Source organism: Anser anser (genome assembly GCF_964211835.1).
Source record: "Anser anser genome assembly, chromosome: 2".
NCBI classification, from domain to species: Eukaryota; Metazoa; Chordata; class Aves; order Anseriformes; family Anatidae; genus Anser; species Anser anser.
In genome coordinates, this window is record NC_139721.1 from 84578819 (window position 1) to 84650907 (window position 72089).

General features: G+C 36.2%; 1 long non-coding RNA gene across 1 annotated transcript; it reads right to left on the reverse strand.

The window, feature by feature from the left end:
- Positions 1 to 15988: 15988 nt before the first annotated feature.
- LOC310895430 lies at positions 15989 to 56481 on the reverse strand. The gene is made up of 3 exons (XR_014580682.1): positions 56261 to 56481; positions 32937 to 33085; positions 15989 to 16115 (listed from the first exon to the last, which is right to left on the reverse strand). It is a non-coding gene; the product is annotated as an uncharacterized lncRNA (long non-coding RNA).
- Positions 56482 to 72089: the final 15608 nt, after the last annotated feature.

Below are 72089 nucleotides of genomic sequence, written 5' to 3' on the forward strand. Positions count from 1 at the left end.
ACTTAAGTTCCAGGAGGAGTGTAGCTCCTTAGTGTCTGGTTTATTAGCTATTGGAGTTTCTGTATTTGAGGTGGACATATCCACATAATCAATGTTTGTTGTCTGGGTGGAGTCTGTGGTGTTTAATGGTGAAGCTCTGCAACAGAGGCTGATTTAAATCCACACTGTCATTGGGGTTTGAATTCTTGTATCAAATGACCCTACATATTACCTCTCCTCTTGTTCCATCAACAGCCTATAAGGGACTTCATATTGACCATACTAGCCCTTAAAAAGATGCTTTAAAAATAAGTAAGATAATAAGCCAGATAATTTTGTGAATTGTTTCCCTTTCAACCTGAAAAGGTACTAGGCTTGATTGAAAGGACAGCACAGAGAAGTGTGGCTGAAAAATTGAGGGACTATATTGCTGTTGGAGCCCAATTTATATAAATTAAGGCCAAATCCTGGGATGTGCAGGCCTACACTGCAATTTCTTGCATAGTCTGAACACTCATAAAAATCTCTCATGAATATATTCTTAAAATACAGTACAACTTAATAATCTTTATGTTTTAGCTTTTATGAAAACAGAGAATAGGTTCAAGAGCTACTATGGAAGAGGTATATGTAAGAAGATTTGCTAAACCATTGATGTCTAAACTAATTTTAATCTGTATGAATTAATCTAAATAAATACGTGATATTTCAAAAGGTATATATTGATATTTAAATCTTTGTCCATATAAGATTAGAAGTACAGAAGCAGTCAAATTTTCTTAAACATTTTAATATCAAAGTATCCTTAGATATGCGTAAATACAAGTGGCAGAATGTCATTTATGTCCTTTTTCTGAAAACAAATATATTTTGGAAGGAAATTTTATTGGTTAGCCTTTTGAATTAAATACAGTAGAATATATTTCAAAGTAGAAGTTAAATGATAGAAGACTTATACTAACAAATAATTGTCTATTGTTTCCTTTTAACCCACTCGTGCACTCTGCAAAGGAAGTCAAAGACTTGAAAGCAACATTTTGATCTCTTAACAAAATTAAGTCAGAAGATACTAAATGAACTTTTTAATCACTAATTGTCAAAATAATTCTAGTTGGGAAAATAGCAATCTCACCTGCTGAGGGAACAAAACAGAAGATTTATCCCAAGGAAGTATTTTTCTTAACACTTAGAAAAATCTTGTCATCAGAACAAATGACCAAGCTTGGGCAGAGGGAGGGAGGCTTAGTTTTCTTAATGCATATTTAAGTAACAATTTGACATTTTCAGCAAATCCTGGATACACTTGTGTTTGCATAGTAAAAAAGTCTTCAGTACGGTAATCTCATGGGTTTATAAGCGGTAAGTTGTTATTTACTACGAGCATCATATGGTTACACTGAAAGAACTCTTTTGTGGGAAAAAGGAGTACATTTCACATAACTACAATTTCCTTCTATCAACAAAACACGCGATTCAGCTTTGTGCAGCAATAACAAGTATGAAACAGTGAGATCTTTCAGTCTGTCAAATTGTTGTTAATTACAGAATGTTGTTAAAGGAAAACATACTATGCACAGCAGAATAAGCATAACAAAGGGACATTTATAGGCCAATCCAGCTGTCATTGAAATGAGCAGGAATTTTGCTGTTAACTTCAATGAGTAGAATCAGCTTTTTAAATTTAACCATGAGCATAAAACGACAAGTCTTTTGTAAGCCATCTCTCTCTCTGTGTCAACAGAAATAATCGGATTCCACGTTAAGGCTCAGAAAGTTTCTAGAAATATACTTGTGATGAGTGTATGCCTTTTAGTGAATTCAAAAGTATGTTTTACACATTCTTTTCTGCTTATCAAAAGAGATTCCTCTCTAAATTTGTTAGTCCTCAAACTGGTCCTGTCATGAGGATGAAATATCAGTCCTCTCTTACTAGAACTAACAGTTCAAGTTAACAGCTGAGGATCCTATTCAGTTTAAAAATGCTCTGTTCTTAAACAAACAGTGCCCACCACTTGCCCATCCATACAAAGATACAGAGAAGCTTTAAGAAGAATTGTAAGAAAATATATAAATATCTTATTTCAGTATTTGTATAATATTACAACAAAACCAAAGTTGTTAATTTCTACCTGAAAACTTAATTCCCTTTTCAGCTGTCAGCCAGCAATTTCTCTCAAGGTGCTCATCCTCTGGCTGAAGCTGTTCTGTAGCTTGCATTCTTTCCAAAAGAAGCAAACTTCAGAGAACTACACCTTGTTTTGGTCACAATATTATTTAGTGTATATTCAGTATTTGGTCATAATACTCATATTTTATTGGTTGTATTAAAGAAACAAGTTCAATATCAATAGTTGCCTTTCAAGATATCGTATCTGCCCTTGATGTTTGAAAATAGAAATTGAGATATGTTTTTCTGATTTCCTTTCTAACTTATACACGACTTTATATTCTGACCTTCATCTTAGTGGAGGCTGCCAATAGAATATTCTTGAGCTTCTTTAAAAATAGATGGCTCAGAAGATTAAAGAGGGACCCTGAAATGCCATTTTTACCCTTTGTTTATGTCTTCTCTCAAGAAACTAACTGAATTGTAGTCATAAATTTATGCCATAACATTTTACACACTTCACATAATTTAGACGCTTTTCAGAATCCTGCAGTAATTATTTTTTTTTTTAGTTCCTTTTTCTCCAGTAGCATGACTTACAATATAAACCTTTTCATGGTTCTGTAAAAAGTTACAACTTAGAAATTTAAACCCTTGTATCTAACATTATTTCTGATAGTCTGCATTTCAGTGTATTTTGATTTCTGTAGGAACCACACATGACATATTAATGGAAAAAGTAATTCATTAAGTACATGTGGTAACAAATTTTCCCCTTTGAGATATATTTGAGATATTTTGAGATACTTGATATATTTTGGAGGAAATTCTTCACTCAGAGGGTGGTAAGGCATTGGAACAGGTTGCCCAGAGAAGCTGTGAATGCCCTATCCCCAGAGATATTCAAGACCAGGTTGGACAAGGCTCTGGGCAACCTGGTCTAGTGAGTGACATCCTTGCCCATGGCAGGGGGTTGGAACTAGATGATCTTTAAGGTCCCTTCCAAACCAAACCATTCTATATTTCTATACTATGATACTTTTGAAATGGAACTGAGTACTAATGGAGAAAACTGATGATGGTCAATCAGTAATTTCTTTAATTAATATAAATTTTCTATTAATAATTTTGTTAATAAAATTTCCTTTACACTATATCTTAAATAGATATCCTAAACCTGTTATTAGGATCATCATTACATAAATAAGCACTAACTTAAACAACAAAATAACCTGGATTACTTTTGCTTTGGATCATAATGAAATGAAAAAACAAACGTTTTCCTTCATTTTACTGGAGAGCACACTTTAAAAGTTTTCTATCTTACAAAAAAAAAAAAAGTGTTCTGAACAAAACCAGAACAAGTTATCATAATTAGATACCAAATTTCTCAGTTTACTTAACAGAATATTCTACATTAAGATATGAAGTAGGAAGTTCATGTGCATTGAGAAAACTGGTTGTGTCTCCAAAAAGGAGGAGTGCTGGTAGCCCAAATTTAATTACATGACTAGTGGGACTAGAACTGTCTGGGGTTAGCTGTAGAAATACACCTAGAAATTTGTAGCTGTATTAGCATTTTCTAAGTGGCTAAATGACACTGTTTACCTGTTGTATTACTGATAGTCATCCTGAATGTATAGTTCAGTGATTGCAGAATCACAGAAACACAGAATATCCTGAGTTGGAAGGGACCCATTGAGTCCAACTCCTGGCTCCACACAGGACCACACAAAAATAAAACCATATGTATTAGAGTGACTGCCAGTTAATTATGTGCTGTTAAATAAACTACATGAACTGAGCAGTTCTTGTTTTTTTTGTGGTTTTTTTTTTGTTTGTTTTTGTTTTTGCTTTAGTTTGGTTTGTTGTTTTTTTTCCAGGCTGTTACATAGTATCCACAAAATGTGAACATTACAGCAAACCACTAGGTATCCTATTATTCATTCTGACAGATAAAGCAACAAATATTTCATAGATTTATTTTGTACGTGCAATTTTTCATAAGTTTTCCTCAATAAACATTCAATAAACAAACAGAATATTTATGCTGGTAAACCTGAAATCTAAGCCTATAAACCCAAGGGCTACAGACTAATCACTAACAAGTCTCAGTACAATTCTTTGCATTGCAAGAAAGAAACACTATCAGTGAAGTTAAGCATTATCAAGAGACAGAGATATCGATATGAGCACTAAGTATTTTTCATCAAGAATCTTCAAACCCTGAAGGAAAAAAAATAAAGAAATCCAGGAGACTTAAATGTTTCTTGAATTGTGAGCCCCTCAGGTACAACTAAAACACTTCTCCTTTATGCATATTAGCTATTGAAATCTACGTAGTGTAAGATTTTGAAGAAAATTTGGAGCTAGTGCCTAACTTCCTTGTTACCACATCAGTGTACTCAGTTCAGTCTTTCCAGTTTCACTTCACTTAGTTAAAAGTTTATTATTATTTATAATTACAACAATATTATAATTATATATAATGGATAACATATAATATATAATACAATCATAATAATATTATTGTATTTCTTTTGAGTAAATGTCCTAACTACTTCTGGGAATAGTTGATTATAATTAAGAGGTTCCAGGTTTTCAGCAGAAGACTGTAGAATTACATAACATCTGACAATATAAATTTGTTGTATTGCTAATTTTTCTTTCTGTGGAACTCGGTGTGAGAAAATAACTGGGATAAGAACACATGGGAAAGAAAGAAGAGAAAGAGAGAAAGAGGGAAGAAAGAAAGAGAAAGGGAGAAAGAGAAAGAGAGAAAGAAACACAGAATCACAGAATCATCTAGGTTGGAAGAGATCTCCAAGATCACCTAGTCCAACCTCTGACCTAACACTAACGAGTCCTACACTAAACCATATATCACTAAGCTCTACATCTAAATGTCTTTTAAAGACCTCCAGGGATGGTGACAGAACCACTTCCTTGGGCAGCCCATTCCAATGCCTAACAACCCTTTCAGTAAAGAAGTTCTTCCTAATATCCAATCTAAACCTCCCCTGGTGCAACTTTAGCCCATTCCCCCTCGTCCTGTCACCAGGCACATGGGAGAATAGACCAACCCCCACCTCACTACAGCCTCCTTTAAGGTACCTATAGAGAGCGATAAGGTCTCCCCTGAGCCTCCTCTTCTCCAGGCTGAACAATCCCAGCTCCCTCAGCCTCTCCTCATAAGATGTGTTCTCCAGACCCCTCACCAGCTTCGTTGCCCTTCTCTGGACTCTCTCGAGCACCTCCATGTCCTTCTTGTAGCGAGGGGCCCAAAACTGAACACAGTACTCAAGGTGCGGCCTCACCAGAGGGGGACAATCACTTCCCTAGCCCTGCTGGCCACATTGTTTCTTATGCAAGCCAGGATGCTATTGGCCCTCTTGGCCACCTGAGCACACTGCTGGCTCATATTCAGCCAACTATCAACTAATACTCCCAGGTCCTTCTCTGCCAGGCAGCTTTCTAACCACTTATCTCCCAGCCTGTAGCGCTGCTTGGGGTTGTGCCCCAGGTGCAGGACCTGGCACTTGGTCTTGTTGAACTTCATACAGCTGGCCTCATCCCATTGGTCCAGCCTATCCAGATCCTCCTGCAGAGCCTTCCTACCCTCGAGCAGATCAACACACACACCTAACTTGGTGTCGTCTGCAAACTTACTGAGGGTGCACTCGATCCCCTCATCCAGATCATCGATAAAGATATTAAAGAGAACTGGCCCTACTACTGAGCCCTGGGGGACTCCACTAGTGACTGGCCTCCAACTGGATTTAACTCCATTCACCACGACTCTTTGGGCCCGGCTATCCAGCCAGTTTTTAACCCAACGAAACATACGCCAGTCCAAGCCAAGAGCAGCTAGTTTCTTGAGGAGAATGGTGTGGGAAACGGTGTCAAAAGCCTTACTGAAGTCAAGATAGACCACATCCACAGCCTTTCCCTCATCCACTAAGCACGTCACTTGGTCATAGAAGGAGATCAGGTTCGTCAAGCAGGACCTGCCTTTCATAAACCCATGCTGACTGGGCCTGATCACCTGGTGGCCCTGCAAGTGCCGCGTGATGACACTCAAGATAATCTGCCCCATGAGCTTCCCTATATTTATATATTTCCAATATTTATAAAAATATTTTCTGTTGTCTTTAACAGCAATAGCTAAATTGAGCTCCAGATGAGCTTTGGCCTTTATAATTTTGTCCCTGCACAGCCGTACAACATCCTTATAGTCCTGCTGAGTTGCCCACCCTCTTTTCCAAAGATCATAAACCCTATCTTTTTTTTCTAAGCTCTAGCCACAACACTCTGATCTGCAACACTGGTCATCTGCGCCAGCTCGTCTTTGGGCACATGGGAACAGACCGCTCCTGAGACTTTAAGATTTCCTTCTTGAGGAGTGCCCAGCCTTCCTGGACTCCTCTGCCCTTCAGAACTGCCTCCCAAGGGACTCTGCCAACCAGTATCCTGAACAGCTCAAAGTCTGCCCTCCGGAAGTCCAAGAAAGAAAGAGAGAAAGAGAGAAAGACAGAGAAAGAAAGAGAGACAGAAAGAGAGATAGAGAGACAGAAAGAGAGAAGGAGAGAAAGAGGTAGAGAGAAAGAGAGAAAGAGAGAGAGGGAGAGACAAAGAAAGAAAGGGAGAAAGGGAGAGAGATAGAAAGAGAGAGAGAAAGAGAGAAAGAGAGAAAAAGAGAGAGAAAGCAAGAGAGAAAGCGAGAGAGAGAGACAGAAAGAGAGAAAGAGAGAGAGAAAAAGAGAGAGAGAAAGCGAGAGAGAAAGAGAGAAAGAGAAAGAGAGAGAGAAAAGAGAGAAAGGGGGGGGAGAGAGAGAGAGAAAGGAAGAAAGGAAGAAAGGAAGAAAGGAAGAAAGGAAGGAAGGAAGGAAGGAAGGAAGGAAGGAAGGAAGGAAGGAAGGAAGGAAGGAAGGAAGGAAGGAAGGAAGGAAGGAAGAAAGAAAGAAAGAAAGAAAGAAAGAGAAAAAGAAAGAAAGAAAGAAAGAAAGAAAGAAAGAAAGAAAGAAAGAAAGAAAGAAAGAGAAAGAAAGAAAGAAAGAAAGAAAGAAAGAAAGAACAAAAGAACGAAAGAAAGAAAGAAAGAAAGAAAGAAAGAGAAAGAAAGAAAGAAAGAAAGAAAGAAAGAAAGAAAGAAAGAAAGAAAGAAAGAGAAAGAAAGAAAGAGGAGGGAGGGAAGGAGGGAAGGAGGGAAGGAGGGAAGGAAGGAAGGAAGGAAGGAAGGAAGGAAGGAAGGAAGGAAGGAAGGAAGGAAGGAAGAAAGGAAGGACGGAAGGGAGGAAGGACGGAAGGGAGGAAGGACGGAAGGACAGAAGGACGGAAGGACGGAAGGACGGACGGAAGGAAGGAAGGAAGAAAGGAAGGAAGGAAGGAAGGAAGGAAGGAAGGAAGGAAGGAAGGAAGGAAAGTGTTCAGTCAATGTCAAACAGGTACATACCTTTATTCTTTTGTTCTGGATTAGAAAGTTCCTCAGGTGGCAGTTGTGATATTCCTTTTACCCCATGCTAGTTATTAAGGAATTAAAGAATATTGCAATTCGGTGTAGAAAACCCATGTGTTTACAGGATTTTTTTCTCAGATGTGTATTTTGTGATGATTTAAATTCAAACTTATTCTACACTACACTACACTACACTACACTACACTACATTCTACAGCAGATTTTTTTTTTTTTCTAACCCAGCTCAACCAAGTGTTTCAATACAACATTTCTAATATCAGACGGTAGCAATGATAGTATGACTGAGAGCAATCGAGTGATAAGTAGGAAAAGCAATCATGTTTGGTTAAATGGAAGTTGTACCAGTGCAAGATAAAATGGGATAAGCAGACAGAACTGATTTGTTTAGAAAATGAATTATAATTACCATAAATACCAAGCCTCTTTGTAAGTTAATAAAAATAATCAGGGTTTCTGTTTTCTGGAACCAGTTGTTTTCTTGTCGTCCAATTCAAAAAAGTCATAGTATGTGAAATCACCTGTTTGTGTACATTGGTCCATTGATGTGCTTAGGTCTTATAAGAGTTAAGCCACACTGAAACATTCTTGGTGTGCAAGAACAATTTCTATAATACAGTGCATAAAAGATTCTGAAAAAAAATAACATAACCAAAAACAAACAAACAAAAAAAACAAACACCTAACTCATGTATTCCTTTTAATTCAATTTATATAACAAAAACATGGCATGGTTGATGATAACTGAATTCTTTCCGAAAGTAAACCAGAAAGGGCTTTGGGGCCTACACACTCATTCTGCAAAACAATATACAAAGTCCCAGGACTGCATAATTATAACCAGTAGAGTAACACATTTTAGTGCAATTGGGTTTTCAACTCACTGTAGAAATCCCAGAATTAATAGATTGTTTTTAACTATTAAAGCCTATAAAGACAATTCATTGCACTGAGGAGCCGATACTTTAATTACAATGAATTTAGCTGGTTGCATCCTTCAGTGGTCAGTGTACCTTCTGGCTTGATATATTTTTGAATTCCAAAGACACTTCTCTTGTTTGCTGTCCTTGATAAATAAATACACAAGCTACATGAGTTATTGACATACCTGTTTTGACAACTGAAATATGAAAACTTAAAAAAAAAAAAATCATTGTCATCATCTCAGATTGTAATCCCTTTAATTCCTTCAGTTTATAAATCTATGCAGACAGAATGTTTGTCACAAGATGGCAGAAACAAACTCAATCTGTTTTATATCTAATTTTCTTTCTGTAGCACTCTCAGGATTTCAAGATGTGAAAATCAGCTACAGTTCACTACATTTTGTATTTCCAGTTATGGAAATTACCCAAAAGCTTGAATCTCATTCTGATAAAAAATTGTATGCCCATGTCTTATAATTTGACAGAGAGCATCAGTGAACATTCAACTTTCTAACTGTCCATTAGCCAAATGTGATAGTCTTTCCCCCTCAGTCTTCAAATGTCCAGGAAAAAATGCAGCTGCATAAACACGAAGCATAAGCTACATGATAGGGATTTTCAAAGGGCCAGGTATGCTGTTATCATTCTGCTTTGTCATTGTGCTAGAGGTTATCATCCAATTAAATTAACAAGCAACCAACATTTTTATTGATCTTCTTTCAAACTTTCAGTCAAAGAAGTACATAATGATTCTTTTCAACACATGCTGTCAATAATGCAATAAAACTAATATTGTTTGAAGAAACTCTGTTAACCTCTACCTTTAGCAACCCTCACTGTCAGAATCTGCCCCTCTGGTTATACATTCCATCATTCAGAAGAGATTATATGGACTTCTCCTTCAGATAATACCCTACCAATATTTGTTACAATATTTGTCTTATTTTGTGTTGTGTTATCAGTTGATTTTGTCACTGTAGTAGAAGAATCATCACGAGTCAGTCCACTAAGAGAAATAAGTCATTTGTCAGAATGACAGCAGTTCGATGGCTGGAGTGAGGACAGAAATATCTATGAGAATTGCAGGCATTGAAACAATAGAACTCAGAACAACAGTTCTATAGAGAAGCAATTACAGTAAAGACTCTTGAGGTATTACCTGAGCTGAGAAAGTACACAGTGAAGAAGCATTTAAAATATTAAGTACAAATATCAATTTCCTTAGGTATACAAAATAAATAAATAAATAAATAAAAATAAAATATCCAAATTTAATCTGATAGTTCAGATTCTGTATAGCAAGTCATTTACTGCAACATATATAGACGTAAGGCTAGCTTCTGTTCTCAGGTGTAAAAAGCAGAGGCTCAAACTTGTGACCTTTTGAAAGCTGAAACTCTGCTGGCAGAGACTGCAACAGGGAGATACAAGAGAATTGATGGCAAAACAATTTAGGAACTCTTATTTAAACCTGTCCAACCTACGTAGAATTATGTCAGAACAACGGTATTCACAGAATAATTCATTTTTGGATTATGCAGCTGCACTTTACCACTCTCACAGAAGTATGTGGGGCTTTTGCCCCACTTCATGCACACCAAACAAGTCACACTTTGTCAGACTTACCGTATGCACTCCTCCAGAAAGAGCTATTTACAGAAATATTGAGAGTGACCTCTTCTTTGTGTGGAGGTCCTGAATCACATAAACCAGATATTGCTGAAGTCTGAGAGCAGTGTAATTTCATTCTGCTCCCTACACTGTGAAATATAGAACCATTGGTGTCATGAAATCGAAGAAGTATAAAAATGAAAGTCCTTACTGATAGAAGCATGTGCAGTTTATATTAAATTAAGAAGGATGGAAACAGATCTGTGGCTTTTGAAGTACATGAAAAACTACAGCACCACTGAAGACACCAGCAGGTCAGGGGTGTAAATGCAAATAACTACTTTAGGGACAGGTTGTTCAGGACCCATATTGAAAATCTGTATGTCACATATTTTCACAAAATCAATTTATTTCCAGCAACTTGGGAGCTTTAGGGTTTATGAAATATACTCATAGCCCAACTGTCAGCAGAGAACAAGTTTTCTAAAAGTAGAAAATCTATTGAAGTCTGTGCCCAAAAACAAAAACAAAAAAGGAGAAACAAATAAGCAAAACTCCAAACTATTTCCTTCCATAGAAGTTTAATGGATCTTTTGTGATACTTCCTTCTGCTAGTAAACATATATATACATATAATATGTGTGTTCGTGTGTGTGTATAGATAGAATAAAAAGCACACACATTTCTGTGATCATATGGGGTAAAATATTGATATGAATTAATGAAAGACATTTTATTTCTTCTCACTAATACGTGACATTTTTTAGAGAAGAATCTGAGACATTTAATAACATTTAATAACAAGCCTAACTGTAGCTAACAAATTTTGGTATGTAAAATGTATTTAAAAATGAAATTTAATATATCCAAGTATATTTTAAAACAATTAAAAATTAAAAATAAGAGCTATTTTTAAGAAGGATATGTTAAATATCATAGAGTTGAAATTGCCTAAAAGTAATTCAGCAAACTATATCATGAAATATATATCTAAGTACAGGCAAAACCATTAAGAACTGTGGGAGAAAATCTGTTCTTATCCATTCTGTTTGAGAGTTTTACTAATAATCATGTCAAGAACAGTTTTGTGACTTCATTGGAAGGATGCACAGACATATTCAACATTATCACAGAACAGTCCTTTATTATTTCTTAGTATCTTCTGTGATTCAAAAGACTGAGTTGGGTAGGAAATATTGGCTAAGCTTTGCATAGATTTTTTTACAAACAGACTGATCTCCCCAAGTAGCATTTTACTTTGAGACAAAAGTCACAACCTGAAGTGAACAAACCACAAGCAAAGTTGGAGTATGCTCCCTCTTACTATCCAAAAAGCAATTAGAATCATGTCTGATATTTCAACACATACATCTACTCTTTTGCAGTATTTTTTTTTTTTTAACAGGGGAAGATCAAGGAATAGTCTTGCTGCAGAATGGTAGCACAAAGGTCTGTGTAATTAGGACCTTCAGAAGGAAGAAGTTGCCAAACAGCTCTTTGCTTTTGATGGTCTCTTAGGGCTGTCTGCAGAAAATGGAAATAGCTTTTAGCTACAACATTTGGGGCACAGTGCAGCATCTGAATTGAAGGTCTTAAAAATAGATTATAAAGCCCCCTTTATGCCTGCCTCTTGCCTGTCTTGCTTGCTTCCTCTTCACTGTTCAAAGTACTCAGCAGTTAAAGAAGACAGTAAGTGCAGACTTTAAGATTCAGAATCTGTATAAGAGCTCTCATTTACTGGTGGAGGCTGGGGTGCATTTACGTACCTCTGAATGATGCTTCACATCAGGCAGATCAGAAAATCTACTTTTTTTTCATCCTAGACTATCATATATTCTGTATGGGATTTATATTTCTAAGGGAACCTCCTGTAGGAAGCCCTGTTCTCTGCCTTTGATAGTATATCAGATCCTTAGTTTCAAATGTTGTCCAAAGCAGGACAGGAAAGTGAACACAAGGTCAAGAACTGTCTTGAAGCAAAGCTACATTTCTGAAAATGTCAAGAGAAAGAAAACTCATCAGCTCCTGCACTGTATATTCTTACTCTTTTCTGGAACAGCCATCGCGAACACTCAATCTTCTGTCTCACCTCACACAGAAATGATTAGCATTTTATGAATCAATATCCTGGATAAATGATATCAATGGGCAAGTGAGTATCAAATGCCTTACCTGAAACTCAGAAAATATGTATTTCTATAGCTGCTGTGCTTGGGACATACAAACACTTTCTAATGAATATTTATGTATGTAAAACTACGTGTACACACACACATACACACATACATACACTTGTGCTTATAGTTCTTAAGCCTGTTCTACACATGAATACCCTGAAACACTGACCTGAATATTAATTTATAAATGTAATTAATTTCATATTACTTATTAGCAGTCTCAAAATAGTGCAAAGAGTATTCTCACACCCCTCCCCTTAACATCAAGGAAGTCACAGCAGTTGCAGGATAAAATAGATCACTAAGTTGTATCAGGAATATTTACTCTGTGAAAGTATATTTTCAGAGAGGAAAGAGTGTTTTCTACTTCTTGCCTCTTTTTTTGTTGTTAAAATTCTGCTCTTTACACTACTGAAACAAGTTTCCTTTGTCAAGAGTCACTGTTTTTAAGTTTCCATTGAAGAAACAAATATAAACTTCAAATATACATCCATCACATTGATCTGGAGAAATATTCAACAAAAATCATAAAACACCTTTTCTTATATACTAGTGAAAAAATATGCCTCCTTCTCTAATAAGAACTATGCTGAAACTCAGATAAGTGGGCTAAAGGTGTATTCTCATAAACATTATAATTTTATGTATTTTTGTGCATGCTTCGCAATGACATAAATACTTCTCCTCACATTTAAATATTTTCAAAGCATTTTGTCAGTGAAAAATATTTTTTCTTGTTAATTTTTTATTCTCACTAAAATAACTGCAAGAGAATTTTCCTAAAAATGCATTTATTTAAATATTAAATAAAAATAGCCTTTTCCAATCCAACATTCACATCAAATATAAGAAAATAAAATTCTAATAGCTTTTGAAGAGCTGAAGATCAGTAAGATTCAAGACTCACTGCTAATCAGCTATGGGAAATACAGTTTGGTATATACACAGGGTACGACTGTTTTTAGAAGTGTTATGGTTTAGAAAGCAGAAGTAAGCTGGAACGTTTATTTTAAAAGATCAGAGGAAATAATATAAACTTGAAAGTATGGCATACAATAATTGGAGGTATAATTTGTGTGAAAAACATTTAACAATATGGATTTATTCAAATGCTGGTTAAAAGAGTTACAGGCGTAAGATGGCAAAACTTTTAAATAAACCCCCGTATGAAAGAAAATTATTTATTTTAAGGCAAAGAACATATAAAGCCCAACACACAAATCTCCATGTAATATTTGCTTTCTTTTTGATACTACTACACTACTATTGCTTTTCTCTTTTCTTTGTCTTCATATTTTGCATTTGCCACTTGTATTTCTACATATTATTATGGGGAAAAAGAAATTACAGCAGTGTTTTTATTGTTAACAACAATAGCTAATTGTCCTTTTCTAGAAAATGTCACTACTAAAGTTGCTGGCTGAAAAATTTGCATTCATTCCTGGCTAGCAGATTTGCATGTTTCTTTGTGAGAAAGAAACTACATCTCCCATAAGGCAGTGGAAAATAAAAGAGAAAATAGAGTTTAGTGTTGAAATTCAATTTTTTAAAAGAGATGTCTTAGTTCCTTTCAAAGACAAAATACACTTAGATAGGTTGGACTGATCCTCAATATAACTGTTTGTTTTTCTTTATATCCAAATAATCTTATCACCTAATAAAAATAAATATAGTGAACTGTTCTGTTTTAAACCAACATGAAAACTGAAACATATATATATATATGTTTTGTAATACGTAAACTATTAATTGCAGTGTTTTGTAAATATGCTTAAGAAGGCCTTCAGATTTTATACAGCCTAATCAGCCAGGCTCTGGGGCATAACCAGAATCTGAAATATCATGAGGTGTCCCTTAACCCTAGGAATCTGAAGAAGTGAACTAAGGATGAAAGTGATGACAATACAACCCCCCAGTTTTTTTTATCCATCATCATTGAAAAGAGCAACCAAATCACATTTTGTGACTGGTTGATGAAATAGAGATCACAGGTCACAAAGATGACATAGTAACTGTCAAAAAAGTCAGAGGATATTAGATTACCTATTGCCCTATAAAGACAAAATAATTTATCTTTGATAAATTGCCTACTTCTTTTGTAATGAGTTAATGGCCACAAACTCATAGAAACATACTTAGAGGTTACTTTTTTTTTTTTTAATCAAGGTTGATTACATCAATTATGTAATCCTTTCTTTTTACTTTCTAATGTTGACACATTTTCTGTCATGACAGTAGCTCTCATTTCCACAGTTCCACACTCTCTGCATGGGTTATGATGGTGGGAGTAGCAGTTTTCTTTAGTAATACAGTACACAATGTTATGATCTGACAGTACGATACCTGCCTAATGTGAGCATGCTGTCATTTCTTTTGATCCCAAGGTGTCTTACTAGCTTCTAGCATCTTTCTGGGTGTTAGAAATTAATTCTAAGGAATGCAAGAGATTTTCAGTAGCCAACATCACATTAATTCATAACATATTCTGTGCTTTCAGTCAAAAAAGGCAGACAGAATCTACTTTAGATGTGCACTTGAGAACTCCACTGACTCTGCATTGGGGTAATATGCAGAGCTTGTGGCTTTAATTCAGATTGAAAGAAAAAAATTGAATTTTCCACTGACATATGACATATAACACAGTCTGACTATGTATTTAACTGATATGATCACAGAGCTGATCTAAAGCCTAAGTGCAAAATCAGGAACTGTACTGTGGCTGGCTGTTATCAGGTTAACTTTCTTCATAGCAGCTTGTATGATGCTGTGTTTTGGATTTGTGACTAAAGCAGTGGTGATAGCAATCCAGTGTTTTATTGCTGAACAGTGTTTGCACAGCTTCCATTTCCCAGTCTGGCCCCACAGTGAGTTGACTTGGGGTGGGCAAAGGAATGGGAGGGAACACAGCTGGGACAGGGATGTTCCATGCCATATGGCATTATGTTCAGCAATAAAAACTGAGCAGTAATCTTTCCAGAGCACCTATTGCTCGGGGAGTGGTTGGGCATCCGTCTGCTTGTTAGATATGGTGAGTGACTGCTTTTGTACCACTTTCTGTCTTTCTCTTTTTCTTTTTTCTTCTTCTTTTTCTTTTTCTTTTTCTTTTTTCTTCTTCTTTTTCTTTTTCTTTTCTTTTTCTTTTTCTTTTTCTTTTTCTTTTTCTTTTTCTTTTTCTTTTTCTTTTTCTTTTTCTTTTTCTTTTCTTTTTCTTTTTCTTTTTCTTTTTCTTTTTCTTTTTCTTTTTCTTTTTCTTTTTCTTTTTCTTTTTCTTTTTCTTTTTCTTTTTCTTTTTCTTTTTCTTTTTCTTTTTCTTTTTCTTTTTCTTTTTCTTTTTCTTTTTCTTTTTTTTTCTTTTTCTTTTTCTTTTTCTTTTTCTTTTTCTTTTTTTCTTTTTCTTTTTCTTTTTTTTTCTTTTTCTTTTTCTTTTTCTTTTTCTTTTTCTTTTTCTTTTTCTTTTTCTTTTTCTTTTTCTTTTTCTTTTTCTTTTTCTTTTTCTTTTTCTTTTTCTTTTTCTTTTTCTTTCTTTTTCTTTTTCTTTTTTTTCTTTTTCTTTCTTTTTCTTTTTCTTTTTCTTTTTCTTTTTCTTTTTCTTTTTCTTTTTCTTTTTCTTTTTCTTTTTCTTTTTCTTTTTCTTTTTCTTTTTCTTTTTCTTTTTCTTTTTCTTTTTCTTTTTCTTTTTCTTTTTCTTTTTCTTTTTCTTTTTTTTTCTTTTTTCTTTCTCTTCCTTTTTCTCTTTCTCTTCCTCTTTGTCTTTCTCTCTCTTTTTATTCCTTCCTTCATTTATTGAACTCTTTTAATCTCAACTCATGAGCTTTTCTTGCTTCTGCTCTTCTGACTCTGCTCTAGGGTGGGGAGGGGAGAACAAGAAGTTGGGTGGGTATTTAGTTTATGGTCAGGGTCCACCCACCACAGAAGCTATACAGTGATTTCTCATTTTACATAACTTTCCAGAACAGGTTGTTTGCATTTTAGTATTAACACAACAGAATTGTAAATTTACATATTGGCATTATCACATTCCAGACAGTAATTAAAACTTCAAATAGAAAATACCTTAAACTGAAAACCTGGTCTAAGCCATAAACACGAGTTACACCAACATTCAATATAAAGAATTGCATTACAGATCTAAACACCGTAAACCTAAAATTATCTGTCCCTTCCTCTTTCCATTGAAAATGATCCTTTTTTACACTTTCTTTTAAATGATATTCCCTTCACTTTTCCCGTACCTTCTGTTTCAGTGCTGTTTTCAGTGATGTACCTGTGTACACAAATATGGAATTTGCATCACTGAAACATAAGGCAGGAATGAAATGTCAATATTCTCTTTGTAACTGATGTTTTATTCCTACCATGTATTTCAATGGGTAGAGTAAATGTCAAATAAACAACAATTACACAATGAATACATGATATTTTATATATTTGGTGACTAAACAAGACAAAAAATATTCACTGAAGATATATTTTCATTGAAAGTATGACCCCCCCCCCAAAAAAAAAAAAATATTCTATACAAGCAAGAATATATTTAGTCTTAGTTAAAGGACTGTCAAATTTCACTTTGAATAAATTCAAGCCTAAATTCATTCAGTGTGACATTTAAGAAAGAGGGGATTGCTTAACCGAAGAACAAGGAAGTGAGGCAGGAGTTTTAATTTTTCTACATGGATTTTTAGTGCTGAAGGAAGACACTTAATTCACAATACTGGCAGCTAAAATCCTTTGCATTATCTATGGACTTGGTATGCATTGCTAACTCAGCTAATCTCCTATACAGCTCACAGCAATTTTGGTTAAATTTTGACCTCTGGAATCATTCTTGGAGCATCAAGGAAGCTGCCTATGTCTGTCCATTTTATGGCTTTCATGGTGATACAGAAAAAAAGAGATTTGTTATCATGATCTTCTGTGGATGTGCCTACTAACAAGTAGGATGAAACACCTGTGTCTCCTTGCATCCGCCACAAATAGTCACTCACTTTATCTTAGTCACTGGATATGAACATGAGACAAAACTGCTTCTGCAACAACCAAGCTACTGGATCCATCATATTGAAAACTCTAAGTAAACAGATAGTGAGGAAATATACATGAGTTCTAGACGGCTTGAAATGAACTAAAAGTTTTCTTCAGATATACAATGAAAAAGCAATGGACATTTTACTGTGGTACTTATTTTTGTAAATGGTGAAAATAGGAAGGTAAAACAACCAACTATCCCTTAAAATAAGGTTAATATAAGCCTAGATCATTAATCAAATTTGATTCTGCTAGTTTAATACACAAAATTGGCTTTAAAGAGCCATGTTACTCTCTGGAATGAACTACTTAATTTTAACATTTTACGTTTCTGCCTTTAAATTATGGTGTTGGCTTTTTTTGGTTGGTTGGTTGGTTGGTTGGTTGGTTGGCTGGTTATTTTTGGTTAGTTGGTTCATTGATTGGTTTATATTTCTCTTAGGCAAGTCCATGGAGACAATCCTCTAGAGATCAGCATTTTAAGCTTTTATTAATGACAGCTTCTACTAGGACACAAATCTTTTAGACCACATTTGTGAAAGAAGACTCACAAAATCAAGAAACAAACTAGGGATTTTTAGCGGTACTTGCAGAACAAGATGAGAAGATAACTGTTATAATACTGATATCCATTTAAGGTGATGTTGTCTACAATTATATACCTAATATTGGAAATTCTCTGTCCCAATTGTATGTTCATGTTCAAGTAATCAAAAATGTTTTCAGTTTTAGCTAAGCAATGTGATAAATTGCCCTTGCATGCATGTAAACCACAATTGATCATCTTCAGCCCCTGTTCATCAACTCTACTGATAATTCTAAAATATATTAAGTATCTACCACAATTTATAGTTTTGACAAAGAAAACAAACAGAAAAAAAAAAAAAAACAAAGCAAAACAGAAACAAAACGAAACAACAACAACAACAACAAAAAACACCATGGAACAAATGTATCTTTTTGACCTTTCCAAAACTTTAATATTCTCCTTCATATTGGTGATAAAAATTTATATGACTGTGCTAAGCTGTATTCATTTTTGTAGCAACAATGGACTTAGGATACAGTAGTTTTCCTGAACATAGCTGAAAATAGGTGTTTGTACACTTGGAAATGGTATATTCGAGCTCCTCATCACAATGGGGAGACATGTCATTGTTACACTGTCCTAGAGAGCCTGTAATTATTGCGTTTCAAAACCATTATGCTCATTATGTAAGAACATATTTTCTTTTTTGTTGTCATTACCTTGCTGATAATAAATGTTGAATTACTGGTACTAACGTCTTGTCTATTCTTGAAGCCAGTAGAAGCTCTTGTAGTGTAAACCAGTTTCTGGGAGTGTAAGGTAGAGATTTTATATCAGCATTGTTTTTATAAAGATTTTCTTAAATCCAGGTGAAAAATACTCTGATACCTGATACCTGATACCTGATGTTACATGGTTGTATGTAAATAATGTTGGTATTCTTGGGAAGACTTTTGTAATTTACATGAGATTACTCTCTGTGAGTAGTAAAATTAAGTTTAATTCATGACCATAACTCTGAGAAAAGCCTAATTCAAAACCACCTTTTTCAAACATCCATAGTTTTAGAGCTTGGAATCTGACTGTTAGTATCCTTCACTAGTAAAAGTAAGTATTCTTTTCACATTAAAGTGTTTGTTTGTGCATGAGTGAAAACTGTTTTAAGATTCTTTTAAAAATATTAACAGAATTTGATTTTGCCTCTTTGGTCACATCCTTTGATGACAGCATTTTTACCATTTCATTTAATTTGAATTTGCATTTTGACAATTTCATTTAATTTGAATTTCTTGAAGAATGAAGACATCATGTGCACTATAATCTTTATAATTCATTTGACAATTATATTTTTAGACAATATGTGAAATAAATATTTGAAATATGATGAAAACTGTACTTCCACACCCTAATTTTGTTCTGCTGAAAAAATTGGATGGTTACTTCCAACCAATTGGATGACTGGAGTAAGACATTGATCGATGATTTTACGTCTTTCATTTCATCCTAACAACACTTGTACAGTATATACCAAATTTTAGACAGGATATATATGGAGCAGCTTTCTCTACATCTTAACTCTAGTGAGTTTTCAAAGCACTCATGAGCATCTATTTTAGTATTGTAATTATGATTTATCAAAGTGATGGATACAAATGAAACTGCTGGGTAATGCTGAGCCCTGCAATTTTGTGAGTGATATTATAATGATGGATAGTGCTATTATTTAAGTGGAAAGGTTTGTGTGTTGGATGTCTCCACACCATTGGTATATGTAATGATTGTGCCACTGACACAGATATACGTCATTCGTCATGACTGGAACAGGTAAATTCTGTCAAGAGTTTCAGATTAAGAACATGCATTATAGGGCATTTGAATTAAGACATTAAACTACATGATCTGCCCCATTTTATCTCCAATAATTTCTATGGTTTAGGCTCCATATTAGCATTAGGTTAGGTGAAAGAGTTCAGAGAGTATGTGAATATTTGTGTACATCAAATTCTTGTTTTATAACAGTTGCAGTTCACACCTACTCTCTTGCTCCATTCTGTTTCACTGTGCACTCAGTGCACATATTCAAAATAGATGTCAGTAAAAAATAGCATATTTTGTTTGGTTTGCGGCCCAATCAATACCCTTAGATTTCTGCCTGTAGCTGTCACAACATAACTCAAAATGGAATCCGGAATCCATTTCACTGAGTCTAGTTTCTCATCTTTGCTGTAAAACTTTCTCATAGCCTCATTGCTTTCCTGCTTATACCTGAATGAATGCATACAATAACTCTTTCTTCTCAATATGTTCAGAAACATATTTTGCAAAATGTTTAAATTTCCTCCGCCTGACACCTTATGCAAAAGGTGTAAACTGTAGGTGTAACCACAAAAGGTGTAACTGCTACTGTTCTGATAGAGTGTATCATTCATGAAATATGAAGATGCATATCTTCAGTTTAGTCCAGCACAATTCTCTACTGTATTGCAAACCTGGGAAAGAGGGAAGAGGCTATAAATATTAAATAGGTAATGGAGGACGGGGGGAGCTAGCATGGTGGGGAAACACAGTTTTATATAAATAGGAGGATGTTAAAAAGTTTTAGAAGAGTACTTAACAGTCAGGTCTACTAAAACGTTGCTGGAGATCTTCCCAGATTTGTGAACAGTTGCATGTAGAGCTTTCTGAAAGATAGATAGGTATCATTTATAAGGTAGTTGGCACGACAAACCTTTCCTAGCAGCAAAATAATTAACTGTATATTTGTTAAATCTAATGACAAAGTAAATGGTCAAAAGTAATTTTTCTAGGAAAATCTGTTTCTCGACAGCATTTTTGCATGCTTATCACATTTTACTTATGCCAAAAATATTTTATCTTTTATCATAGAATGAATCATAGAATGGCTCGAGTTGGAAGGGACCTTAAAGATCATCTAGTTCCAATCTCCCTGCCATGGGCAGGAATGCCACCCACTAGATCACGTTTCCCAGAGTCCCATCCAACGTAATCTTGAATACCTCCAGGGATGGGGCATCAGAAACTTCTCTGGGAAACCTCTAAATCACCCCTCTCTTAGTTTTAAACCATTGTAGTGGGTTTAAGTGGCACGGTTTTGGTAGCAGGGGGGCCATAGGGGTGGCTTGTGCGAGAAGAGTCCAGAAGCTGCCCCATGTTAGATAAGGGCCCCACCGCTGGCCAGAGCTGGGCCAATAAGTGATGTTGTTTGTGCCTCTGTGAGATCATATTTAAGACAGGGAAAAAAAATGCTGGGGAACAGCAGCTGGGAGAGAGAGAGGAGTGAGAAACAGCCTTGCAGGCACCAAGGTCAGTGAAGAAGGAGGGGGAAAGGTGCTCCAGGCGCTGGAGCAGAAGTTCCCTGTGGCCTGTGGTGAGGGACATGGTGGAGCAGGCTGTCCCCCTGCAGCCCATGGAGTACCACTGTGGAGCAGATCTCCATGCTGCAGCCCGTGGAGGGGAGCCCACACAGGAGTAGGGGGCATGGCGGGAGCTGCCGCCCGTGGGGACCCTTGCTGGAGCAATTTTCTCCTGGGGGATGGACCCCATGGTACGGACACATATCTGTAGCAGTTCTTGAAAAGCTGCTGCCTGTGGAAAGCCCCCCAGGCTCAGTTCGGGAAGGACGGCATCCCATGGGAGGGACCCCACTTTGGAGCAGGGGACGAGAGTGACCAAGAAGGAGCGGTGGAGACAAAGTGCTATAGACTGACTGCATCCACCATTCCCCCATTCCCCTGCACCACTCAGGGGGAGGAGGTGGAAGTGGGTGGATGGGGGGAAGGCATTTTTGGTTTCTTTCCTTTGTTTCTCACTTCTCTAGCTTGTTAGTAATAGGCAATAAATCTTACTGTCTCCCTATTCTGAGTCTGTTTTGCCTGTCACAATAATTGTTGAGCGATCTCCCCGTCTTTATCTCAACCCTTGAGCCCTTTGCATCGTATTTTCTCCCCCTTCCTTTTTGAGGAGGGGGAGTGAGAGAGCAGCCATTGTGGAACTCAGCTGTCCACCCAAGTAAAACCGCCACAACCATTCCCCCTTTTTCTGTCATTATCTGCCTGAGCAAAAAGTTGCTCTCCATCTTTTTTATAAGCCCCCTTTAAGTACTGAAAAGTTGCAATATGGTCACCCTGGAGCCTTCTCTTCTTTAGGCCAAACATACTGAGCTCTCTCAGCCTTTCTTCACAGGAGAGGTGCTCCAGACCTCTGATCATCTTTGTGGCCCTCATCTAGACCCATTTTAAAGGCCCACATCCTTCTTGTGCTGGGGACCCCAAACCTGGATGCAGTACTGCAAGTGGGGCCTCACAAGGGCAGAGCAGAGGGAGAGAATTACCTCCCTCGACCTCACATCTGTTGATGCAGCCCAAGACACAGTTGCCCTTCTGGGCTGTAAGCCCATGAGTTCCTCTCCCAGTCTGTCCTCATGTCTGGATTGCCCCGACCCAGGTGCAGCACCTTGCACTTTGACTTGTTGAACCCCGTTAGGTTCACATGGGACCACTTCTCAAGCTTGTCCAAGTCCCTTTGGACAGCATCCCTTCCTTCTGTTGTATCGACTGCACCACTCATCTTTGTGTCATCTGCAAACTTGCTGAGGGTGCACTCAATCCCACTGTCTACGTCATTGATAAAGATAGTAAACAGCACTGGTCCCAGCACAGACCCTTGAGGAACACCACCCAACACCAGCCTCCACCTGGACATAGAGCCATCGACCACAACTCTCTGGGTGTGACCTTCAAGCCAATTCCTTATCCACTCATTTGTCCACACTTCAAATCCATATCTCATCAATTTGGAGATCAGGATGTCATGTGGGACTGTATCAAAGTCCTTACAGAAGGCCCAGTAGGTAACACTGGTCCATCTTCCCCTGTCAACTGATGCATCCACTCCATTATAGAAGGTCAACAGATCGGTCAGGCATGATTTGCCCTAGATGAAGCCATGCTGGCTGTCTTGGATCACCTCTTTGTCCCGCACGTGCCTTAACATTGCTTCCAGAAGGATCTGTTCTACGGTCTTCCCAGGCACAGAGGTGAGGCTCACCAGTATTTATTTCCCCAGGTCCTCCTTTCTACCCTTTTCAAAAATGGAAGTGAATTTTCCCTTTTTCCAGTCATTGGAAGACTTCAACTGACTGACAGGACTTTCAAGTATTGTGGAGAGAGGCTTTACAGCTACATTAGCCAGTTCCCTCAGGACCGTGGAAGGCATGTCTCCGGGCCCCATACACTTGTATCTGTTCAGTTTCATCAGGTGCTCTAAACCTGCTCTTTGCTTACAGTCGGAGGGACTTTGCTCCCCCAGCCCTCATCTTCAGGTTCAGGACTTGAGAGATGTGGGAAGCCTGAATGGCATTGAAGACTGAGGAAATGAAATTGTTGAGTATGTCAGCCTTCTCCATATCTGATATTAACATTTCTCCCTTGTTCATCAAATCTCTCTTTTGCTTGGCTTTTCTGGCCAACGTACCTATAGAATCCCTTCTTGTTATTCTTCACATCTCTTGCCAAGCTCAGCTCCATCTGTGTCTTGGTTTTCCTGATCCCATCCTTGTACATCCTGACATCATCCCTGTACCATTCCCAGACCACTTGTCCCTGCTTCCACTGCCTGTGCATTTTCTTCTTGCACCTCAGTTTGACCAACAGGTCCTTGCTCAGCCATCCCAGTTGTCTGCCCTCCCTGCCCGCTTTCTTACACAGGGGATGGAGAGTTCTTGTGCTCTATGGAAAACATCCTTAAAGAGGACTTTTTTTTAATTTTATTTATTTATTTGTAATAGGAATGGGACAATCTTCCTTTCATTAATTAATCTTTGCAACGGATCACATAACTGGGATCATACACCGTACTAGACAGATACGTCGGTCTGTTCAAAGCAGGGAAAAGGATGAGATACTGTTGGACTGACTCAACTGATATCTAAAAATAGCTAAAGTCACTCATCAATAAGTAACCTTTTTGTAAGAATTATGTACAGCAACTAACCTATTATATGCTTCAACTAACGTAAATAATTACTAAATAATTATATGCTTGTCTATCATCAAAGCCCACTGTTACTACCTAAACAAAACCTGCCCTTTTATTTTCCATATTTGATCCAGATTACTTCCTGAACTTATCTCATCAACCTGTAGCTGTTTCCTACATTTATTACTCATTTCTTCTCCATTACAAAGAGCAACATTTATGTATTACTTATGCCAAGATTTTTTTCCTTCAGTTTGTTTCTAGAAAATATTACCACATTTCTACTTCAGATGACCTTCCAGCTGTTTTCCAGTTATGGTAAAAATGAAATATATGCCCCTAAGATACCTTTTTGATTTCTCTTATTTTTTCTCCCTTCTTTTTCACACATGCTTCATTAGTATTCATTGCTTACTGTTAAAAATCATGCATAGACATGCAAAAGTGTTTGTCTTGATGACCAAATTTCTTGCACTTTTTTGCTAGTTTATACTGGAATCATGCTAGTTTGTTTTCCACAATATTCAGTACTACTTAACTAATCACAAGGTTTCTTACAGAAAAAAAATATATATATAAATATAAATAATGCATTTATGTATTATTAAGTGTGAGAAAATGAAGTAATGAAGTGTCTTTTGTTAAAAGTGTATAGCAGTGTCATTCTTGTTTGTGATACCCTACAGCCTCCAAAATCCTTGAAAAAGCTCTGTATTTCATCAGGAAAGGATCAACCTTCCCCACATTCCAGGGGGATCACCTGATCTTGTCTTTCCAAAGAAATATAATACAAAAGTAAAATATTTAAATGAAAAAGGCAACTGTCCATTCCAAGTTGTTACTCTCCTTATTTCAAAGATTCTGTTGCTCAGACCTTGTTCCTTATCCGCAGTATATATAAATTGTGTGCAAATGTATATAGAGTCCTGTAAGGTCGTTTAATTTGTGTCATTTTACATTTTTTACACAAATTGAACAGTACTTTCAAACTGTTAATTTCTTAATTAGAAAGTTGATTAGTTGATCAGTGATTAGATAGTTCACATCTACACAGGTTTCCCCACTTTTCCACAGTCTAAAATTGTGAAGAAATAAAACACACAAAACCTCAGTTTTGACATACCTTTTTTTCCTGTATGCTTAGATGGTTGCTTTGGGCATTCATACCACTTCTCCCACTTCTCCTGTAGCCCAGAAATATAAACCATGATTTTCAGAATTTGAATGCCTTCGAGATTTTTGTTCGTTTGTTTCTTTCTTTCTTTCTTTTCATTTCCAGCACAGTCTCTTCATACAGTTGATTAGCCTGTAGGTTTTTCTGGGCACTGTACTATGTCCTGGGCCCAGGACTACTTCCACTAGAACACTACCCCATTCATTTTTGACAGTATCAGCCTGTTAGCTAGACATATAATAGCAAAAAAATACCCTAGGATGCCTATTAGCCCTCAGAGTAAAGACACAAAGTTGACGTGTTAATTTTGCCTGCCAGTTTGCATCAGTTTATAATGAACGGATGTGATACATTGTGGTGACATAAAGACAAGCATCGGATCTTTCTATCAATAGACACTTAATTTGCTTTCTTAACAGTTTAACTGAACAGATCCTCCTTCTTCAGCGTGACAACGTGTGCACACACTCACTAAAGAACATGCTAGCAAAGCACAGAAAAAATGGGATACAAGAACATGTCTCTTATTTCAGTTCACATGAGATTCTGTTAGGGGCTTCCTAGCAAGAACAACATTGCAGGACATGACCTCTTTTATTAACTCTCCTATATTCTGTTTGGTGGTTGAGCTTTGCAAATGTATCATTGGTTCTTAAAGATGCATACTTTTGAAACATACTTTTTAAAATACAGCTACAAGTACATGTCCAGCTATATACATGGCAGCTAACCTTCTTTGGCATTTTTGCAACATCATTATCATTACATTTATAAGAACGTTTTTAGATTTGGCCTACTGTGATGTTTTGGCAAAGAGCAGAGTGCCTGTGTTGTGGGATCTGTTGTCCTTACAACAGGTAGACAAATCCCATCATAGGTACCACAATTCACATAACTTTCTCAGCTAGAGGCAGAACTGCACCTTCCAAAGGAGGCTGCAGCAGGATACACAATTGGCCAGCAATAGTATACGTTCTGTTTTCTGTGCTGTATACTCAGCATCTCCTGACTGATCTTTGCTGATCAGAAACCAACATTAATTGTAAAGGGGGAGGTTTATTCTGTGGATGGAGCCGGGCTAAAACAGTCATTTTTGTTGTTGTTGTTGGTGGTGGTGTTTTTCCTGACCTTTATTTTAATTAATGTGAAAGGATTGGGCTGTCTTTTGTTGTTGTTGTTTGTTCTGTTTTGTTTTTCACTGAATGGCTTTCCTAGCTTGGAATCCACTAAAGCCTAGCATCATTTTCCCTTGAGCACAAAACTTTTATGAAGTCCAGCCAAACTCACTATGTCATTGTCTCAAGTCTCTGACAGTTCACAACATTGTCTCTAGACTTTTTTCTCTTTGATGTAATTATAAGAACCTATCATATTACCACTAAGGCCTTTGACTGTGAATAATTTTATTTGGTTTGTAACCTTTATTTGTCTTGTGCTTGCAAGCTTTTAATAGACTGTATACTCTTGTTTTCTTGTCTGTTCTTATTTTTCATTTCCAGTCTCATTTATCTTCCGACATCTACTTACTTCAGTGCCTCCTTTTTCCTATTTATTATCTTCATTCTTCTGCAGAATATTGCCTCCCTTTTATTCTATGTTAATGCATTAAATACTGTGACACTGTGGATTTGGGAGATTTACTGCAAGTAATCTGGGGCGGGGGGGAGAAGGGGATGTCAAAAAAAGACATGAATTATAATCAGTCACTTTATTTTCATACCTCAGTTTCTTCAGAGTGAAGAATTAGGGATTCAGTCACCAAACATTCCCATCCATTGCCCATTGTTCAGTTAGGGCCAGACTTATAGGCATGGCTGAAGTTGAACAGCACATGAACCTCACTAAGATTAATTCTGTGAGCTGCAATGATGGCATAATGCAGCTAATATTTCTCTGCCATCCAAAACATGTTTCCTTGAATTCTAGTTATCACACAGTGCCTCTTCCTGGGACAGATTTGCCCATCCTTTTAAAAGAGCATAGTTTAAAACAACTGCCACAAAAATACTTATTGTAAGACCAAGTTCCTTGTCCTATACAATTATCCTCTTTAAGCTGTAGCATAACCATTCTGATAATGAAAATAAAAATTTAGAACAATAGTAATAGTGGCAATATATTATCAAGAACTAAAATATTTTAATTATTTTAAAATTTCATATATGTAGTATGTCATAAGATATAAATAAAATATTAATAAAATATTACGTAATATAGACTTCTGTATCTCTATTTAGCAACAGAGACATTTCAGCTAAGTGGCAATTATTGAAATATAGAGTGAAATATAAATTGATTGGTGTGTTTCTTCCAACAGCATGAATGCATTTATATTTTCATATTGCCATCTGTATAGCATTAACCATATTAAATACTGAATAATTCTAAAAATTAGGCTGTTTTTAGTATTTAAATATATGCAAAGGATTGTGCAATGAAAAAAATTCATTGAAAATAGAAACCTCTTTAAAATGGAGTATAAGTACTTAATTTTGACTATTTTAAGAATGTTAGCAATGGTTCTCCAAACGTATAGACATTCTGGGGTGGGTAGAATGTAATGGACAAGAAACTCTCTTGTTCAGAATCCATCTTCCATATTAGACACAAATGCAGGATGTCTCCGTTCTAGTTGAATTATTTGCTACTGGGTTATAAAGGTGAGCTTAGCAGTACCATCAGCCATATCAGTGAAGGAATATGACTGTTTAGCTCTTTTAGATGGCAGACATAACTATGACTAGCTAGATTCTTCCAAGAAGAATAGGTTTTCCAACTTGAGAGCTAGTCCCTGGTGTTCTTTTTCTCAGTACTCACTGGGTCACAGTCTTTAACAGAGGATTATTATTATTATTATTATTTCTTCCCCTGTTGTGGTCAAATTGTTAAACAGTATACCTGACACCAACATAAAAAATAGTGCAATATGGCTGCAAAAAATCATGACTGACTAGAAAAAAACAGGGGCAGGGTACTTATGATTTTTTGGATCATTTCAGCCAAGTAATATTTTTAACCAATTTACTCCAACATTTGTGATATTTTCCAAATCATTTATCCATAAATTGTAGCTTGGATCAAACCAATAAATATCTAGAGATCCCAACTCTACCTTAAATTTTGGGAACAGTATTTTGTTAGCTTTGTGAACATTCCTAAGCTGCTGCCACATTTCCTCTCCCCTTTCTTCTCATGTATGATATTTCATTCCACAGAATACTAATGGCTTTCCTTGTAAAGTAGGCCAGAAAGGATTGCAATTAGTTCCTCCCAGAAGTTACAGATTGTCAGTAAATAAATAGATCCTGGAGTCCTGGAAGAAGTCTCAAAAGATCATCCCGTTTATCCCATTGTCTCAAGGAATACTCATCTGCAAACTAGTGAATTCTGACAGATGTTTGCATAGCCTATTCTTACTGCTTCCAAGATTTTCCAGATGCCTAACCTGTAATAACCTGTAGCCTCCCTCTGTAAATCTGCAATTCACCATGAATACAGAGAAAATATTCTTTCAGATTTAAAAACTATTATCACCCCCTTGATCCTCAAATACTCACTTTTGGTTAGCTTATTCAGTCTTCTGGGTAAAACACATTTTCTGCATTTATTTCGATTCTTTCTAGTCACTGTCCTTTGGACAACACCAAAGCAACTCATACTTTTCTAAAATCTAATCTAATCTACTTCTGAAGAGTATATACTTCTTCTTTATGCTTTCCCATGCTATTGTTGCCTTTTCTACCAATACCATGATACCTCTTTGGCTTGAGGTCCACTGTAGCTCCTGGCCGCTACCTAACCAGCTGATGTCTCATATATTTATGCAGCTACTTAATCCTACTAACATATGGTACTTTGTACTTTTCCCTCTTGAATTTCATCTTAGGTTTTTCACTCCGTTGCTTCCATTTGTCAAGATAGTTTGAATTCTGTTCCTGTCCTTCAATATACTTGCTGTCTTTCCTTCCTTGGTATTGTTTGCAAATTTAATTAGCACACCCTCTATTGTCAATTTCCTCTTCTAGCCCCAGTCCTGTGGATTTCACTCCACATGCCTGAAAGCAGAAAGTAAACACTAAAAATATTTCTAAATTATCTCCTGTGGCCAATTATATTCCTAGCATGATATTAATGCATATTGAGGTCAAAGATGGAGAATATAAATGAACAACTTAGGCACTTAAATTATGTTATAGTATTACACAGAGGGCACTTATAAATACTGGATAATATTAGAAATTTATAATGCAACCTTATACCAGTACAACAAGTAAGACTACATTACATTATCTCTATTTCTGAACTTATTAAGAATCAAGTTATATTCTAAACAAACATTCATAAAAATTCATGTCCTTTCATCATTGTTTGAAATTGTTTAGTGTGAGTTTAAGATATAACTTTCTATCATTTAGTTCCAGGAGAACATTCAGTATTTATCATGTCACACTTTCCATAACAGTGAGTAAGTGAATAAAAAGATGAATTTTCAAAATTGATGGAAATGGCAAAGAAATTTAGAAATAAGTAGACATTTTTATTATTAGAAGGTATCTAATCTTTCAACTGTTTGTTTACATCACAACCATATTGATACTCTAAATACGATGATTTTATTTATTTATTTATTTTTTACTTGCTGTTTATTTCAGTTCTCACATGAATCCCATATGCTTTAAAATTGCAAATATATGTGCATATAATCAGAGATAGCTCTAGTATCAGTATCTTCTGTCTGAGAGTAGCCAGGGCCCTACTCACAGAGAAATATAGGAGAATTAGAGTAGTGGTAACTAATGGAGTCATCTGATCTTAAAGAAAACTTTTTCTTCCCCATCAGTTTGAGGGTGGTATTTCTTCGAAGCATAAGGGATTATAGCTCTTTCTAATTTTATCTAAAAGAACTGTGGATGTCCTCATCCATATAAATGTCTAATCCTTTTCTCAGATCCTAATAAGATCTTGGCTTTCATGATAAGCAGTGATGATCTATTCCAAAGCATTTATGCACTTCTTATTTGTCATTTCTCATGGCAGAGCACCATTGACTGTCATTTTACAGCCAACGAAAAGATTCTTCTCTATTTTATCCTACCTGCTTAAAGCCTGTCTAATGATCCTTGTCAGTTTTTATCCAAGGGGACTTCATTGCTTAAGTGAAACATCATATAATCCAGACACTGAACAACTATCCTGTGCTCCATAAAACCAGGCCCTTCTTTCTTCTGACACCTTTCTAGTACAATTCAGTTCCTAGTCTTTGCCTAGTTTGCCATGCCATAAGAACGATCTTTAACAGCAAATATAATGATGCGGCAATTATGACTGTCCTAGCTAGTCTACCCAAAGGTAAGGAATGTTATCCAGCTTTTATGAATAATTTCTTATTATAGGAAAATAATACTACAGTTTAATAAAATTATCTTTGGATATCCTTCAATACATCTTGCTAGTTCTTCATACCTCTTTTTTTCTTCATAGATAATCTAGAGCTCCATTATAGATAAAAGTATAGTCTATGAGATTTTCATCAACCATATGCTGAAATGTGATTTGGTAGATTTATTTAGCCATGTAATTCCTTTCGTATGTCGTTACAAGAATTTTAAGTAGCTATGTGCCGAGTAACTTTGGAGGACATCCAGATGACAAGCTGTTTCACCATATTTTATTCAAGATGTTTGAACTTCATAACCATAAAAAATAATAAAATAAAATAAAATAAAATAAAATAAAATAATAAAATAAAATAAAATAAAATAAAATAAATAAAATAAAATAAAATAAAATAAAATAATAAAATAAAATAAAATAAAATAAAATAAAATAAAATAAAATAAAATAAATAAAATAAAATAAAATAAAATAATAAAATAAAATAAAATAAAATAAAATAAAATAAAATAAAATAAAATAAAATAAAATAAAATAAAATAAAATAAAATAAAATAAAAATAACCCACACACTGGAAGAAAATTTTGCAGGAGAACTTTTTATATTGCCTCCACTATTTCCTTCTTTTCATTTGCCAATATGCAAATAGAGTCATAAGAGCCTTTACTACAAGGAAATACCTGTATTTAAACAATAAACACAACTGGAAAAGGGAGATCGGTGTAAAAAATACAAAACTAAATAAATAAGCCACATTTTTCTAAACCTCAGAAAATTTGTTTTAATAGAGAAACATGTAAATGTTTTCAAGCATGTAACCCTTCCTATTTAGAAATGAACTGCATTCATCTGAAGTCATAGAAACAGCAGTGGATAGAGTGAATGTGCATGAACTACCACAAGGAAGTGTATATTAGATGCAACATGGTGTCTCAGCTCCTGCCCTGACAAAGTATTGCAACAAAGAGCCACAGCCTTCAGAACGTGGTATTACCAATGACCTCGGCAAATTTACAGATATCCCAGAGGGGAAAAGAAGTAATCAATTGATTGTCACAGAACCTGAGTGAGTCATCTTTCCATCTTCAATAAAGACGGATGAATTGAAGTACTTGCACAGTGGCTCTGATGGATATGACAGGAAAATGACATTCTGATTAATAAAAAGAAAAAAAATCAGGTCTGTTGAAGTAACTACTGAACACCTCTTTCAGAAAATGCTAACAAAAAATCCTCCAAAATGCTAACAGTTGTTATGAGCATCCAAGAAGGTACTTGGAAGAGTAATTTTCCCTACTGTGCGATTTCCAACTCCTTCAAATTACTTCAGGTATTCCAGTCTACTTTTTAGCCCAACCACACAGCAACAACAACAATGTATGTATTTTTTAATTTATAAACATAGGCTTTTATACAAAGTTATTTCACTTCTTGTGCAAAGGGGATAACTTTCACTATTTCCACCTTCAACAACTCACTGTGGCTACTCTTATTTCCAAATGTGGTTACTCAGTAACCACAGTTTTGTACGTTTTCTTATTTGTGACTTCATTTCAAAGATTCATTCATTCCATTTATTTCCACCACTATCTTTAAATTTCTGTAGCATACTAACTGAATTGAAGCTCATTTCAAAATTAACTACTGTGTTTAAAACCTTAGCAAATGTCATGAAAAAATTAATGTAGATTAAAATTTTAAATATATTTCCGTACATGTATATGGTTATAAGCTGCACCACATTAAAGACCTTCACAGAAACCACTTCAATTTACATTATTTTTTTAATGCCATCAGATATTAAAAATATAATTATCTTTATAATTCAAAACTATCACTTTTAGGGTTTATAGATCCTCTTTAACAGAATTTTGCAATTTTATTCCAAGGAAATGAGATGGACTTCATAGATTCCAGTTTTTGTTTGTTTTGTTTCATTTCTTTCAAGGCTTTAGTAAACATTGTTTGAGTGAAAACTTTTCCATTGTTACATAGTACACAATTTCATAAATATGAGTATGTAAGCATGTACAGTCATGGATATCTTCAAATAAAAAGAAATTCATAATCTCTAAGTGAGAAAATGTAAAGTTGTTTGGTTTTATGGAATCTTCAGAGGTAGAATAGAAGGCCAGAATGTAGATAAGGAATGGCATCAGCAACTACAATGACACTGCTTCACTAAATGTACCACATCCTTAAACCAAGAATAGAGAAACAATTTTTTTTTCTTCTCATGGACTAAAAACTGGGGAGATATCCATTTTATCACTGCTTAGTCAACTGAAATATTCTTTCTTGTTAGACTCTGTGCAATGCTTTAACTTAAACTTGATATCCCCATATTAAAAAAAAAAAAAAAAAAAAAAAAAAGATAAGCATATAATGTTGATTTTGCATATTTTTAAAAATGGCTAAAGTAGCAGATAAATAATGAAGACAGTCAGAAGGCAGGCTTTCAGACTCAAAAGGACAAAAATAGGTGAAAGAGGAATATTACATCTCTCTTTCATACTTACCGCCTGTCACAGCACAGCTCTTACCTTAAATTGTTCTGGCTTATTTTCCTGTCATTATGATGCGTATCCTCCAGAAACACCAGAAAAGCTTTGCCAGGGTACTGAAAGCATCTAAAGACTGCCAAATCAGTGTGAACGTACAGCTGGCAATGGTGGCTCTCCTACAGCATCTCCTGCAAAGGATGAAAATGTGCCATTGAGTTTTCCAGATGAGGATGTCTGATGAAAATCTCCTTTCTTATATCTTGTATACCATCTCTCTATGCCATATCACTATTCAAGTTGTCATTTTTCCTACTTTGGATCAACAGAAGAGATGTGTATCAAAACATGACTTTACTTGTATACACTAATCGCTATGTGTGCCCCATAGTTGCCATTATGCCATACTCTGCTGTGCAAGAAAAGGAATACCAGAGCTTTGTTGGCCTCACAGAATGGGAAAACTGTTTTCACTACTGTAAGTAACTACTGAAAAACAGCAGTCACAGAAGTCCCTTCTACATCCCGAAGCTGAAAAATTACAGAAAGCAATCTGTAGCAAGTACTCATTGTAAGCTATGAAAAGGCATAAAAATTAGGTTGTAAATGCCAAGGAATAGAAAAAGTCTGAAATACTTTGATAATGTGTGTGTGCATGTGTGTGCACATATGAATGAAGCAACAACAAGTAGATAGATAGTAAGCTATGATACTATTTCAGGTTTTAAGCTCTGACTTTGATCTATTGCCTTGTCTGGAATAACCAGTTTATTCATATGAACATCACTGTGGCTTAAGATAATCATTTCAGAAATAAATAAAAATAAAATAATAAAATAAAATAAAATAAAATAAAATAAAATAAAATAATAAAATAAAATAAAATAAAATAAAATAAAATAAAATAAAATAAATAAAATAAAATAAAATAAAATAAATAACATAACATAACATAACAAAATAAAATAAAATAAAATAAAATAAATAACATAACATAACAAAATAAAATAAAATATTTTTTCAACAGCTATAGGAAAAGAAAAAGAGAACAAATAACATGCATGCACATAGACCCTGTGTTTGCTTAAAAGATGCTAGCTTGGGTAAGGTGAAAAACAGATCTTCTACAAGGATTACCTTCTTTATGAGACAGAAACCTCAAGAGAAGATGATGTAATGATGATGTAAATTCTTTTTCCTCCCTTGCTGAAGAGTTTTCCCAAAAGTACACGTGATGCAGCATCTGCCCTATTATCCATCCTTATGTGTTCAGAAGCATTTTTACATGACACTAAATCCACTAAAGAAACGGGCTTAAGGTCTGAGTACAGGCTTCATGGCTATCATTTCTTATGGTGCAAGATGTGTAACAGGGAAATTACAGGAGTTTTTCCTTCCACAACTAGACAGGATTTACAGAGCATAAATGAGTATAATCCCATAGTTCTGATTTTTCTTCCTTCTACAGATAAGCACATACAGCTATGTTCTTGGTCTCTCTGCATTCTAATGATATAACAATTAAGCAAAATAGGCATAGAATCAGAATGATTTTTTCACTGAGTCATCATCTTAGTGACATACGCAGACTGAAATTAAACTTTCAAAGAACTCAGTGTGACCATGCTATTATTATTAAATCTTTCACATCTCTTGCTATTTTCATTGTCTAGACTTCAATCTTTTTTGTCCTTAGTCAACTTTGACAGAATCACAGAATTGTAGGGGTTGGAAGGGACGTCGAGAGATCATTGGGTCCAACCCCCCTGCCAAAGCAGGTTCCTTAGAGCAGGCTGCCCAGGTAGGCTTACAGATGGGCCTTGAATATCTCCAGAGAAGCAGACTCCACAACCTCCCTGAGCAGCCTATTCCAGTGCTCCGTCACCCTCATCGTGAAGAAGTTCTTTCGCATGTAACTTTGACTGAAGGCATTGAAATAAAGTCAATTTTCTTCCATTTACCTCATAATATATGGAATAGTTTTAAAACACAAGTTATGTGTAACCAATTGATTGTAAAACATTTTTGAAGCATAAAAGGTAATTTTAAAGGGAAATATTGATTAACATCAATTTTATTTAGCTATATTTCAGCATAAAAATACTGAGGCTGATATGTCTTATCCTTTCTTTAGGCTGTATTGCTGGGCTAAGAATAAAGTGCAGAGGCTTTACGCAAAGCCTGAATCTCTGGGTGCAAAGAGAATCTTAATATGACTGCTTCTACAGCCCAAGTAAAACTCTGTTGACAATGATATGTGGTCACAAACTGAACAGCCTGGATATGTCCGTAAGTATCCTTTTTGCCTACCTTTTAATATGTAGTACAGGGATTCACAGTCCAAATAATTAAGCTGTATACCATTTACCTCCAACACTAAACCCCCATTTTGACACTTTTATGTCCTCTGCCTCCCCAGTGCTTTCACTATAAATTTTACTTTGACAGCTGAGGGTACTTAGTCTAACCTTCTCTTGAGCACTCATCTCTCCAGTTACCTGTATCTAGCTCCCATATAACTGTCAGCACCTGCCTTATAAGCATTTGTAGTATGGATAGGATTGCTTGTGCTGCATAGTAATCTTAAGCTGGAAAGGAGGCTTTTCATTGGTTGCCCTGAAAGCCTGACCACCTCTTTTTGTCATGAGTCTCCTCTTACAGAATTATTTTTCCTTCCTTACACAGCTTCTTTTTCTATCAGCGTAGTACTTTTTTTCAGTGCAACACACTGTCTTTAACCCCCACCCCCCACTGCCATTAAAATATTTCTGATTTCAAAAATCCTTCCTCCCATGCCCTTTACTCACCCTTTTTTGCTTGCTTGAAGAGAATTATATGCACCTAAAGTTTTTCCTGAGATTGGCAAATGCACGATTAGTAATCATGAATCTCTGATGTCTCAGTTGCCTAACCAGTGAGTACTGGCTTACCCCATCATATACTGATAGCTGAACAACCAAAATAGAATGACCACTATTCTCCTGGCCCTCTGGTTGGTTTTCAGTTTATTGATGGTTTTTGAAGTAAGAAGAGTCAGGCTAGCCAAAAAAATTGCTTAACTATTGTTCAAAGCTTGTGGACTGTATGTTTCACATCACATACATCTGATGAAGAACATAATGCTCCCCTCTGATGGCATTCTGCTTATTTTTCTGCCAATTATCTTTCATTTGCAAGCAGACCAATTTTCTTTCATTTATTCATTCCTCACATTTCTTTCACTAACCCATTGGGCAGCATGAAGGAGGCTGGAGTGGATCCAAAAATGTTTTAGTATCTGTAAATACTGAACTACAATGCTAACCCTTAGCTAACCCAGGAAGCTAAGTAAAACCCCTAAAATTAAATTAAGTATACAAGCTCCCTATACACTGTTAGACAAAAGTTAAGCTTCAGAGCATGAAGTACAACAGCTAGCAAGCTGAGTAGGAAACACAGCTAGATAAGGCAACTGAAGGATAAGAGTATATCTTAAACTTACTCCTCCCACAACTTAGATTTTCAGTTTTCTTTGTAAAGTCAAGTAAATTCTTTATTTCAAGGACTTTAACTTTGGAAAGAAAGAGCTATTGTACATTTTCTGAGAAGAGGAAAAAAAATAATGAAGGAGCTGGCCATGACAGTAATGCTAATCTCGTTCATTGTTTTGCAGTCAAGTGTTTAGATCATTTACCTGGATGGCTTAGGAAGAAATCTGTCCTTCCTCTGCCAGTGTAAAAAAGCTATTCTTGCGCAGAGTTATTTAATCCTAGCTTTTAATGGGCTATGCTCTTAACTGAATAGGCATACTCCTTCCTCCAGTTAAAGCTGTGCTATAGCTCTGTTATGTTTCTGCATGTATTTATTAAATGAGAAGGTGAAGATTCATTAGAACACAGGGAGAGCAGGAGTAATTGTGTCTTCAACCTAGTGATTAAGGTGCTCACGTGGGAGGGGGAAAGGAGAGTCTGGTTCCAGACCCAGCTCTACTCTCATTATGTGCACTAAATTAAACACGCCTTGAATTCCTTGACTCTGAGACAAAATGACAAGGCATGCACTACATTCATATTACTAAGCCAGGTCTCCTTTTCTGCATAGCTGCTCTCCAGCTGGGTGGCCATCAGCATGTACCAGTGCCTGGGCTTTTTCCTCCCCCAGTGCAGGACTTTGCACTTCTCCTGTTGAACTTCATGAGGTTCCTGTCAGACCATTTCTCCAGTCTGTCCAGGTCCCTCTGGTCCCTCCCACAACCTTCTGGTCTATCCACCACTCCTCCCCATTTTGTGTCATCAAGAAAACTCGCTGAGAGTAAGATCCACCCCATCATCCAGCACATGCATGCTGTGGATAGACCCAGTATTGGACCCAGTACTGACCCCTGGGGTACACCACTAGCCTCCAACTAGACTTTGCACCAATGACCACCACCCTCTGGGCTTGTCTGTTCAGCAAATTTTCAATCCACCTCATTGTCTCCCCATCCAGCCCATACATCAACAGCTTGTTTATGAGTATCTTATGATGATAGATTCCAGTGCTGCCATTGTTTGATTTATTACTACTAATTAAGATGTAGCATTTAAGTATTTTATCTAATGATTGCTTCCGATAAAATTCATAAAACAGTCTCTGGACTATATCAGGCTGGACTGTGTAAGATAACTGCAACAGATTTTATTTAATAGTGGAAAGGAGCAAATATACACTTAAATAAAAATACATTAAGCTAAGAAAGAAAATTGTGCTGATTAAATAAGGTTGCAATTAAGATTAAATCAATAGTTTCAAATTATCCCATCACCCAAAGTACTGAAACAGGTAATCAAAACAAGTTATGACACTAAAAGATATTATTACTTTGTAGCCTCAACTTAGAAAATTTAGAGTAGCCTGACTCATTTTTTGTTATATCCCAATGTTATAACTAATGAAACCCACTGGTTTAGGTAATGAAGAGAAAAAAAAAATACATATTGCCAGTGTCACTTCTTATTTTGGGTTTACACCATCCTTATTTGCTCAAGGCAGAAATAATTATATCTTCTTTATTTTGTAAGAGTCTAGGCTGCCCTTCCAATCTTAGAGTAGTTCTTTATTTTCCTTCCATTCACAGAGGAATGCAGATAGCACACTTAACCTAGGTGTGGCTATTAGTTTTATGTGATACCAATGTTTTTAAAAGCACTATTTTAACTCAGAGAGAGCTACTGAATTTTAGTGACACTTAGGTGCTTGTCTTGCAGATACTGGGATGACCCACACCTGTTCACTCACATAGCAAGCCTAGCAAGAGAAAAGTCACAATAGCAGAAGATTAAATCAAAGAACAAAAAACTTTTTAGGTTCTGTGGCAGTTGATGTTTACGTCTTAAAATGCAGGTGAGTTCTTCCATCAGTGTTTGGATAGCTGAGACAGCTGACTGAAGTGTTTTACTTCCTGCCCCAACACCTTTCTAGAGACTAAACGTGGATTCGGCAGTTGTTATAAGAGAAAGAATGGGAGGAAGGGGGAAGGGGGGCACTTTTGCCATACATTGAAGTGATTTTTCCCTGTTTATTCTCCCTTAGTAATAATATTTCATGACCAATTAAGTTAATTGAAATATTAAACGAGAAACAAGTCATCACTTTAAGAGATCACCTAAATTTGTAACAAGCAAGCACCTTTTGATACCACTGCAAAATATGTTTCTACTCAGAGTTCCACATTATCATGTTCTTTCTTGGATACACCAATTAGCTACCTTCTGCAACATACAAGACTAAGCAAACAAATTTTGGAGATATGCTTTTTCGTGTGTGTTATTTTCTTTTTGGTTTAATTGTTGCATTATAGTATGGAAAGTCATAGATCTTAACAAGCTAACATATTACGTTTGATACCCAAACTTTTAAAGTAAAATCAGGAAATCCGGTTGGAAGGGACTTATTTACCATTGCACTAAATGCCTGGAAATAATTGAATTTTTATAATTTGAATTGTTAAGAGCTTCTAAAAACAGTTCTGTTGTTGTTGATTTACTTTTCTACACGGAATTGATGTCAGACTGCCAGGATAATTGGCCTTTCCCTTTCTTTCCTTTCAAGTGCCTTCAAATTTCACACAAACATTGTAGTTCTACCTGACATCACTGATTTATATTAATGGGCCCAATGGGGACATCTACCATATTATTTAATAATCTTGTCCAATCTCAGATGCATTGTAATTTTATATTGTTATTTCAAAAAGACAGTACACCATTAAGTTCTACTTTCTTAATTCTCCAACCTGCTTTGAAAACATGGAATTGCTGACAATGATTGCTTAATCATTTGCTTAGAATTATTAAGTAACAATTCATGGCAATCACTCTTTTGTACTTCAAAAATATCAAATGCATCCTTTCTAGCTTTCCACTCTGCATAAGACAAGCTTACTTGTGACTGATTTTCTATATTTCTTTTTCCTGACTTCCACATCTGTTCCTTGATAAACAGCTATAAAACTGTAAAAATAAATAAAACTTCTTTTTTTTCCAAAACTCCCATACATTTTATTCTTTTCCCTGATGAATAATGAGACTGTTCTTGGAGGTAAACTCACTGAATTAGAGGGAAAGATTTAGTTCAAAATGATTGATATAAAATTTTATTAAAAAAAAAAAAGTCAACTAGCAAAAATGTTTACATGTGTTTACTTGGAGGTGTAATGTTGACTTTAGAGGTGAGCATACGAAAGGGCACAGCAAAAAGAAATCGTGTACAGAAATATAGGCAATTTTTCAAGTCAAAGTTAGTCTAAAGGTACTAATTTCAGTACCATTAGGTTATCCCGTAGAGTGGAATGGAGCAGAGAGAACAACATCAGGGAAAAGGAGAACAGGAAATTGAAATTTAAGGACATGGTAAGGGAGAGCAAAAATAGTAAGCAACACAAAATGATTATGTAGACAGTACTGAAAAAGCCATTTTTTTTGTTTAAATATAGTTACTGTTCTACAAATCATCCTTGCATCCATGTAGCTGCTTTTGTTGTTGTTGTTGTTCTTCTTCTTCTTCGTTTGTTTGTTTGTTTGTTTGTTTCCTAGAATCGAGCATTAGGAAGACAGCTTTGGTTTTAATGGACATTTTTCTTTTTACTTAGTATACTCTACAGTTTCAAGAGCATTATCTCTTGAGTGCAAGAACTTTCTGCTGTTTTTATAGGAAAAGCTGACTTAGGTAATTTTACAGCCTATGCTTATTTCTGGTGGAAAAAAGATGAAAAGTGAATTTTATCATTGCTGAGAATGGATAGTCTTAGCCTTCTCCCTGTTCATATCACCCTGAGACAACTTTTTCTTGTTGTTGTTGTTAAAGATTTTCATTGCCCATGTATTTACACCTGAAACATACCCACATCATCCCTAATAATACAGATGTTTACATCCATTGTAATACTGAACACATTATGCACAGTCTTCCAAGAGGCTTTAAAAACAGACTGCATTTAGGGGTGTCAAAAGTGATGTCAAATAATCTCAGTAATTTACAAACAAGATCAGTTTTAATCATTAAGTTTAGTTAATGTTTAACTTGGTGAAGTATCCCAGATACTACGTAATAATTCAAAATTTCACCCAATACCCAAAATATGTATAAAGTAACAATCAAATCAAGATTTTTCATGTGTGCTTTCACATCCTTCAGACTACAGTATTTATGAGAAATTTCAAGTTACATGAACACAATATTTACATTTCTTATTCTTTTTTTACATAATAATTTATTTTTGATCATTATACCCTGTATTCGATCAGAAATTATACTCTTATTATACTTTTTGATCAGAAAGGTGAAGCTTTTTCTGATCAAAGGATAATAATATCTAATATTATAATCTCTGCCTGTAAGGGCTTGATCCCTTATCTAGACCTGATTATTACTCTATGATTTGATCAGGGACATATTGCCTTCATCATACTAGTACATGAGTCATCAAACTCGTAGTTCTGTAAATAGGGCACTCACTATAAATCAAAGGACTCAGAAAAATCCCATCATAAAAATATGTGACAATGTGAAATGTAAATTAGTAACACGATAAGGCAGTGAGGAAAATAGTGAAAGTAAACTCTAAAGCAATTTGGAAATCTTTAAAAGGAAAAAAAAGTGGTGATACAGAGAAGCACATTTAAATTAAACTTTGGATGAAGGCTCACTGGATGGTATTTTTCTTCATTACTAATTCCTCTGTCCTACTTTCCTCTGATCATTTAATTGAATACAGTGAGCAACAGTTCTCAGCTTGTTTTGGTCCATTTAACTATGACAACATGTGCTAGACCAAGATTTAAAGGCCTTGTTAGAGATGAATACAAGTGAGGCTTTCTTTGCAGTAAAGTGGGTCAGAATTCCAAAATAGGAAGGCTTCAGCATATACTGATTTTGAGTTAAAGAAACAGATTGTTCATTAGTTCTGTTAATTTCTTGACCTGAACATTTTTATAAACATTCACTTTTTATAAAATCTATCAGTTAGGCATGGGTGATATTGTACAGAAGCTGTTTGTATTTTTTAATCAAAACAATTATTTATATCTTTTTTTTTTTTTTAAATCAGAAACTTTTCAATGTTTTATTTGGAAATAAGTTGCAAGATACCTTCATTTTTTTCCTTTTAAACTATAAAAAATATATTGAGAGACAGAAAAAAATAAAGAAAAAAAATGACAAGATATTGTCTGTTCTATGACAGGATAATGAAACCACTTCATTTTCAAAAGGTATCACAGACAGGAGATGTATGTGCAATTTATGGGGATTTGAGCAGAATTTGTAAATGAAGCTTAACAGGCTATTTGCCTCACTTAATGTACAAAGCATATAGATTACACTTTCAAAACCTTCTAGAGGTTTGACAGAAAACTGACAAGTAATAAAAGTCAATGCTTTCATCGGAGCTTAGGCTCCATGAAAACCAATGTCACCTGCAGCCAGGTCTTGGAAGTAAATAAATACCTTTCAAGGGTAATGAATACCAACACAATATATAAACATGTTATGTCATACACAAACACATATGCACATATTCTAGAGACTACTGGTATTGAACATTTTGCAGAAGGTGCTCAGCACCTTGCTGATGTGCAGCCCTGGTAGCAGTGCTGAAGTCATCAAATGCAAGAGGATTAGATGACTCCTGTCCTTCTACAGAAAATGTCACCATCCATCATGCAATAATGTGCCAACTGTTGCATTTGCACATTTCTTTCATATAACTCTTGAAAGAAAAAATACATAATCAGAAGATGAACATCATTTACTGACGTTTACTGATATCATCTACCTGGACTTGTGCAAACCATTTGACACTGTCCCACATGATATCCTTGTTTCTAAATTGGAGAGAGATGGATTTGATGGATGGACCACACAGTGGGTAAGGAATTGGCTGGATGGTCACGCTCAAAGGGTTGAAGTCAACAGCTCAGTATCCAAGTGGAGATCAATACTGAGTGGTGTTTCTCAGGTGTCGGTATTGGGAACAGCGCTCTTTGTCAGTGACATGGACAGTGGATTGAGTGCACCCTCAGCTAGTTTGCCAATGACAAGCTGTGTGGTGCAGTCAACATGCTGGAGGGAAGGGATGCCATCCAAAGGAGCCTGGACAGGCTTGAGAAGGGGGCCTGTGCAAACCTCATGAAGTGTAGTGACAAGACAATGAGTTATGGTTTTAAATTAAAAAGGGTAGGTTTAGATTAGCTGATAGGAAGAAATTCTTCACTATGAGTGGTGAGGCAGCGGAACAGGTTGCCTGGAGGTGTTCAAGGCCAGGTTGGATGGGGCTTTGAGCAACGGCAGGGAGGTTGGAACAAGATGATCTTTAAGGTCCCTTCCAACCCAAACCATTATGTGATTCTATGAACACAGCATTAATACAGCAATAATGTTTTTTTCACTTAAAATCACACCAGTATGGAAAAACCTTTCTGTTCCCTAAAAAAAAATCATAGGCCAGGTATTTAGTAAGTGTAAAAAAGAGCTTGATTCTTGGCAGGCTTATTCAGCCCCTTATTTTATTTTTATCACATTTATGTTTTGGTATTTGTTTTGTGTATTTATTTTATGTATTGGCTTCAGGAGAGTCCTCTTTTAATTTGGTTTACAAATTAATTTCTCAATGAAATCAACACCATCAAACCAGTTCTGGTTAGAACCCTCACTATAACATATTATTATTATTATTATTATTTTATTTTTAATTATCATATCAAAAAAAATCCAATAGTAAATATTCTAAATAGACTGTACTTAATGGCAATTTCAACCTCATTTCATTTATCAGGTAAGCATGAAGGATCATGTACTATGTTACTTTTTCTATTCAATATTTCTGCCCTTCCATCAAGACAGCTGTCTTCTTCAGATAAGCTGTTGCTATTTCTTCCCACTGATGTAGGCCTACAAACAACGTAGTAAATTCCATAGCAATAGCTATTATTGTTATTTTAATTATTAGGCAAATTCCAATGCACATTTTAATTGCCTTCAGCCCCTGCAGCATTATACCCCATAATGTTAAACAACAAAGTAGAAACCAAGGGTCTGAATCTCAGCTGTTGCACTGACTAGTCTTAATACCTCGAGTGACTTTGTATATGCCTTTAAGTTCAAATATATCCCGAATGACCAAATATCTAAATTCTGAGACTTCCTGCCTCCAAACAGACCTGTTTGTGTGGTACAATAATGTTATGCAGCAGAAAAATATAAGTAAAAGCAGCAGTAACATTGTTAATGACATGATCATTCAAGGCTTTCAAATGTGGGACTCTGCAGTGAGATTTATTAGAACAAATGATGTAGTTAGAAGTAACAGAGAAGCTTCCTGGAATTTAAATTCTTCTTTAGGATCTCTAGATATTTACACCATGGAAACGTTACCTAAATCTTATCTCTCGCTGTCTCATTTGCTAAGCAACATCTCATTTCTAATGTGTAACACAATCACAGGTGGCTTCTCTGAGTGTAGCAATGCCTTCAAGTCTGCTTGCTTAGAGATTTTAGTTATTTGGTTAGATATCTAATATGACAAAGTTTTGTGAAATGAATGAAGTCAGTAAGAGACAAAGACATGTAACACAGCTCAGGGTACAAACTTGGTCCTACACCTCACTCTCTACCTGACTGTGAAGCCCAATAATATAGTACTGTCACTGCTAGTTAAGAGGCCACAAGTTCTCTTTGAGCTTGTAGGGCCTCAGTACAGAGGCTTGTCAGACCTGCTCTGACTAAACTGTGCTTGACCTGCCTGTAGCTTTGTTTTATTTGATTTAGCTGTGACAGCAAATTCTCTAATTCACCAAGTGTCTACGGCTAATTTGCTTTACTTTTGTTTATCTTTCTATGCTGCAATTGAAGCATTAAATAGCAGTAACAAGCAGGTATTCTATCTAACAATATTTTGAATGCAACACTATATTTGGGGATTGAAATTCATAAAAAAATCCATATTGGAAAGAAAATCGGTTCCTCTTTTAAGCTTCCTTGAGGGTTAAAAAATCCCATTTTTAATGGAATATTGGTAATGATGGCACTGTTTGCATTAGAAGGTATGGCATTAAATAAAGTATGTATAGCATTTGATAAAGTATGTAAATCTTTAATTGACACCCTAATGCGTGTAAGAAAGACTTGCAAGAAAATTTGAAGTGTTCGTTGAAATGTGTACTCGTGGCTACTTATAATTTCCCTGTATTTTATTTTTTTTCTCTCAAAAAGTTGCATTTCTGCATTATTCACAGCATCCCTGACAAAGAAATCTACAGGTCCCTTCAAATGGAGTTCCTGGATGGATTTTACAGTTGGCTGACAATTCAGCCTCTGTAATATACTTCAAATACAAAAACAAACGTAACAAAACTGCAAACCAACATTAATGAATATTTCCCTCTGCTGTAGTTATGCTTAAGTTTAGCCTAATTTTGAGGTTGTATATCAGATTTACATCCTCAGTACATGTCCCTTATCATGTATTTTAAGTGTTATGCTGCTTATGGTCAAAAGCCTCCATAAACAACTTCAAATATTTTTATAAAACACACAGATGTACTGCTAGCATTTTTCAGTTTTTATCTTTAAGATTATTTAGGATGTAAGACAATCTGTTTAACACCTTTGTGAACTATGTTTCAATTTGGGAAACCAAATAAAACAACATAAGTGAATTTTCCAAAGAATCAGAACTGGAGAGAGATAATATTTGCATTCCAAAGTTTCTTGATCTTGCCAGATGAATAGCATCCCACACAGAAAATAAAAAGAAAATGGGCACAGAAGATTTACAATTGTCTGTGAAAGCTAATTCTTCCTGTACAAAACAAGGCCAAAAAAAGATGAATGCAGAACGCAGCATTATGTTGATATAAGTACACACACGTACACACAAGAGGGAGGGGATAAATTAAGGTCAATCACATTGTGTTGCATTTCTTAATGTATGAACAATTGCTATCAGAAGAGAAAGACTGGATGCTTTTTGAATTCACTAGAATTTAAAAATAGAAAAATGCAATAAGCAATCCATCTTTACCTTGTTTTTAATACGTCAGTACAATATAAATTAGCATGAATCTTTAATGAGCAACCTACCAGAGTAAAAATTATAGCTGGTAGTACAGGAATTTGCCAGCCCTGGGAGAGAATGAGAAATGTTTTGTGTCTGGGAAACAGTATGGGATTAGGCTGTAGTGGCATGCTCTCATTTTTCTTCACCAGCCAGGAGCCAGTCTCACATTTTGCATCCACAAACTGTAGGTAGTGGAATGCAGTTCTGCATATGCAGAAGTCTTCATGTGCACGTGTTATTTCAGGACAAAAGTTCTTCTTCCTACAGGACTGCTCCAACTGGTCTCACTCTTCATGGATATTTATTTATCATGGATATTTTATTTAACCAATCCCTTACAGCTTGACAAATGAAAGAAAAAAAATGCAAATAATATTCAACAATATTTCATGAGGAAAATATTCATTCTCTGAAGGTCTTTTCCTGCATGCTAGATTTCAAGTGTCTGTAGCAAGTTATAAATACTGTAAATGTCCATAAAACCAAAAGAAAATTAGATGTCATTTACAGTGATAAATATTAGTCACACAAGTGCAACTGGCTTGCCACTTTACGTAACATATCCACACAGCTCTGACTCATGCAGGTACCATAGCTGTTCTGTGAGCTGGTAAAGGCTGATTTAGATATGCAGTTAAGTGGAGTCATCTCTAATTCCTCTCAAATATTTGAATTTAATCCCAGTTTACATATAGATATAGTTGGTTGGGTTTTTGTCAAAATATATTTTTACAGTCTCCAACAGAAACCAGACTTTTGGAGTTTCTTTTGCAATGAGATTATGAGAGATGATATGTCCAGGTGCCACAGTTGCAGCTGCTAGAAACCACACATATAAGCATCCATGTCTCTGACCACCACTTTCCTTTTTTCACTTCAACTTAATGTTTTGCTTCATATTATTTTTTCTAGTGTGTTATGAATTTTCTACCCAGGCTCAAATTGTTCAGCAAAGAAATCCAAGTCAGAAAGAAGTATCTAGGGCTGTGGAGAAGCATTTATGTCACTACAAATAAACGATGAGAGTGTTTGAATGACATTCTTCTGGAAAAAAGATCACCAAAAAATCTCCTTTTTCATCTTGTCTCCATGAGTAATTAAAACATCTCATACTTCGCTGTTTTTCTGACACTTGCACGTGATATAACGCACCTAGGATGTGGTAGGAGCTAAGACTTGCATATGAATGTGATTTTTTAGGTTTTGGAAATTCATACACTTTTGAGAAGGTTTTAAATGCTCTTTCACTATATATATATTATTTATATATTATATATATGAGGAATACATGAGGTAATAATAAAGTCAGGATTTTTTGTTGTTTTTATCATTCATTGGTAACCACTGAAGTTTATATAACAAAATAATAATGAATAATAATAATAAACAGAGTGGCTACTATTACCAATGAATGCTGGGCAAGGGGAAAAATATATATTGTGAAATATCAGGAGGATATCTGCAAGGAAGGTTAATTCCCTTCCGTATTATCTGAACCTTGCAAATGAAAATGACAGTGGATGTAGTTACAATACTAGTCATAATGGAAAGCATACCTATTAGATATTTTTTAAAAGAACATTTACAATTGTTTGTTTTAGTATCTGAAACATAGTATCAATTTTACTTGAATCCTGTTTTTCTATGTAGTCTACTCAATAACAAGATATGTATATTTAATGGATTTATAGGTGTGTTGACAGGTCACAGGATCATCTAAATTCCTATGCATTTAATAATATTCCATGCTATACCAACAACTTTAAACCTCATTTGCCCAAAGTACTCTGACATATGTGTTTTTTGAGTAGTATCGCTGTTCAGGAATGTGATAATATGTGACTATGGAACTACAAATCATTTCTACATTTTTCCCCCCTTCCTTTCTCACTCTGACATATAAAAGCTGAACAAAATTTCAGAGGAATGATCATCAGTAGAAACTTGACAATTTATTCATTTTGGATTCCTTCCCAAGATTTCTAATACCTATTATTTATATTGAAGTTATCTAAAATGATTCCCTTTCCTCTGTTGAACCAAAACCTGGGACATACAAAATTACTGTACCTGACTTTTCAATGGAAAAAAAACAAGAAAATAACGATGGAAGGTAAAGTTCAGGAGCGGAGCATTGGATCCAGTTCTGGGCTGCCCAATACAAGACAGACATGGACATTCTGGAGTGAATCCAGAAAAGGGCCACGATGACAATTAAGAAATTGGAGTATGTGTCATACAAGGAGGGGCTGAAAGAGCTGTAACTGTTCACCCTGCAGAAGAGAAGGCCTCAGGGAATTTTATCAATGTGTATAAATACCTGATGGGAGGGAGTTAAGAAGATGGAGCAAGGCTCTTCATAATGATGTTCAGTGACAAGAAAAGAGGCATTGGTCAAAAACTAAAATACAGAAAGCTGCATAAAAACGAAGTTTTTTGTCAGTTTGTTTTTTACTGTGAAGGACGGACTAAACAATCTCAAAAGGAATCTTCCAACATAAGTCATTTTCTGAATTTGTGATTCTATGATGAAAATAAACCCAAATCTGGTATCACATATGATTAGTGGAATTTCAGAATTTCATTCAGAACCAAATCATCTGATTTCGAAATAAAATGAAAGAGCAAGTCTTTGACAGATTTTCCATAATTTGATGGTAAGAAATACCATCAAATTATGTAAATGTAAATTCGGCTACTTAGGGCTTAGGGTTGAGTTTTATAATCTCACATGAACTATGAAATATCAGTGTCATATGAACTGAAATATCAGCTTAGACTTACTTGTTTTTTTCTCTGACCTAAAATTAAAGTATACTGTAACATTTCCTAGCCTATTACTGAAATGTCATTCTTGGAGACCTACACTAAAAAGTCCTACACTAAAAAAGAATGTTTTGTGACTCTACATTATTGGTATGTATAAGGCTCATAAAAGGATACTAGAGAGGAGAGATACTGAGATTTCTTTTTCTGTGGAAAATAAATATAGCACTTGCAGTTCTAAATTACTATAGCTCAAGTAATATTGCAATACAATGTGGACAGCAGAGTAAAAGAAAATTGGAGAATAAATTATTACAACCCACCAAAAGATATGTTCACAATAAAATGCTTATATTCTGCAAAATTTGTTTTCAACTGATGTTTCATTTTTAGCACCTTCTAAATTATAGATTTCATATATTTGCAATACTTAAATTGTAAATGTTATCCATACTGCGCCCCATAAGAGAGCAAGCTGGTTTATAAATATTTTTTTTCTTTTTTTCTTTTTTTCTTTTTTTTCTTGTTTTTTTTTCTTTCCAACTTAGGTAAGGTGCACTGTCAGTCAACAGTTATTTTATTATTAAGGTATTTTTTTTTAATTATAGTAAGGAAATCTAAATTGCAGTGTCTAGTGGGGTTTCTTGACACAGAAGATACACAAAGGTAAACAAGAGAAAATACAAATAAACTAAAAACAATGAAACATAAAAAAGTTGCTCTGCAGCACTCTTCTTGACAAAGGAACAGATAAAGATTCTCCCAAGAACCAGCCTCCAAATTAAATTGGGTTCTTGAATTTCCCAATTTGACATCTCTGAATCTTATTCAGCTTCATATATAGTAGAACCACAGCATTTCCACAATCAAATCATCTTTCATATCCTGTGAGAGCAGCTAACTTGTTAAATATGTTCATTACCAGCAAATTCTGGCTAGTTTCTTAAGATTGCTTCATAATTGATGTATCTATTACTGAAAGTTTTGAAAGCAAAATATTTACTGGGCAAGAGCTGATACTTCGGCATATTTGAAAGTGTTATAGATGCTAAGTACACAACTCTGCTTTGTTATCTTAAAAGTTAATTTCTTCATACTGTTCTAGTTGTTTGTAATGAGAAATCACACTGTGATAACTGACAATTTTCCTTTTGCCCCTTGCCAAGAAAAGAAGAAAGAGTTGCAACTCTAAGGGCAAACAATTCAATAAGCTCTCAAAAACAAAAACAGGCAACTAAACAAAAATAAAACAAACAAACAAACAAACAAAAACACAGCTATTCTGAACTCTGAAAAGAAACTAGGTCACATGAATGGAAGCGTAAGGATCCCAAATCAGAGGAAAGTGCAGAGACAAAAAGCCTCTGGTCAATCCTTCAGAATCTTCTTAGGGTTCAAGATTTTGAAAGCTGGAATTACTAAACCTTCAATAATCCCTCATGAAAGAAAACCACTAGGAGATGGATCCAGCATGATAATGTCCTAGTATCTTTATAACCTTTTAATTTTTTTTGTATGCCAATATCATCCATCCATTCCCACCTGTGGGCCTCCTAGAGCCTGGATCCATAGTGGAGTGATGAATGTAAGACAGGGGAATACTGGAGAGGATAAAGTCATGACTACTCTAGAGACAGACGTGCCCCGTAGAAAATGTCCTGCATCTGTGCTCCCCCGACTTCCACAAAAGGGTGATCAAACGCAAGCTGTCCATTGCAACACTTCAGATTGGCCCCAGGGACAGTCTAGCTCTTTGCCTAGGCCAAGATATTCTTCAGCAGGACAGTAATTAATATATACCAAAACTGTGCCAAGGTTTGGTTTACCAGTCTATTATAGTTACCGGTTTAATCACATTCTAGTACCTCAGAATATTTAATTTATTAATACAGACACAGCCTTAGAGCTTAGTTTTAGAGTGCAAGTGCATAACAGGGACACAAATTGACAGAAGACGCATTTGTCAACATGTGATTGAACATCAGAACAAAGAATTCAGGGACATTAGAGTCAGATGTAAGGAGCATTAAAGACTGCATGCAAGGCTTATAAATCACACAAGGCTCAATTAAATTAAAACAATCTGTTTCTTGAAAATGGAAATATAATTAGGTCACCGCAGTAACCTGAACTCCTCCCTATGCTTCCTTCACAAATGACTTCTTACTGTTGGTTACTGCTCTGAATTAACATTTCAGTTACAACCAGATTATAACCAGACATTAAAAGATAAGATTAAATATGTCGCATACTGTTCATTTCAATGGAAGAGGCAGAGATGAAGAACTCTTTCATCAAATTACCAACAGTATGCAGTGGTTTTGTGGAGAATTAAAAAACCTCCTCATTTTAGTCATTACATTTAGTCATTTCTCACACAGCAAAATGAGTGCCTGTTCTGCAGCCATCTTAAATAACATATAGTGTCCAAAATCTACCTGTGTAACCTTTTTATCTTAACAAGCTAATCAAAGCATGAAATCATAGGCCAAGTGAGATGAACTCATTAAAAGGTAATCATTTCTTCTTGCATTTATAATACAAGTACTTGCAGTGCTGTGTATATATCAACTTGCTTCCAATCGACTGCACCTCTTTAACTTACAAATTCAGTATCTTAGGAAAGAAGCTTGTACTGTCAACAATTTTGTTTATCTGTACCAAGATAATTGGTAGAAAGACACCGTACTATAGCAATTATACTAGAGAACATTTCATTCTGGAAATCAACATCTGCAGCATCAGGCCTGACTGTCAAATATACATATCAGCACTCACAAATAAATCATTTTAATAGCTGTCTAATATATATATATTTTTAATGATAATACATGTTCATATCTGAATAAAACATTGATCCCCAAAAATAAAATAACTTAAACAAAAATGCTCAAAATTACGTTTGGTATGGTGGACTAAAACAACACAATGAGAACATACAAACCTCTCTGACTGCAGGGCAAATGTATACATTTTCTTATGGTTTATATACATATCTACAGGAAAGCAATAAGACACATTGCACAAAGCATTCAGGCACAGCATGGATTTTAAAGGTGCTAAGACAACTTAGCTCCCAATTATTTCATATTCTGTTTTGGATCAGCCTGATATATACAAGAAAAAAAGCTTAGTGTCATCCCTACAGTATATTTCTAGAGCTACATACATAACAATTATTCTTAAATTTATTAACAGACTGTGGAAATGCAATGCATACACACAAGATCTTTTTATGCACAGCATAACGTAGAAGATGATAGGTAAACAGAGAAAGTTCTATACGGTGAACTTTGCCCTTCTAAAAATCAAGGGCCTCAACTGGGATTTTAAATCACAGATTGTTGAAAAACAAATAGAAAAATAAAACAAGACAGTCCAAATACATAGGCAATCTTGTTTTTAAGATATACGACACATCAGCTAAAGTGCAAAGAAAATAGCAGACTTCTATTAAGTTCAAATGACTGAGTAATAAGCAATCAATCAGTCATTTGGGTAAGCTACATAACACTTGCTAGAGGTCAGATACATACAGAGATGTTTTTACGTACTGCCAAATACACTGCTGCTTTGGGCAAAATCAGCCGAAGTGTACAAATCATGACCCATTTTAGGCAATGTGACAATAGTATTTAGTTATTTTAGTTCCAGAGTGCATACAAACAAAAACAGCTGCATTTTCCTTCAAACCTATTGTAATTTTTTACATGATAAAAGAACTTCAGTTGTTTCTGCTTAAAGAATATCTAGTTAGATGGTATGTCTGAGATAGGTATAGTTGTTTTTTCTTTTTTTCCAGTATCCATCTAAAGTTGTGTTCAAGGAAAGCTTTAGATCAAATTAATCCAAGGGGAAAGCTCACCATGAGGTTCAGGTTTATTTCTATTTCCTGATGTTTAGAAAATAATAAAGTGCTTCTAAATAAACTGCTTCTACCCTTTCCTACTGTGAACAATAGTAGTTGCCAGAGCAATAGCAAAAGTAGAGCAAGAGACGTGAAAAAAAGCACCAGCTTCCTCAATTGCTTCTTCCGACCTCAGAGAAGAGATGCAGGTTTGTAATGGTAAGATGAATGTCAACAAGAGCTGAAAGCAGCTTCAAAAGAAAGAGTCAAGGAGCAATTCATGGCCCAAATGGCTTGCAATTACTTCTGCTAGTCAACACGTACAGAAAGGTTGCTTGTCAGCTCCCTAGAAATTGCTTCAGTGCTATTCATTTTCTTTCTCCACGTTGTATAACCCATTTTCCATTCTTTTCTTCACCTGACACTAGCAGGACAAAGAAGAGACAAAACAAACTAACAAACAACCCCCCAAAATCTTCCTGTTTCTGCCCCTGAAGTGTAAAAGAAATAAAAATAAAAAAAATGCCAACACTATTATTTTCTGTTAGACAGCAGAAAGGGAGAGTATGGAAAGGGAAGAATCAGTTTTTCCACCTGGCTACTGTGATGGATATAGGGGTCAATATAATATTTTAGTATTTTAAAACAAAATAAATCCAAGAAGGGTGAGCACAAAAAATAAAGAACATAAAATAGAGAGTAGTGGGTCCAGCATGAAAGACTGATGCTCCAAGAATGCAGAAGAGAGCACCAGACACAACAGTGATGGATTAAGCTGAGGAAAAAAAAAAAAAAAAAGAAATGTTTGATAAAACACTTAGGTTAAATGTTTAAGTTAAATGGAGAAATAGAGGAAAAGAACAAATAATGGCAATGTGATAAAAAGGGAACACAGAGGAGAAAAGAAGCAAAGACAAGTAAAAAGTGAGTTGCAGTTCAGACAGCGAGTAGAGTCAAGGCAGGCCTGTTAAACGCTACAACTATCTCACTGGAAGTACATTTGTTAGAGTTTTAAGTTAACGTAAGACAAAGAATTGGAACAAACTATTTATGAAGGCTGATCTTAAAATCTAGGCATCTTCCCTATTCCAGTATACAGTAATTACAAGTAGTAGAAAATGACAAACATCAGTTTTAAGCTAAGGTTGCAAAGTTCCTAAAAAAGGCTAAATCTAATGCTGAGGCTGTGCCAATTCTGATTATTCATCTTGTGAAATTTTTATTTAAAAAAAAAGGCTGTAGGTTCCATCAGCTGAAATATCAAAGGTGATTTCCACCCATAACTAAAATTATATGTAAATTTGAGCAATTGATGTCATCTACCTGAACTTGTACAAAGCATTTGACACCGTCCTACACAATGTCCTTGTCTCCAAATTGTAGGGACATGGATTCAACAGATGGACCACTCAGTGGGTAAGGAATTGACTGGATGGTCACACCCAGAAGAGTTGCAATCAATGGCTCCATGAGACCAGTGATGAGTGGTGTTCCTCAGGGTCAGTATTGGAAATATTTAACATCGTTATCAATGACATGGACAGTAGGATTGAGTGCACCCTCAGCAAATTTGTGGGCAACACCAAGCTGTATGGTACAGTCAACATGCTGGAGGGAAGGGAAGCCATATGGAGGAACAGTCAAGACAGTCTTGAGGGGTGGGCCCATGCCAACCTCATGAAGTTCAACCAGACTAAGTGCAAGATCCTGCACCAAAGGAAGCAAGGCCAGCAGGTCAAGGGAGGTGATTCTACTCTACTCTTGCGAGACCCCACCTGAAGCACTGCATTCAATTCTGGCACTCCCAACATAAAACAGAACTGTTAGAGAGAGTCCAGCCAAGGGCCATGAACATGATCAAAGGGCTGGAGCACCTCTCCTACAAAGACAGGCTGAGGGAGTTGGGGTTGTTCAGCTTGGAGAAGAGAAGGCTCCAGGGAGACCTTATAGCGGCCTTCCAGTACCTAAAGGGGGCCTGCAGGAAAGCTGGGGAGGGACTCTTTGTCAGGGAGTGTAGTGATAGGACAGGAGATAATGGTTTTAAACTAAAAGAGGGTAGATTTAGATTAGACATTAGGAAGAAATTCTTTACTGTGAGAGTCATGGAAGAGGTTGCCCAGAGAAGTTGTGAATGCCCCATCCCTGGAAGTATTGGAACTAGATGATCTCTGAAGTTCCTTCCAATCCAGACTATTCTGTGACTCTGACATTCAGTTAGTATAATCAGATAGATCCATTACAAATGAGTACATGGCTAGCTAAAACCAAGCAGTTCCCTGACTAGCATTTCACTAGGCAGTATTTATCCTTCTAGCAGCAGCCTGTGGTATCAGGTGAATTATTTTTTTTCACTGTCATTCCTGTCTTCACCATCCCAGAACATGTGTTTCTGAGCACTTGCCATTCCCATTTTTCACTCACTTACACTTCTATTTTTGCTGAGAGGTAATATAGCACTGTCTTCCTATGCCTTACCCTGCCACAGAGAACATTTCTGCCTCTAGTCAATGTCACCTCTTAGTAAAAACAAAACCTTGTGCTCAGCTGTGTCTTTGCAGAACTCTGTAAGTGACAAGTCAGGCTGGAGATGGTGCTCGTTGAAAAAGCAGGTAAATGGAGCATATGGTTATGCACAAAAGCAGTGCGTAATGGCTTTTTCACTAGTTAATTCAGATCCCTTCAGATCCGTTCTTGCATGCCTATGGAAATCTATCACTGTATGCCTTGTAGGTGCTGCCACCAATTTCCAAGGTGCTCTGAAATGGCAACGGAGGCTGAAGCAGGGAGTTTAAGCACTCATTACTGCTACAATACTATTGCTAAATTTCAGTACAATCAATGAAGCAAAATAGTGCAAGATTTCACTGCTTTTGACGATAAAGAACATACTCAATTCCTAGGAACAATTCAAATAAAAATTACCATGACAGCTTTAGAGTAAATATTACTTCCAAATAGCAACCACCGGATATATTCTGTTTGTCACTGTAAGTAGGTTCAATTAAAAAGTTCATTCTATAGGCAGATTACATCAAACAAAGATCAGGTCATTGATTGGTAAGACGGGTTAAACCCTAAGGAAGCAAATGTTTGCTTATGCTAGTTATTAAAAGCAGGAACAAAGAAATGAGAATAAACTAGAACGTATGATAGTACATAACAGGTCACTATCAACAACATACATATTTTTTAGAAATAGCTTTCTTTCTGTGGGTGCTAAGCCTATTTCTTCAATAAAAAAAAAATAGCCATAAACAATGGAACCATGGTATAAATACAGAAATATTCATTAAATGGGTGAAACTCATATGTGCTTTCTTGTACATAAGATTAATGCAAATGTCTGAAGTAATGATAGCCTGTTGTGGCTTAGCCCCATCAGGCAGCTCAGCACCACCCAACCGCTTACTCATTCTCCCCAGGTAGGAAGGGGGAGAGCATCAGAAAGGTAAAAATGTGAGAACTCATGGGTTGAGATAAAGGCAGCTTACTAGATAAAGCAAAAGCTGCACGCACAAGCAAAGCAAAACAGGGAATTCATTCACTTCCCATCAGCAAGCCAGTGTTCAGCCACATCCAGAAAAGCAGGGCTTATCACATTGGGAAGACAAATGCCATCACTCTGAATGTCACCCATTCCTCCTTTACCCCGGCTGTTATTGCTGAGCATGATGCCACATGGCATGAGACATCCCTTTGGCCAGCCTGGGCCAGCTGTCTCAGCAGTGTCCCCTCCCAGCTCCTGGTGCACCCCCAGTTTCCTCCTGGCAGAGCAGTATGAGGAGCTGAAAAGGCCTTGCCTCTGTATGAGCTCTGCTCTGAGACAACTAAAACATCACTATGTCATCACCACTATTTTCACCAAAAATCCAAAACACAGCCATCATACAAGCGTCTGCAAAGAAAACTAACTCTATCCCAGACAAAGACATGACATAGCCTTTTTGAAAATCCACTTGAACTACCAGAAAAGAAAGCCAATCACAACTGTGCAATGAAATAAATGTGAGCTGCTTTAAATATCTTTGTAGTGATAGCCATAAAGCTTTTAGGCACTTAGTTGCATTTGCTAATATAGGAAACTCATATTAGTAGATATTTTGTAATTTGTGAAACCAGCCTCTTGAATCAATTGTTCCAAAGACACAGGTGTTCACAAGAGAATTAATGATGAATTACCTCTGGCATTAGTATCATTTAGCAATCCCAGTAATACCATTTTCACAAGTATGATGGCTGACTCTTCTTTCTGTAAAAGAGATGACATTAAGGGAAATGACATCATAAAAATAGTTTCTTCACAGAGAATGATTAATTCTTCTTAGTGATGGAGGTTAAACATTTATTTTGGGACCTCACACTTCCTTTTGTCCGATCAGTAGTGTAGTCACCAGTCTCTTCCTTTCTACCCCTAAGCTTAAGTCATATGCATGTACAGTCATAGGCATATTTCTAACTACAGATGATCATGGCATGAGAGACTCCCCTGAGGCAGGGGTGATGTGTGTGAATTGTGCTGCCTGGTGGAGTCAGGCTGAGATCACCAGTTAGGACACTTCAGTAAATTCTGGATTCCTTTGTCAAATTTAAATCAAATGGAAAAATGCTCATTAATTCCAAGTGAGGCAAGATGAGGTCCTCATTTTTTATTTTTATTTTTTGAGAATAGTAAAATCCTTAAGCCAGTTAAAATCTAACCCCAAAGGTTGCTCAGTATTTGGCTTCTCATTTTATTAACATTCTGTAATAAATGTCCAAGGAAGTATTTATATTTGCCTAAGGTTCACTTTATTTGGAATCCTTTTTCATACTGGAGTTGACCTTCACAAATTCTGCTCCATAAGGAATGACCTTTATTTTAGTCTCCTGTGTAAAGAAGTGACTATGTTATCTGATGCTTTTCATTCTGCAAGTTGCTAAACCAAAAATATAGCAATAATTTTAAATATCTGCTATAAATATCCAATTTTTTTAGTATTCCAAACAAAATAAAATCTAACATTTCTAAAATTCAAAGTTCCAAAAGTATTTTTTTCATTGTTTATTTAATACCCTCAAAGAAAAAACAAACAGAAAAAAAAAAAAGCTTTTGTTGTCCTCAGACATTTCTCACATTTACCAGAAATATGAGCACATTTGGACTAAAGAGTTTCATGAACATAAATTCAACTTAAGTAATTTACTGTTCCATTAAAATGTTAAACGTTTGATAGCATTTAACTATAAACATATTCAGAAGCCAAAGAAACTGAAAAAAATTTACTTTGAGAAATGTGCACATGTTGCTGTTGAGTCAAATGCTGGCACTGGTAACACAAGCACATATTTAGAGCATGTTCTTTAAAAAAATATCCTTTTAGAAATGTTACAGTTCTGTAATAAGAAAAAATAACAGACACATGCTGAACAAAAGTAGTTCTGAGTTGATATAGGGAAAAACTTTTTCAGCCTGTGGACAATGATGAGTTGGAAGAGGTTGACCAGAGACTAAAGCCTCCATCCTTTTCAATGCTTTCAAGACTCAACCAGAAAAAGTCCTGGGCAACCTGGTCTAACCCCTTAGCTGAACCTGCTTTGAGAAGATATGACTAAAGACCTCCTAAGGTACCTTCTAGACTGAGCTACCCTTTGAATCTAAGAAAATTGTTCCTATTACCCAGTTTTGTCTAGTGGTTAGAAACCATCATCAAGTATAAAGATTAATTTTATATTTTTACTCAGATGAGTTCTACTCAATAATTAAATATCTTTGCAATAGGAAATTGGTTGGCTACTGCATTACATGCGTCTGTATATGTATCTTTGTTTGTTAGTATAAATACATAACAATTTCAGAATGCTTATATTTGAGACTGAAATGAACTAATAGCTTCTCCAAAATATTTTGAAGCCATCATTAAAGTAGGGCTGACTTTGGCCTTTTCAAGCATTTGCTAGGGGAAATCCCATGGGACAAGGCACTTGAAGGAAAAGGAGCCCAAGATAGCTGGTTAGTGTTCAAGGACCGCTTCCTCTGAGCTCAAGAACAGAGCATCCCAACAGGTAGGAAGTCAGGAAAGAGAGCCAGGAGACCTGCATGGTTAAACAGGGAATTGGTGGGCAAACTCAAGTGGAAGAGGGGAGTCTACAGATCATGGAAGGAGGGGCTGGCCACTTGGGAGGAATATAAAGCTGTTGTCACACGATGTAGGGAGGCAACTAGGAAAGTTAGAATTAAACCTTGCAAGAAGGGTCAGGGGCAACAGAAAGGGCTTCTTCAAATACACTGTGGATAAAACTAACACTAGAGGCACTGTAGGCTCACTAATGAATGAGGTGGGTGCCCTGCAGACAGAAGATAAAGAGAAGGCAGAGTTACTGTATGCCTTCTTTGTCTCTGACTATAATGCCAGAGGCTCTCCTGAGGAGCCCCATAACCCTGGGGCCCCAGACAAAGTTGGAAAAAAGGAGGTGTTTGCCTTAGTTGATGAAGGCTGGGTTAAGGACCGATTAAGCAAGATGGACATTTCCAAGTCCATTGGTCCTGATGGGATGCATCCACAGATGCTGAGGGACCTGGCGGAAGTCATTGCTAGACCGCTCTCATTGCTAGACCACTCTCCATCATCTTTGGCAAGTCATGGGCATCGGAAGAGGTGCCTGAGGACTGGAGGGAAGCAAATGTCACTCTGGCCTTCAAAAAGGGCAAGAAGAAGGACCCGGTTAACTATAGACCAGTCAGCCTCACCTCCATCCCTGGTAAGGTGATGGAACAACTTATCCTTGGTGTTGTCTCTAGTCACATCAAGGATGAGAGGGTCATTAGGGGCAGTCAACATGGCTTCACCAAGGGGAAGTCGTGCTTGAACAACCTGATAGCCTTTTGTGAGGGTATAACCAGGTGGATGGATGATGGAAAGACCGTGGGCATTGTGTATCTTGATTTCCTTAAAGCCTTTGACACTGTCTCCGACAACATCCTCGCAGCTAAACAGAGAAAGTACGGTCTGGACAATTGGGTAGTGAGGTGGACTGTAAACTGGCCGAAGGGAAGAAGCCAGAGGGTTGTGGTTAATGGGACGGAGTTGAGCTGGAGTCCTGTATCTAGTGGAGTCCCTCAAGGGTCGGTACTGGACCAGTGTTGTTCAATATTTTCATCGATGACTTGGATGAGGGAATGGAGTGCACCATCAGCAAGTTTGCTGATGACACTAAACTGGGAGGAGTGGCTGACATGCCTGAAGGCTGTGCTGCCATCCAGCAGGACCTTGACAGGTTGGAGAATTGGGCAGGGAGACACTTAATGAAATAAAATGAGGGCAAGTGTAGAGTCCTGTAAGAACAACCCCAGACACCAGTATAAGTTGGGGACTGCCCTGCTGGAGAGCAGTGAAGGGGAGAGGGACCTGGGGGTCTTGGTGGACAGCCGGATGACCATGAGCCAGCATTCTGCCCTTGTGGCCAAGAAGGCCGATGGCATCCTGGGGTGTATGAGAAGGGGTGTGCTTAGTAGGTCGAGAGAGGTTCTCCTCCCCCTCTACTCTGCCCTGGTGAGACCACATCCAGAATATTGCATCCCATTCTGGGCCCCTCAGTTCAAGAAGAACAGGGAACTGCTTGAGAGAGTCCAGTGCAGAGCCACAAGGATGATTAAGGGAGTGGAGCATCTACCTTACGAGGAAAGGCTGAGGGAGATGGGTCTCTTTAGCTTGGAGAAGAGGAGACTGAGGGGTGACCTTATTAACATTTATAAATATGTAAAGGGTGAGTGTCAGGAGGATGGAGCCAGGCTCTTCTCGGTGACATCCAATGATAGGACAAGGGGCAATGGGTGCAAGCAGAACATAGGAGGTTCTGCTTAAATATGAGACAAAACATTTTTTATGGTGAGAGTGCCAGAGCACTGGAACAGGCTGCCCAGGGGGGTTGTGGAGTCTCCTTCTCTGGAGACATTCCAAACCCGCCTGGACACATTCCTGTGTGACATGATTTAGGTGTTCCTGCTCCAGCAGGGGGATTGGACTAGAGGATCTTTCAAGGTCCCTTCCAATCTCTAACATTCTGTGATTCTGTGTAACCAGAGAACATGCAGCATGGGGAAAAAGCATTACTTCGGGTGAACTGTAATAGCTATTATTCTGTAGTTGGACACTGAACAACAGTTCTCTCTGGTATTTATTTTATCTACACTTGGTTAATTTACATTACAGTCATGCATCATTGCCACTACATAAACTAAAAATACATATTGTTCAAACATTCTTAAGTATATATAGATTTTGTGTAGCATCTACATCTACATTCGTGTTTTGTACACACGCTTAAAGTGTTGATGAACGTATTATAGTGAGTCTTAGAAGTTATTTTTATGTAGGCTTAACTCTAGAATGAAAGCATTAACTTCTCTAACCTATGTTAGTATATATAGTATGTGTAAAATATCTTCCCTTTTCTGTTTCCGAACCTTAAGATGATAACAAGCTTACCACTGTTACTGCTTATTCAGCCTATGTTGCCTTTATACCTCAGCCACCTCAGGTCATCAGTTCTATGAAAGTATGACTCTCAAACTGCAGCCTTCTGAAAACGCTAACAGGAAGCAGTCTCTTTCCTTTTGTCAGATATGTCCAAAGTAGTTTATTTTTAATACTGTGTTAAATCCTGTCTCTTTGATACTGGTTTTGTTTTGTTTTTCTCTTTGTCTGATTTTCAGTATCTTCTTTGTTTCATTTCTGGTAGCATCTTACAAGCTGACCACAATATCCAAATGATTTCATTCAAAGGACAGAGATGTCCATGCATCAAGTCACTTGAAATTATTTTTAAGAAGAGTTATCACTAAAAAGAGGTATCTAAATTTTGAATTAACCAAGTTTAGAAATGGAAGATTACCTAGAAGAAAGTACATTAATACCGCATTCTGTTTAAACATTTTTCAGTGCCTTAACCTTTCTAATTTACAAGTGTTGGACACCCAGCAGTTCAGATAATACAAGGTTTCATAGACACTGGATGTAGAACAGCCAAAGCACAAATTTGGAAGGAACAGAGCCTAAGGCCTGAGAACTGATGTTAAGTAACAACCTTAGATGTTACCAAAGCACATGTAAAAATTAGAGATATCTACTAACCAGTGCTTCATAATACCAATTTTCCTTATTTTCCTCAGGACAATAGGAACAAAAGGAAATGTTCCCTGTACATCTCCCATTTTTTCAGACTATTGAGGCTTACATAAGGATGGAGGAACTCAAACCAATCAAAAAGAGCTCCTACCAATAGCTGAGTAGATGAAAGTTTTAAACTTCTTTTGAAAAACAAGATTTTTGATTCCTGATGGATTAATTCTGGTCAGCAAAGAACACCATAAATGAATTCTGTTAAACAGCCCTTTATAATAAATAAATAAGTAAAAATCAATGACAAATATCATCTTAGAACAACCAAGTCAATGTTCATAATCTCAATAATAGGACAAAACCAGACATACGCATTATAGTGGTATTTCTTAATTTTGGGAAATATCATAAATGGATCTACTTGCAATGAATTTTTTTACTGTGTCTGCACAAATGTTAGCAAAAGATCAGCACTTTAAAACAAGAATCCATTTCTCCTGAACTGGGTGTCATATTGAAAAGAAATACAGGGTTATTTTTATTAATGTTCAGTTTCCAAAACATTCACTTGTTTACATCAGAGGAAGAGAAAATAGCACAGGGAAAGATGCAGCAATACCTATTCATGAGGTAAGATGGCATTAAGTATTGGCAAGAAGTTGTAATTACTAAATGTGTTGGTGTCACACAATGCTGTGGAGGACAGGCGGGATCCTTGGCAGAATAAGGACTAGCCACAGGGTTATAGAGATTCACTATTACATGAAGTGTTAGCCAGCTGCACAGCTTACCGATACCTACACCTCCTAGCACTCAGCACAGCTTGCAGCCACACAGGATATCCGAGCTCCACGTCACATGGAGCTCCCAGCCACTGGGACCCACTGCATTTCAGCCCAAACTCTGGTCACCCAGCTCATGACACAAAAGCCCGGACCTAAGGAAAACCCATGAGTCATTCATGCAGCCCCAAGGAAATCCCACGGGTCACTCACACAACTCTTTAGAGCTTAATCTAATAGCATCCCCATTAACTGGCATCCCCACAACCTGACACACCCTGGCACCAGAGAGAAGGAGAGAAAAGAGGAGAGGGTGGTACATGAGCATCCTGCTTACATATCATGAATGTTTGCCGTATGGTGTTTGCTGTATGTTTGTTGGTGATGCTAACTGTATCACCAGGGTCAGGAGTAGCAAGTGTTGGTCATTGTTGGATGCTACAGCAAATGTGTTTGACAACACTACACTCTGAAGAGGAAATTTATCGCGATTTATAAAGGTAGCATTTATACTATTTGTTGATTTACCTCCCAATACACACACAGACAAAAAAAAAAAAAACAAAAACAAAAAACAAATAAACAAAAAAAACCCTCCCAACTGGGTTTCAAAACATTTGTTACTCTCAAGGAAGTAGAACTGTATCTTATTTTTCAAAGCCTTGAATTGTGACCCCACTGTTGGGACAGCAGTAATAAGTAGTGTAAAAAAAGCTTTATGAATTCATTTGATTTTTTTTTATCCTTTTGGAGATGTTTCCTTTGGACTTTACCAGTGGAAAAAAAATATTCCTTGCAGAATATAAATATGCTATTTGATTTTTGTGTATGTCAGTACATAAATATATTTTTAATATATTTTTTAATCATTACTGTCAATACCTACAATGTAGCCTTACATATCAAAATCATAAGTTTATCAGAATTATTACTATATTCCCCTATTAGAAAGACTGAACTATCTTGCCCTGAATGCACAAGCATCCCACAGTTTGAATATACACTTTAAGGATGAATACCGTCTGAATATTTTAGACTATGGGAAGTAGTGCTCTTTTAGTTTTACTGATCTCAAACATGTGATGAGTGAAAGTTGTACAGACTTGTTTTGCTTTCAATGTTACCACTAGTCCTTGAATTGCATACAGAGCTGAAGACACCTGAGGTGTTTTTTTCATCACAGGTAATGGTGTCAAAGACTGGTGACTGCTTTGCAGAAAAACACATTTTCTTGGTATACTTTGATTTATTAAAGTCTCAGTCAAATTTGTCATAAAGTAGCAGTCACTTGCTTAATAAATAGAATTGGAGATACATTGCCAAAATTTAAGCATTTGTCAAAGTTTGTTTCATTTCAATAAACTTTGCATGAATATCAATCAGTGTTTGGAATTATCTGCAAACTGACATACTTATTTGGTGGCTGTACAGTGTGTGTTTTAAAATACACAACCAGGCCGAAAGATCACAGGGCTTCTAAATTACTGACATTAGGTCAGATATCTGGGTGTCATCCACATTGCTTTACTTTTCATGAAGTGGTTTGCTTTGTATAGGAATGAAATAAAATTCTGAAATATGAAAACCTTGAAAATGTTTTGACTGAATGAAACATGAAATAGGTTATTTTTTTATTCCTCAGCTCTAATTGAGTCAATTTCCCATCTTTTCTCTTTTTTTAAGTCTATTTGAGCACTGTCCACACTGCATTTTGTATTTTATCTTCAGTATTTTCCTGCAGAAACTGTAGATGGTATTGAAATATTTTGGTATCCTTTACTAGTTTCTAATGTCACCACTAACATAATTCTAAAGAAATAGTTGAAACCAGATCTGTCTGGATTCAAAGCTGCTTTTGATTTCTTCATTCTATGTGTTACGCATGAACTAGTCCATAAATGTATCATGAAAAATGCTCTTAAATATTCTGTTGGTTTACAAAATATATCCAATGATACAGAAACTATTTCAGTTTCTTCTTCATCCCATATAGCAAAAACATAGTTCACATTCTTTCATTCCTTTGTAAATGCAGTCATTGGAACGCATCTGTGATACACTTGGGTGGAATAAGTGCTAAAGACTTCTGAAATGCTTACAAAAGCAAGCCACATAAGTAAATACTATGTACTAAAATATTAGTAAAAATAATAAATCTACATACTTTGTCATACCTGGACAGATATTTAGATGTTACTAGAAAGGCTAAACCAAAATTTATACCAAAGAAATGTATTCAAAAAAGTTCATCTCGCTTCACACTTTTTTTAGTTGTTATTATCTCTTAATGAATGTAAAACTCTTAAGTCCTATGTCTCCAGATTTTAACTATACCCACAGATATTAATTCAAAATCTGTAGGACTCAAAGATTATCTGTACATTTCTAACGAGGCTGTGATGTGTCTCATCCAGCTAATGTTTGTCTGTGCAATATAAGTTAAGAACTGTGGCACTGATTCCGGTATCTGTAATACAAATTGACAGAAACAGAATACTTGGTAGAGAAAGAAGCTTAACTTACTGTGTCTGGAATATCATCACTAGCATTTCTATCTAAATTTCTGTCTAGATCAGTGTTCAGATATATATCATACCTTTCTTTACAGTTCAGGTACTCTTGCAAGAAGAAAACTACAGCTTATATTTCACTTCATTAACCAATCAAACCCCAAGGAATCTCTACAACGTAGATTTCATTTTATTTTCTTCAGATGATTTCACTTGTCTGGGGAATTTTCCTTAGAATTTACAAAAACCCAAGGGGTTGTCTTGCTGAAAGACCACATCAAGGCAGAAAGTTCATACATTAAGTAACTATCAGCATTTACCCTTTCAGCATGTAACAATACAGTAAAGGAACTTCATAAATTGTCTCTAAGTAGCAGTAGAGAATTGACATAATTTTAGAGAATAATCACAGAATAACAGAATGCTTTGGATTGGAAGGTACCTCAAAGACTATCTAATTCAACTGCCATACCCACCTCCCTTCCGCCATGTACAGGGACACATTCTACTAGACCAGGTTGCTCAAAGTCCCATCCAACTTCGCCTTGAACACCTCCAGGGATGGTGCATCCACAGCTTCTCTTGGCAACCAGTTCTAGTGGTTCACCACTCACGCTCAAGAGATTTTTTTTCCTCATGTCTAATCTAAATCTACCTTCTTTTAGCTTAAAACCATTACCCCTTGTCCTATCACAACGTTCCCTGATAGAAACTCTCTCCACATTCTTCCTGTAGGCCCCCTTCATATATTGGAAGGCTGCTATAAGATCTCCCTGGAGCCTTCTCTTCTCCAGGCTGAACAATCCCAACTCCCTCAGCCTGTCTTTGTAGCATAGGTGCTCCAGCCCTCTGTTCATCTTCATGGCCCTCCTCCGGACTCGTTCTAATATGTCTAGGTCCTTCTTGTGCTGGGGGCCCAGAGCTCCAGCTAGGGTCTCACAAGAGCAGAGTACAGGGGAAGAATCACTTTCCTCGACCTGCTGGCCATGCTTCTTTTCATGCAGCCCAGGATACAGTTGGCTGCAAGTGCACATTGCTGGTTCATATTGCACTTCTCATCAGCCAGCACCCCCAGGTCCTTCTCCTCAGGGCTGCCCTCAATCCATTCTCTGCCCAGCCTGTATTTGTGCTTGGGATTGCCCCAGCCCAGGTACAGGACCTTGCACTTAGCCTTGTTGAACCTCATGGGGTTCACACAGACTCACCTCTCAAGCCTGTCCATCTGGCAGGCATCCCTTCCCTCCAGCATGCTGACCACACCACACAGCTTGGTGTCATCCACAAACTTGCTGAGGGAGAACTCAGTCCAACTGTCCATGTCACCAACAAAGATGTTAAACAGCGCCAGTCCCAGTACTGACCCCTGAGTAATGCCAGTCATTACTGACCTCCACTTGGACATTGAGCTTCAACTCTCTGAGTGTGACCATCCAGCCAACTCCTTACCCACTGAGTGGTCCATCCATCAAATCCATGTCTCTCCAATTTAGAGATAAGGATATCACACAGGACAGTGTCAAATGGTTTGCACAAGTCCAGGTAGATGATGGCAGCTGGTTTTCCCCTATCCACCAATGCTGTAACCCCACTATAGAAGGCCGCCAGATTTGTCAGGCAAGATGTCAGAAATATGGTATGATTATTTTGTATTTTAAAAGTTGATGACATTTCTTTTTCATGGCCTGTTTCTGATAATTGCAAGGCAGATGCTCTTCATTGATGTGGGAGTAAGCAAAGGTGCTATTTCAACAGTCAATGTTTTCCAAGTTTCCAGGGCATTAAACCATGTCCTATGAGACATATTCTCTTGGCTTAGCTACCTTTTCTGGTCATTTTACCTTCTCAGAGTCCTCTGTAATCAGAGTAATCATAGCAGCTGATGCATGAAAAGCTCATGCTCAAAATATCTTTAGTAGATTTTACTTTCTTCACCTACAATTTATCTTAAAAAGAGAAGGAGCAGCAAGGCTAAGAAGCTCTCTTGCTGTGTTTTGTAGAATATCCATGTTTGTTGGACTACTATTTAAAAAACCTCTAATGAACAATGAACCTAGAACTTCGTAACTCATTCAGCACTGAAAAATAATTTAAAGTGAATAATTTAAAACCCTGAAAAACATAACAGTTCCCTTCAGATCAACATCCAAAACACTGATGTTTTTCCACATGCATACACCAAAGAAAAGCTGTTTGTTGTTGTTGCTGTTGTTGTTTTCAGAAAAGCTGCATTTTCTCATTATAATTCATTATATATATCATAACAAGATTTCTGCTCTCGTAATTTTAAACATATTTCTCATCCTTAGTGTCTATACAGGAATAGTTATAGCTATTTGTATTAAATAAATAAATTTACAAATAAAATAAAATAAAATAAAATCTTACTTTTTTATATTGCTTTATAGTTTTGTTTGATATTCTGCACAGCACATTAATGACATTTTTCTTGTTGCATTTTTAATTAAAGGTGGGATGGGAGATGAGATAGTAGCAGCTGAATAGGAAGCTGAATTTAGCTGAAACTGGTTATTCTCAAAAGCAAAAAACACAGTGGATCCATTAAGTGAAAAGGAGGTGGGTGGTGGTAGGGGGGGAACAAAAGAGGTTCGTACGCTTTTTTTAAACAAAACTAAACTTTTGATACCTTTCTTATTGATAAAATATACCTGCTCAGATTGAGGCTTTAGAGATTCACAGCGTATCTAGTTCTTAGAAGAGCTATTTCCCCAAACATATTTTCAAATAAAATTTAAGGCAATTTCTTCTTGTAGTATTTTCTGGGCAGGAAAGTGAAAATGAAACATCAGTAGTAAACAAATTTTGCAAAATATAAACACTTTATTGTGAACTTTGTTGTTGTTGTTGTTGTTGTTGTTTTTTTGATGGGTTGTAATAATACTCTAAGTTGATTTTACTCTGCTGTCTACACTGTATTGCAATATTACTTGAACTGTAGTAATTTAGAACTGCAAGTGCTATATTTATTTTCCACGGCGGGGGGGGGAAATAAATAATAAAGTAAAATAAAATAAAATACAGCATCCTTTTATGAGCCTTATACAAACCAAAAATGCAAGTCACTGAACATTTTTAGTTCAGCTCTAGATGATTTTGCAGTTTCCAGGACAGTGAGGGTTCATGGCTGGCTGTTCTGAAGTGCTTTTGGTTTTTGGTCATGGTTGCTTGCTGCAGTTTACATAATCAACTAAAGCAAGTGGTCCTGAATTACTCTTTCTGGTCATGTTTATATAAGAATGAAAATACAACAGGTGAAAAAAGTGAGGTTAGGATTTCTGGAAATGTTCTTTACTCATTAAAAAGTCAACATCCTGCTTGATCGTTATCCAGTTTAAATCAGATTTTCATGGAATAATTGAGTTTGGAAGGGATTGCTGCAGATCATGGGGTACAACCTCCTGCTTAAAGCAGGGCAAAGTCAAAGATAGGTCAGGTCATTCAGAGCCTTACCCAAGTGAACTTTGAAAATCTGTAAGGATGGCACCAGCCTGTTGCAGTGCTGAATCACTCTCATGGTGAAGATTCTTCTTCTCTACCTACCTAACTGGAATTTCCCTTTCTGTAACTTGTGAGCATTTTTTTCTTGTTTTCTGGTGCAAACTCCTGAGAAGAATCTATCTTTGTCTTCTTTATAACCCCCTGCTCTTTTCAGGTAGTAGAAAATTATAAACAGATTCTCCTAAAACACTTTTTCTGCCAGCTAAAGTACAGCTTTTTCAGCCCTCCTTCATAACCTATGTGCTTCAGCTTCTGTACATGCTCCCAGTGGACTTACTCCTGGGAAAAGGCCCTAAAATTGGGCATAGTGTGTCAGATGTATTTTCACGTGTGCCAAGAAGAGAGGAATGACTTCCCTTCAGCCAGCTACAGGCTTACTATACAGCCCAGTTAATACTCATCACCACAACAGCACATGGCTCACTCAGGTTCAACCTGTTCACTGAGACCTTTATTTTTTCTGCAGAGATGCTACCTACACCCATTGGATGTCCTGCTTCTAGTACTTCTTCATGTCAGTATTTGCTTTTGTCCTTATTGATCTTTCTGACATTACTGTTGGACTCTTCCTCCAGGTATTGGTTTTCATCCTTCATTACTACATTCTTGAGAACCTTAATAGCACATTCAACGTCAACAACAACAATAAAAAGGTCTTTTTGCCTTAGCGTCCAAAACTAGATCAAAACCTATTTGTGAAGATGGAAAAAGCCGTTTTTCATGTATATTGAGATTATGATTTCTAGGTGTTTGTTGTTGTTGTTGTTGTTCTTTAATGCATTAAGTTTAGGACAAGAGGGCAATGTAACAGTGTAACATTTTCCATTTTTCCTACTAAATAATGGTAGTTCTATATCACTCAGGTGTTTGGAAAGTTAATTAATTCCCATGGAGATGGAATGTAGGCCTCTGATGCTAATCAAAACTATACTTAACAACTTCAGTTAATCACGTTATGATTACACAAATTATCAATTTTATATCTGTTATTAATATCTAAATAGACATGTGAAGTGTTTCATTCCCTAGGGGTGATATGTAATTCACTGAATAAACCCCTACTATGGGGTAGGAAGCCTACAAAATGTTCAGTGTGGACAGCCTAGGGTGATGGGCCCATGAAGCTCAGAAAATAATGCAGGGTGACTGACCATAGCTGTTGCAAAGAAGATACCTTCCCTTAACACATAAGGGAAAAGTGGGTGGCCCTTATTTCAGATAAGCAGCTATCAGTAGTTGAATGGATCATCTGGTGGTGTAAATGTTTCTCCACTAGTTAAATACAAAAGTGTGAATATCTCCTTGAGTTAGCCAGACAAGCATGGGGGCAGTGAATGCATGGCTCAGCCCAAAAAGTAAAATAAAACTATGCTACTAGCAAAAATAAATAAATAAATAAATAAATAAATAAATAAATAATTCAAATAGCAGCAGGTTTGTGCTGGTTTCAACCCATGTATTCCTTCCTGGTGTTGTGACAGTGATCACATAGAGACTGGTAATGAGAATTACATCTGTACTGTGATCCAACCGTATATTGCAATATTGTGTTTATATACTGATTTCAGTTTATTGCTGTATCACTTTTTAAAATCAAAATTCTATGTAACATCAAATAACTTCCAATAAGTAAATTTGATATTAACAAGTGGAATATTTCCACATGTAATACCTCAAAGAATCTGGTCAGAGAGTATTGGACACAGACCAAAAGGTGAAAAGAATGTTTTCCTATGCAATCCTGACTGTAGTAATGAGCTTTTTCACTTTTCCTGAAACCTTTCTTCTGACAGGTTTTGAAGTATTTCAACATCTGTACTTCTAGATATACTGCTGCTTATATTTCAGTCTATCAAAGTTTCTCATTAACATTCATTAACAGAAAAGTCATGTTTGGGAATCTTGAATGTACTGATACTACAAAAATGTTGAGTGGTTTCAAGGACAATGAGAGTTAAAAAAAAAAAATCCTTCACGTAAAGATAGGAGTGTTTTCCTAAATTTATGCATTCATCTTTGCCTTTGGAAAATTTACTAGTATCAAGAAAAGTTGCTTCATTGAAAATCAATATTTTACTAGTTCCGTAGAAATTAGAAGGTTGATTTACAGTTTCTGAAAAGAGAAGCTCAACACATCTTTTTTTAATAGTAGAATTCTTAGATATAGCAGAGAACAAGGAACAGCAGAAAGGACCACTCTGAGAAAAAGGAAGAAAAAGCCTGGGGTTATACTGGTACTCTGATTATGTGGTGTTGGCCAGACATTTCTTTAAGACACAGGTCTCTTAACAGCACAAGTAATTTCTGTTATTTATATCCTCCTCTACTAAAAGCAGAACGTTAAAAAAGTTGACATGGACATAGAAAGCAAAAGCCACCTAAGTCTGGCTTCCATTTCAAGGTGCTCCACCTATGATTGGGGGTTTTAACAGCTTTGAAGCTACTGTTTGATAAAGAACTCATCACTTTCTCCACCCTGGCTCTCCAAATTGGATCTCCACAAGATGTATCCACAATGGTTTTTTTGTTTGTTTGTTTTCTGTTTTAACCAAAAATAGTAAATTTTAGCTCTACTAAACAGGATGAAATGCCGTATTGTTTAAATGAGTCATGAGTCTTATCTTCAATTCAATCGCTATTAAGTAGCTGAGTTTATCCAAGTTTACTGCTTTTGGGGCCATAAGGATCCAGCCATTTTTAGATTGTGAAATAAATAGCAGATGACAATTTTTACATTAAATATCTCCTTTTTAAACTACCAGAAACAACATAATACTACATTAATTCACAGGGTTCCCCAATGCCTTCTCACTAACTTAAGGCTGCATTCTCTCTGTCTTGTTTTAAGATGCAATTCAGAACACATCTTAAATCTTTATATGTTATGTTCAACCTGCAAGAAGCATTTTATGGATTTAAACAATATGATGGGCTTTTTGCTACAGAGTTCTTATGCACAGTTTACTGCTGCACTGTGTACAGTAAATATATAATTTACTTGCTTTAGTCTATATAAATGATTTGTTTGCTTAATGTGTTGGAAATAATTTGATATATTATAGTTACTGTTGTCACCACATTACTACAATAAGCAAGATCTATATCTCATTTGGTCTTCTGGAAACAATTTTTAAGTAAATGCAGGTGTTTGCCTCTTTATTTTTTATGCTATTTTACAAGTTGTAAAATATGTAACATAGTTGTTTGCGTATGCCATAAAAAAGACTTTAGAAAGACATATTTTTGACTAACTAAACAGTCTGTCTTGTTTATGCTATCATTTCAGTCACACTATGCAATTCATACTCTCAGCAACATATGGCATATTAGACAAATGTAATCCATACAAAAGGTATAAAAATGACCATAAAAAAAATCTGACCTCAAAACAATATAATCAAGCTTTTATATAATCTTTTGTCATCTTCATGCATCCAATTTAGAACCCCTAGAATGAGATATGCATAGTCCTGACATTTCATATAAGCAACATCACAGAATGTTTTCTTTCCTACTAAGAATACAAAACTCGCTTCCACACCAAAAGTATGGAGACATAGCTATTTCTTATAATTATGAACAGTCTATTGGCCTAACAACACTCTTTATACCAGAAAGATCAGACTACCTACCCTGCTACAAGTTAGAATTAGGTAGCTCGTGCGTGTGTGTGTGTGTGTAGTCATCATCATAATGAAGTGATAAGAAATATTCCCATCTCGTGAGAGGTCAATATGGTGTTACTCCCCCTTTCTGTGGGAAACAAAGATTCATAGAAACAAATGACTTCCAAAACTGGCAAACATAGCTCCTCACACCAACAAGCTAAATGTGCCACTTGCTCAGGGGCAGGAGGTGGAGGGGTCAGGGATGGAGGGGTGAGGTTCAGTGTGGGAAGAAAAATGTGTGTGTTGAGGGGAAGATGTTATTTTTATTTCTGTTTCTCACTTTTCAACCCACCACATCACTTATGAACATTTTCCATTAATTTTATGTAATAATTTTAAGAGAACTTGAACAGCAGAGTACATAGCATTGCTTGTCACTTTATTTGTTCAAATCATTGCTGCTTTTCTGTTCAGTAGACACTCTAAGATTTCAG